We start from the raw sequence: 72,089 nt of genomic DNA on the forward strand, positions 1-72,089 counted from the left end.
CTTTGGAACTACTGGAGCTAAGTACAAGGTCAGCATGAAGGAATATTACATATTAAGTCACTACATAATTATTACCTTAGGTAAGCAAATCACAAGAAAAAGGATGAAAACTTATGAATTTGGGGGGTTGGCCAGCCCAAATAAAATAAAAAATAAATGAGCTTCCTTTCAGTCTGAGAATGCTTATGCTAGTATTTGTTCCCTGGGATTTGTAAAGAGATTTAATACGTGAACAATTTTTATCAGAATACTAATTACTGTGTTATATTAGTTTCCATCTCAGAAGAGAAAAACCTAAATTTATTAAAACAGGATGACTTTAATATTGATAAAGGTTAAAAAAAAACAACAAAGCCCAAAACCACACCCCCTCAAAAAAAAAACAAAAACAAAAACAAAAATGATACAAACCCAGAACCAAACCAAACATCAAAAAATCTTTGAGTAAAAAAAAAAAACAAAAAAATCTTTCAATACAAGTGTTTGTTTTAGAAGATTCTGTTTTGTAATGAACTGGGTTTGCTTGTAAAAGACCTTGGATCCCATGCCATGTGTGGATTGATTTATGTGAGGAGAGGTTGAGCAGGCTCAATCCGAAAACCACATCAGTTTCTGGACTCACGGCTGGACAGAGAGACTTGTGGGGTGCAGTCAACATGAGCACTAAGAAATCTGACAGACAAGACAATCTTGTAGGGAGCTGGCAGCACTTCTGGAAGCAGAATCAGCAGCTAAAAAGGAAGAATGCAAAGATGTAGTCAGAAGGAAACCTGGGCAGGGAAGCTGACAGGCTGCCAAGCAGGCAGGGTGGAGGCATTCCAGGTGGCTGATAGCCTTCTGCACATATGCACAAGCACAAAGGCATGGAAACTACGGCTAAGCACAGTGGAGATACCTAGGTCAAGGACCTTGCTTGACTGTACACTTGAACTTGGTACTTGACTTAGAAGACTGGCAGTATTTAAGATCCAGACCCGAGTTCTGTTCTGGAAGCAAGCCCAAGCGACAAAACAGAGTTACAGCCCTAGCTCATTTGTGAACCCCTGTGAAATCCTTGTATTTGCAGTTCAGTCCTTTTCTAGTGATGACCTACTGGTCAAAGAACACCTGTAAGATTTTCAGCCAGGCTTTCAAATACACTTGGTATGTCTGTATTTCAAAGTAGTTTGTGGTGTTTTGGAGGCAGCAACAAACTCTCATGCCTTCAAGTGCCTCCTTCCACATCTAAAGGTGGATAAAACATCAAGTGCCCAGGAATCCATTCAGACTCTTTCAAAGAGTTTTAGCAATAGGAATGGACAGTGAGTGACTCAGTGGCTGAGGAGAGGAAATGAGTCACGAAGCAGCATCTCTGTTAGTGAGCTGGATTGCCCTACACTGAGCCAGGGCCTCTGAACGCCAAAGTGATTGGATTATATTTCTGCTGTATTTTCTGAAAGGAGGCAATAAGTTAAAGCTGGAATGGGGAGCTCTGCCTGCCACCCTTGGAAAGGGAGGGCTCCCACATGCTGCCAGGACTACTCTTTAGCACAGGGGTAAATAGCTTGAATCAGCCACCCAATTTCTTGGAACTACAGAAAACAGAGCTGGAATGAGCCTCTATCCCCTGCACAGTTTTATTTTAAATGATTAATTAATATAATCTAAATTATTTCTTTGGGACCTGGAAAAGTATGCAAAGCTGACAACAGCATGAATTTACTCAGAACAGTAACTTAGTCTTTCTGTGTCCAGTTAACCTACCCGGATACTTTCTAGCCTCATTACCTATGCTTCACAGTTAATCCTGTGTTTTAGCATCCAGCTCAGATGTGGCTTAGCTCACGTTTCCACAGAACCCAACAAAACCTCGCTCCACTGGGGAAGATGGCTCAGAATACACCAAGGTCTTCCTGTGTGGTTGCTTCTGGTCAACTTTCATTGAAAACCTTCCCCAGGAGGGACTGCAGTAACCTGTTACCTGCCAGCTTAGCTTAGTTTAAAGGATGACTCTTATACATAAAGAAAACTGGTAACTTAAAGTGATTTTTTGTTTTTAAAAATTGCTCATTTTTCAGAGTTCTAAATTCTCCTAACCTTGTAATTTGCTACTATACTTATAAATCCACATATAGCTGCATTTGATATTTGAGTATAGTCAGGCTCCATTTAGCCAGGGAAATGCCACTACATGGAAGGAAGCCATCTGTTCTGAAACAATCAGGTTGACCTTGTTTTCCCGTAGGCTGGGATCTAAGAGAAAGGCACATCTTTGTCTCTCTGAGGAGACAAAGTGCCATGCTCTCGAAATGCGGAGCAGCTTCACAGGGACATTCAGAATCTCTGCTGCAATGCACAGAAGGATGATGCTCGTGACAGGAAGATCAGGCTGCCAGGGAAGCGGGTGCAACAGGTATTTTATCTTTATAAGCATCGTCTCAAGCCGTGAATCATTCTGAGGATGCCTGCTACTCAGGTCTGAGAAGCAGGCAGTAGTGAGTAACCGCACCAAAGTCAGAACTGCTTCTGCCTTTGGTACCATACATGTGAGAACAGCTTGTAGATGATGCATTGGAGTCATCTGATACGTTAGCTTACTCTGGACATAGAGCCCTTTGTAAATTGCATGGTGCCAGATTAAGGATGGAAGCTGGAAGAGAAACTTATTCCTGACCTTAGAAGAAAACAGGCATGGGAGAACAGGCATCTCTTTAAAACTTTAAGCTTTATAAGTTTAAATTTGGAAAATGTTATTTTTCTTATAGAAGAATCAAAGAGCAGAAATATCACAATTCAGTATGTGAGTGCTCTGTCAATAATTAATAATGACACATTTAAAGTAATAGGCTACAGCATTACACAAATGCCCTGATGCTTATGCCACATAAGATATGGACTGCAGCCCTCGAGACCCAGCAGGTTTGAGAAGTCTCCATGAGCTCTCCTGAGCACAAATCGAGAGGTCAGAAGTGAGGGAAGAGATCTGATTATTTGACCAGCAGCCAGTTGTGCTTTTCCTACTCCACAACTCTGTGATCGCTAATGAACACCAAGGCAGGCAAGCAGACAGGCTTGTGCTATGATGAGAGAGCCTGTGGGAGGGATACACACCCTTCAGTGTCACAGAGCTTATACTTCCCCTGCAACACTGACCTGAGATCACAATTTATATCTGCACCCACTGGACAGTTTCCTTTTACTGTTGACCTGGGCTGGTGAACGCTTCCAGAGCCCATCATTCAATTGCAGATGGGTTTGGTCCCTTGTGTTAATCTTTCTCTAATTATTATTTTTCCAGACAAACTCACATTTTTTTGCTGTGTACAGAGAGCAAGAGATTTAATGGCTGGCTGAATTAGTTATTTCAGAAAACAACAAAACCAACAAAACAAACCATGCTGGCTTTGCAATTAGGAGAAAAAATGTGGCTGGAGAATAGGGAAAACTTGTTTTGAAATCTGCCAGCCCTTCCCACTGAGAATGCCTCCAGCTGCAGGAACATCAGATCAAAGGCCATCAGTTGTCTTCATCCACATAGTGAGGACTCCAGGAGAGGGAGATCAGAGGTTCCCAGGTGATCAGGATAACATCCACTCTTAGGCTTTGGTGTCCCAGAAGATTTCTTGTTGCCGATTGCTTCTCAGTCTTTTTTAATACACCTCATGTGGCCAATTTCTCTGGGTGGCTTTTAATAACCTCTTCAGGTTTTATTGCTTTCTTGCATTCACATCTTTCTGGAAATCCTTTTCTTTTTAATATGTTTGCCCACACAACATGTCTGATTTCTCAGGGAACAATAACTCTTCAGTAGGATCCTTTTTAATGAGCAACTGAAAAAAAAACATCTTTTGTAGAGTCAACATTTGACATGAGGCCTCAGAAACAGTGTTTTTTTTTTTAAATGCTTTCCTCCTTTTGATTTGGCTCATACATTGTAAGCTCCTGCTTGATTTCCTCCACTTTTCATATTTCTCAACTTTTCAATAGCAACTTTGCTCTGAAAGGTGACTTTTACTATTGCATGCTATACAAAATATACTCCATCTGCAAACAACACAATTTGCTTTCCTGATACCTTTTCTACTGCTAGTATAAACAACCACCCTAAACTGGTATTCAAACTGGGCTCTATCCATGTCCCAGACGCAGTGGCTCATGACACTGAATCTTACAATATCTGGAGTAATTAGTAAAACTAGGTAAACCTATAATGTTGTCAATTTATGTGGATCACAGCTTTCAATATACAAGTTTCTCCAAGCCTTAAAATTAATAGGAATTGGTTTTGAACATAGGAATCTCCAAGGCTCAGAAGGCAGAAGTTAAAAAAGAAGAACTCCAGTAAGGATGTACCAAAGGACCAAAGTTACAAACCAGGCATCCTTGGGCATCCTTTTTCTCAGGCTGTGATTCGGCAGGGAAGACAGACACTTGGTTCATGATCTCCGATTGATTGGGAAAGGGTATATGCAGAACCTCCCATTGTCACCATCTGTAAATTGAGCTCTTCTGATCATACCTTTCATGGGTTTGCAAAGACAACACTATTCACTACAGCATGGCAATGATCTGAAAAACTGAATATAACCCATTCACTGACAATTTCTTCAGTGCTTCTGCTCTAAATTCAAATTCTAAGATCAATTTTTTCCCTCCCATGTCCCCTGATAGATACAAGGTCACCCTGGTGAAAAGGGCACAGCATTACTGGTTTTCACATACTGTTCTCGTGCTTCAGTCCTGATTTGTTTACATCTCCATGGCTGGTCTCCTGTGCTGTGCGATGACCCAGGTTCACCCATCATCTCTCATTTACTTACAGACAGCACAGAAACCTTAAAAACCCCAAACTCACCACACTGACACATCAGCTATCCCAGCCCCAGCACCCACAACTTACTTAGGTTCATCTCTGGTCCTCTTGAGAGCGAGCCAGTTCAGCCATCCCTGAACTCCTCAGCAGGGACCACCTGCTTTCTCCACCAAAGCCAGTTCTGCAGAGAAGCCTTTCTAGCATTCCTTTGGCCTACATTTAATTCTGCTGCTCATCAGAAGAGCTACAGCTCAGCTGCTTAGTTAGCCCACCTCTCTCCCCATCCTTCTGGTTCTTGTTTCCCAGCTCAGAACAGTCAGCCAACATGTTGCTGGCATCACAAATTTCAACCCATTCCAGTGAAACCGCTGCTCCCCCCATAAGATTTCACATATCTTCTCTGCTGGTCCTTTGCTGCCTCCCCTAAACATCTAAATAGCCAGCCCCCTCTCCTGCCCCACCAGGAAACATGTACCTGCTCAGGGAGGGAAGCCAACTCTTCTGAAAGGGTCCAGACTGGGTGCAGACTGAGAAATGGGCTCTGGAAGTTGTCTCATTACAGAAATGGCAAATCATCAGCTATTGCATTCCTAGGACAACTCTTCCTTCCACAGTGATACTATCTGGTTTCATCTACTAATATTTTTTTCCATCTATCAAGAATAGCACAGCCCGCTGAGTAAGTGAGTTTTACTGTGGTAAGAAGCTTTAGAATTTGGGGCTAATGTGTGTATGGAGAAGTTGACACAATCAGTTAAGCTTTTCTACTAATCAGTTAAAGAAGACAAATATGCAGTAAATTAGCCACTAGTGCTAAAGGAAGAAAAAAATATTCCATTCTCAACAAATTATTGAAAAGTTTACTCTTTCAGTGTCTGCAACTAATTGGGTTCTGCCCACACATCAGTGGGGTATCATAAATCCATTAAAACAATGCCCAAAGACAGAAAGATTCTTCAGATTCAAATGTTTTCATAATGTGTTTTTATTCCTCATTATTCCTCTGTCAGCCAGAATAACAACTTCCTACTCACATGGTATAGGTAATTAAATGTTTGCAGGCAATCCCACTCCTCTAATGGTCCCAGCATTACAGCTGTGTAGGTGGAGTTGAATCTGACATTTTGTCAAAGCCAAGTGGCATGCTTCTGTTCTAAGGCAGCTTCAACTCACCATTTAGGGGGTAGGATTGCTCTGGGAATAAAACTGCCTGTCTTATTCTACCGCTGGGTAAAAGGCAGCAGCTCTTGTCTAGGACACCTAAACAACCTACAAATGGAAGATTTGAGCAGTGAATAATTCACCATGTAAGAATTTATCCAGTTTGGACCTTGTCTGAAATAACAGTCCTACTCATCCAAAGAAGAATTTGATGAACTTTCTGGTCATCGTGTATTGGCAACTGAAGTTTGAAGCTCATCACAACAAGGATGAGTGCAATTTATCCTGCCAAGATACTGATTCAGCACTAGCTCAAAACGATGGAGTCAACCCCAGGAGCTGTTTATGAGCAGGAGAACCATCAGTGAACAAACCTGGGCAAATCTGCTTCCTTTAAGAATATATGACTGGAACAGGTTGCCCAAAGAAGTGACAAATGCTCCATCCCTGGCAGTGTGCGAGGCAAGGTTGGACACAGCTTTGGGCAACATGGCCTAGGGTGAGGTGTCCCTGCCTATGGCAGGGGGGATAGAACCAGGTGATCTTAAGGTCTTTTCCAACCCTAACTATTCTATGATTCTATGACTTCAGGCTACGAGATACTCCAGATCTCCAGCCTTCCAGTAAAATCCTTGTCTTGCCCTATCAAGGGTATTTGCTTCTCAAAGAACTCTCTTCTAGAAAACATACCCAATGGTTGAAGTAGTTGCAGCAAGTGAGATGTAGCTGACGGTCAGAGCTATATTACATAAGCTTTGCATGAAACTGTTAAATCATGTATATGCTTGGCTGACACTGATGACTATCCAAAAGCTATTTACAGTGGTATCAATAAATCAGTGAGATCATTGTCCTGCTCCCTCCCTTCCCAATACCTGGATCCTAGCAGATCCAGGTAAGTCAACTGTGTCTCCATAATGAAAACAGAAATTTAATTATTCACAAGCATTCCCCTTGAGCCTTCTCTGGGCTTTTTGTGAATGATTAACAAAGCAGCTGCTCCAGACAGCACTCTCAATCCTCACTTGCTGGCCTGTTAAAAGCAGTGACTCATCAGCACATGACGTCAAACCCTCCTCTCCTCTGAAATGGCAGGAAGGAGGTTTCATTAAAAAGATAAAAAAAGGTATCAGCATAACAGCCTGAACTTCCTCCCAAACACACGGGGTTTGGTCAGGGGTCATCTCTGCCTCAAGAGTTACACCATGCACATTGCACTGACAGCTCCTTCAAAGGGTAAACTTTTCTGGTGAATACTGGAAACATAAAACCAGGTACCTCCTCAGGCAAGCTGGTTTATTAGATACCGACTCAAAACAAACCCCCAGAATTAGGCCTTTTGGGAAGCCCTTCTCCTGCATCTCACAGGAGCGTTGCCCCGCTCAGTGGAGCTTGGCAAGCAGTGAGCACCCATCGTAGCTCTCAATATGCTCAGAACGGGGTGGGAGTACTTTCACAAGACGTTTACACACTACAAAGTAGCTGTTAAGCAGTCCTTGAAACTGCCCAAACAATACTTCCCAGTAACACCCGATAAGGGTGCCCAAACAGACATGTAGAGAAGCAGCATCAAGTCAGTGCTGCCAAATTCAAGACCTTTCCCGTGCCTCTGTGCCTGGCTAAAATTAAGCTGAAATGTGCAGACATGAAAAAGATACGTGAACGCAGCCATGATCCTCTGTCTTTGTCAGAAACGTGGGCCCACTGCCATGAAAGATAGAAGCAGAAGAAGTAATCTAGAAAGGGGCTGTTTCTGTGTAGTTAAAATTCAGATTTTTAATCCAGACGGCAAATCCTTCTGTCGCATGGATAACAGCATTTTACTCAGAAACTGTGCAAAGCAATGAAGAGGAGAACAAGCCGAGTAATTTGAGTTCTTCTCTTACATGGGATTAATTACTGGCATCTGTGATGTTTCACTTTCTCTGCTAGCTTTAGGCTGCAAAGCCAAGCCTCGGTCTCCTCGGAGCCCAGCTCCCGCAGCAGCGCATCCCAGGCTGCAACCACTTGTTCTTGAGCTGCAAAGGGCCACAGCAGGGGACAGGAGATATATTTAGCTCCATGTTCCCGGCTGCCTGGAGGGCAGCATCGCTTACAGCCTGCTACTGACTTCCCCCAGCACGGTGCTGGAAGCAGAAATACTGCTGTTAGCTCAATCTCTTCAGCAAAGGCAGTCAATTAAGGGGTAAAATGGAGGTTTGGAAAGACAGCACGGCAACGTGGGGCACATCCACACACTCGGGCTTTGTGCCAGAGCTGGAAAGTGCTGCTTGCGTATGGCTGCGCTCCCACCTGCACTGCTTCCCCTGCTACTTGTTCAGGCCACAGATACGCTATGAAAGCCCAAGGATGACTGAAATGACTGACCAAACATACATGACAGAAAAGGCGCAGAAAAAACAGTGTAACACACAAGCCTCTGCCTGACATACTTTTCAAATAAAAATAATTATATAAATCAACATAATCTTGATGTCATTTTGCTGAAATTAGTTCATTGTCCGACCTTTCGGCTTTCTGAGTATTCTCAGCCTTGACTCTCTCTGTTTGACTGCTTGATTTTCCGTGGGGTCCCTGTCTACCAGCAGGCCAAATCAGAAGTTGTTTTCTCAGATATGCAGCAAATGGAAAGTTCACAACAAAAATGGCCCCTGGGTATCTGAGTTAGCTCTGGACAACAGAGCACTCTAAAATGGGAGTGAAAATACTCTTACTGCTTATCTTTCTAGAATCACTTAGCAATGCAGTACCAATAGACCTGAATTTTGCACATACCTCATAATCTCAAGTTTAGACCCTAAATAACGTTTCAGTTTGAAAAAGTGCCTAGCTACCATCTTACTTAGTGATAGCAATGCACTATGTAAAACATCACTGTATTGCAGAATTCATCTGAGCTAAATTGAGCATTGCAATTACTTAGAAGGAGAAATGAGGAATACAATACCAGAAACGCAGTCATTCCTCAAACAAGGCTTTCTAAAAGACTTTGCACTCTTGGCAGAAACAGACAGAAAGTATAAGGAAGGGAAAGGTTGCAGAAGTGCTGGCAGAAGGAACTGAGGACTGAGCAGAACACAGCCCCTGGGCTCCACTGCTCTGTCTTCCCTGGTGATAAAAACCTTTTCATTCCTTCTGGGGAAAGTCAGTTAAAAGTGAGTAGATAAAGGAAGAGATGTGAAATGAAGGGGAGTTAATGGAAGCACTGGAGGCAGGAGAGGCTGCCCTCACTCCCGCCACCAGCTGGCACTGAGGACCTCTCTAATGCTCTTGGCAGCCATCCCTGACTAAGAGATGTCTTGCTGCCCCGACCTGTGCAAAGGGGAAGCATCATGCCACAACCCTGGAGGACCTCCCTCCTTCTCCTGGCCAGCATCACCTTGGAGCAGAAAGGGAGCACTTTCACTCCTGTTTACGTGTGTCGCACTATTACTGCTTGGCCTCCCATATACAGCCTTCTGCAGCTGCAGAAAGTTGTAAGTTTAAAACAATGATGTTATAAAAACCTAGCCAATCTGTTTTAATTGATTTTTATTATAATTAATATCGAGAGACAATAAGCAAGCAGCACTGGGTTCACCGGGGAGTCTCCGCTCCGCCCAAGACGCACACAGGGAACTTCTGGGGATAGTCTCTTATACTTTTTGGTTTCCCGGGCTTCCTCAGCCAATCCTGTTGTCTTCTTTTCCTGGGCTTCTCCACCTGTTGTTGGGGTCTTGTCTCTGGGTGAAGAAATATTATGTCTATCACAGGTCTGACCGCCATCTTAGCCCCCATAAATTCCACTCCTTATGTGTTTATTTGTTCAGCGCACAGATTTCACAATGTTCTGTAACAGGACATATCTCTAAGTTACCTACCCCCCCCCCCCTTTTCTAAGAACATTCATGCAATTTAAACAATGAACAAAACATTTCTTTGCACAATATTGCGGTTGACCCAGGGGAATTATTCCCTTGTTTCTTCTTCCTCCTCACTGTGGTATTGACAGGGACACTTATCATACCCTTTGCACATAGCACAATGATCACAAGGGATTCCATCTCCACGCAAAGTGCAATGATCACTAGGACCCCCGAATTGCTGACACGAATCACTCCCAATAACCATATATTTGCCATCAGTACGTTCTTACAAGCACATCTCATTAAGGAACAGAAGGAAATCAGAGGCTGTCCTCTCTCACTAAGCACCCCTTTGCTTTTCTGTTATTTTTTCCTTTTACTGGAGTAATCTCCAAATATTTAGGGTCTCAGATTTTTTCCATTATTTAGGAGAGAACTGGATGCTTCAACATGGCTGTAATATTTAGGAAACCTTATTAGCACAGGATGCACAGGCTGCTTTGTTTGTTAGTGTATGGTAGGACAAGTCAACCAACAGCAAACCCTGTACAAGTCCACTATTCCTGATGTCTCAAAGGATTTAATCTCCCATTTCTTCTGGAAGCCAGCGCAGAGGCTTGGGACACTGATCAGACGCTTACTTGCTGAATGGACTAACGCGACCACCACCAGCCTGAGAGATCCGCTGTCTCTGTGTGCTCTAGGCCCTCCCCATGCAGTGAAACACTAACCCTTTGGAGTAGAAACATTTTTAGTTGATACATTTTTTTGACACTTGAGTCCTAGGTGTAGCACAGCTATGTTGCATTGAACCAGGTCTGAGCTCCAGACCAGCCCTCACTGCAGCCGCAAAAGCAAGTTAGACCAAAGGCTTTTGTGCTTCCTAGATCTCCCCAGCAGGATGCTCTGTGGGACCCTGCAGCGTAGAAGGACAGCACAGGGACAAAGGACAAGCACAAAGCACAGGCGATTTCTGCCCCAGCCTGCCAGGCAGCAGCAGCCCAGCCTGCACTGTGTTGTGAGGTCAGAAAAGGCACAGTAATGTGAGTACAGAACCTCTCCTTCCCCTCCGCAGGCATCAGGCTGAGCCCTGGCCCCTGCCGCAGGTACAGCTGTGTCCAGCTGTGCCCACTTCAGCACAGCTGAAGCACATCACTGACTGCCGAAGCCCCGCTGACCCAGCAGTCCAGCAGAGAAGCCAGGCAAGGCTCAAGTTATCCCTTTTGTAATGCCTCCCCCTTCCCAGTTTGCGTTGGCTTCAAAATATACCCATCTTTTAAGTTTCCCCTCCTCTCAGAAGAGCCCTGCCTGACAGAGGCAAGAAAATGATGTGCAGGAACTTCCCACAACAGCCATTACCTGTTCAAATTAAAGCAAACTTTATTTCTCATTAATTTTATATTAAAGCATGCAACAGTGAAGAGAACTCCCCTTTTCTACACCTAAACAGAAACAGCTGTTTTCCCAGTGCTGAGCAAGCAAGGCAGGGGGAGCAATTTAAACCTGAAAAAACGCAGGTAGCCCTGTTAAAGCAGTCTGAGCTTCTTGCATGCTTGCAATAAAGGACACCCTAAAGTACTTTCTGAATTCAGGTCTCATGCACAGTTGTTACAAACAGTTACAGAGTGTAAGAAAATAGAAAAAGAAAATGATTGTGCTTCTGGTTTTCATCAATTTATCTGCTATTTCAATTTTCTGATCAACTACCAATGAGCCACAACACGGTTCATATAACAGAATAAAGAGTAAAACCAACCAGTACCATCCCCCCCCCCAGTGAAGGCACAGCTGTCCTTGTACTTCATTACTCCCTAAGCACTACCTGGGAGTTAGACAGCAAAACAGAGAATCCCTTATAAGGCTGCTGCAAAGAAAAATGTAACCAGGTATTTCTATATTGATCCTTGATATCACAAGCAGTACTAGGCTTGTGTCACACTAAAGAAGTTGGCATCAGGAAGAGAATTTCAACTGAGGGAATTGTCAGGGCAGACTGTCCAAGAACATTTTGGGGTCTCCACCACAGGCTGATTTAATGAAGTTAGAAAAACATCACTCAGATCCTGCCTGGGACCAAAGGATACACAGGATTTCTTGATGTTATAGTCCTTCCACTCTTATGCCAGGTTCAAACATAAATGCAAGAGTATAGATTATGACATAACATTTTTGACATACTAATTAATTTCATCATCACTCAGAACTGTCATCTTTAATGTTGCTGTTTCCTCATATTAACCCAGCCAAAATGAATCAATGTTTTATTACTGCATTTAAAAATAATTTATATTTCATTGCCCTCTGCAGTACCTTTTTTTTTGCCAGAACATTCCTATCATTGCCAACACAACGCTGTGTCAGTCCTTGCCAAACAAGAACTGATTACCCAAGCCAGTTTTTCCTCTGAGAACAAGGACCACCTTGTCACTGACAACAGACACCAGAAAAAACCCTCATTTGCCCCAGTTGCAGCTGTCAGCTTCCAAACCCAGTCAGTTTTTTTCCCTTTTTCCCCAGAGTACTCCTTTCCTCCCACATTGTCAAGATTTCTCTTTCAGAGGTGTAACCCAGGGTAATACTCACCTAGGACCATGCCCCAAGGCCTCTCGAGAAATAAAATAGAACATATTCTTTCACCTGAAACTTCTGTGAAGATGACACTCCTCTGTGATGTGTCATTGTTGGCTTGGCTCAGCTGAGGCTGACTCCTCACTGTTAGATTTCAGGAGGACCCTGAATTGTGATCACCACACAGCAGAGAGACTCACAGAGCTGCTGGCAATTTATTCATGCACAATCCTGATCCACAGAGCAACTGAGATCCACAGCAAGTGGATGTAATGAATTTGTCACCCTGTGCCACTAGGGATTCTACATTCAGCATTGTTTTTTACAACAGACACAGAAAGCTCACCTTTGCAGGAAAAATCCATCAGCACTCTATTCTCCATTGCAGATTGTGGTGTGTAATGGGAGATGTTGGGTTTGGAGCAGGAAGCTTTGAAAGAGAGGAGAATTCTCAGTGAGAATTTTAAAAGGAGATGGCAGAAGGGTAAAGTAAACTTTAAGGGTAAAGTAAACTTTAAGGTACCTTCTACATGTTCCCCCAACCAAGTTTCCTTTCAGCTTAGGAAAGTAGGAATCTTACTGCACTAAAACACAGGGGTAATTGGATTTTTCCATATGGATCTGTACACAGAAATGTTGCCTACCTCATGTATGTGGACTGTCTTTAAAATATACAACTACAACCAAAGGCAAAAATCCCAGCTAAACTGCTAACTATTTCTCAGCTTATTGGGGCTCTCCAGGCCAGCCACAAGTTTGGTTCTAGTGTGTCCTTTCCACAAAAGTCAGCCAAATTTTGTAGTGTCCTGGGAAAGTGGAATGCAAATAAGATGCTATTTATTTCTAGATGGGCAAAGGATTAGCTTTGAACTATCTTATAACATTCTTTGTAAGAAAACATGTGGTAACAAGAGCTGTAAAGTAAGTAAATAAAAAGACAAGGTTAAGTGGACTAGACAACAGAACTTGAAACAACTGTAATTTATGATAATGCATATTATTGGTCTTCCTTAGCGTTCGCTGAACAGTAATTTCAAGAACAGCTTCTCCCTTTCCCTTAGCCTGGGTCTCATTAGTCATGTTCCAAGGCTACAGGTTTCCATGACAGCAAACATTAAGTCTCTTGCAGCAGTTATTTCTGCCGTAAGCACTAAGCTTTCACTACTGTACTTCAACCTAGACCCGCTTGCTTCATGAAATCCCTGAAAAATACTAATAGACATTTAAATCAATAGCTATATCTTACCTGTACTATGAATCTCGCTAAGGAGCATGCACACTACTGCATTCAGTGGGAATGTCATCAAATTCCCCAGAAGGATGCTTTTACCTGGTCTGAGCTCACAAGTTCTTGGCAGCCATCTAAAGCAAAAATACAGTGATGTAAGATGATGATGCAGACTCCACACTCATGGAGGCATCAAAGAAAGTTAATGAAAATCCCACCATAGGGCTTAACTGCAGAACAAAGACCTTTGGGTTTAGTCATTTCATGCAGGCCGAGAGCAATGTCTCTCCTCACAGAGGAGCTGTGCTAACAGAAATGTTTTCCAACACATTTTCAGTGCAGCAGAATGTCATGGAGAGGCACAGAGAGGGTTTTTTTTATCTGTGAACTGTACTGAGCCTTGTTATTTTGTTGATTGAATGTCTCTGGGTATCTTCTAAATTTTCACTCACATTGTTAAACTCCTCTGAACCTTCCTTATAAAACCAAGCCCTCCTGACCACTAATGTACTGTTACTGAATGCTGTATCACTCTAACACACACAGTGCTAAGCAGTGTAAAAAAGGTGTTATCTATTGAAAGGACTGTAAATTAATGGGGGCGGGGAGTAATTCATCCTTTCATAAGTACAACATTATTTCAGCATTACATGCAGACACAGAACCATACCTATAGTTTACACTGTTTCCTATCTGGGTTTCTGAAAGCACAGAACTTTATAAAACACAGGTTTTACGTAGGAGCAGCTAGAAGGAGGTGTTGAAGATTCACTTCCAGTGGCTTTTTGTTAAATAAAGGTTTACAGGAGGTAATCTGAATGTCAATTTTCCTATAGTTATTCATAAGAGTTGACACCACAGTCAGAAATGCCTCATGAAAAAAGAAACAAATGTGAAGAATTCATGTATCCTCTGAGATCCCGTCACTCCTATCTCTCACTCATAATAATTTGTCATAGTTCTACTATTCCTCTTGACATTATTACACTTATTTTTATCCCAGTCAGTGTCTGTCTCTCGCTTTTTAATTGTCATGATGTCAAAACTCACGAATTGCAAATAGTTGCATGATAGAGAACCAGCCCTGTCACAACAGGTAAGCAGCAACATCACAGCAAGAATCCTTCAGGCAGAGATGCTAATAAGAAAAACCAAGCAGTTTTTTGCTAGATACAGCTGGCAGAAGCAAGGAAGAGAATCTAGGTTAGCAACATGACTATGATTAATGATTATTTTAGTAAATGCAATTTTGCAAACTAGGATGTATGTGCTTGAAGCTCATCAACAAGGTGAGAATTTAGGTAACTGCAGAAGAGGTTAGTGAGATTGGGAAAACCATTAAGGAACCTGCTTTCTAAAACTTTCTTGATAATAATTTCATAAAGTAGTCTCACAAAACTTTACATTGAACATTGCCTAGAAGAGTCAGGGAAGTTGGAAAGAGAAACATCAACAGCAAACACAACTGAAATGGGCAATGCTGCAGAGAGATTTGTAAATATATACAAAGATACATGCATCACCAGTTTTAAGAAAAATCAAAGAACTAAGGTATCAGGAGAGGCGTTAAGTCTTCTGATGACTTATACTCTTCAACGCACTACATTATGCAGAGTCCTGTTGACGGCAATGGAATTCCGCAAAGATGGAGGCAGGCACAGGCATTTTGACACGGTGACCTAAAGGCAATCTGACAATAACTGGGTTTCATCTGGGCTTTGTCCCTTTGGAGAAGAGTTGGGTTGAGCTGAATGCCATTGTAATGCCACTTAGGTGAGTGACCTCCTTCTCACTGAAGGTTGTAAGAAGTATAAATACAAGTTTGCTGCTTCAAACCAATCTGTCCTATATCATAGGTATACTATACATACACACCAACATTTGCAAAAGTCACATTAAGTAACACCCACCTACCTACTTTGTGTAGCCCATCTGCAGGCAAAAGCAACAGGAATCTGTAGATGTTTTTTAGACCACAAATATAATCAAGCAGTTCTTTAGAGTACCTAACACGTACTTCCATCCAACTTTGTCGTATAAAAGCAGTTGGCACAACAGGTGCAGCATATTCCAATGACCTTCTGCATAAGGGCAAGGAAGCTATACTAATTTCATCACACTTCTCAAGTTGACATTGGATACATCAGTTTGGTAATGCTACGTATTTTAGATGCTATACTGACATGGCTGGCATAAGTACCCCTAGCTAATGTATTTCATAAGGAATTCTTCATTTAAAACAAGAGACAAAGAAGTCCTACAGCTCTTCTTCAAATGACTGAAGAAAAAAGCTTAAGATATCTTTATTCATACCAAGAAATCTTCTTTTTGGAACTCCTATTTTCATATACTCCAGAATTCACACAAGAATTGTAAGAGTCAGAAAATCACAGTGTGGTTCCAAAAAGGAGGAGTAAAAGCAAATGAAACTACTGATGATTTCACCGAATAAAAGACACTTATAAAAGTAAAGGGCGGAAAGAGTCTCTGCATGTTCTAAAGTGGCTCCTTAATCAATTAAATGCTACTTAAAAAAAACAACTTCATTTCAAGCCATGAGAAAATAATATACAACTCATACAATTTCATTAATTTACTACTAAATTGAAGGTCTTCAGAGCTATTGAAAGCCCTTCAGCAGTTTCACCATTTTTTTGGTGCTGAAAGTATGCCTTTGACATCAATACAGAGAAAACAGGTGGATAAAGTAATTATAATAAGAGCATCATGATGCTATGAGCAAGCTTGTAACAGTTTTACTAACAGACTAGATAACAGGCAGAAAACCGGGTTGACAATTAACAAAGTTGTCATGTTATGTCAAAGTGCTCCCACCCTCCAAAAAAACCCCAAACCTCACTACAGGAAGATACAGACAGACTGGGAAGGAAGGAGCAATGAAAGAGCAGGAGTAAGAATGAAGGACATCCCTGAAGGAAAATACCAACTGTACATCCCAGAAATCAAAGAAAATCTATGCCGAAGGGAAATGCAAACCTGTGCAATCAATGAATCCCAAAGACTAATTTCTTCTCTTCTGGACATCTCCTTGCTCTCAAGCTGCACACTTCCAAAGGTTACAGCCTTTGTTCAGGTTCAGGGAACCTAGGAGGGGGACAGGAAAATGAGGAGAAAGACAGAAAGAGGCCATCTGTATGCAGCAGCAAAAAGGATTTATTAAACCTGGGATAAGCCCACCTTGAGTCAGAACAGCCTTCCAGATTAGAGGTGTGGTGTGCATGCTAGTAGCAGTTGGAGCAGTCTTATTAGCAGACTAGAGCAGAAAATAGAAGGAAGATAGGGAAAGAAAGGGGCTTGGTCCAAAGAGAAGCACATTTCTGCCTAAACTAGATGGTTTAATCTTTTCAAAATACGCTTGTGAAATCAAGGCCCACAACAATTTGGCTTTTGGAAAAATTATTATTAGAGCAGAATAATCATTACATTCAAAATAATGGACATTTGTACAAAAGTAGAGTCATATGGTCAGCAATGGACTAAAAGTAGTAAAAATACTTCTAAGTACCATCAAAGTAACATTTTATGATGACAAAACCAGTAGCTAAAAGGCATGGTACAAAACAAGTGTTTAGTCCAGCAAGGAGAAGAGAAACTACATGAAGGGTAATAACAATTCTGAGAAACTCATATGCAGAGTAAGGCAAGTACAGAATTGTTGAACCCTCTGCTACATTGGCTGACCTTCATCTTCACAATTATACAAACAAACCCCTTAGTTATTGCTTTTGGTATTTCTCTGAGGCTCTGGCACATTGGGAAGCAATTTTAGGAAGTACAGTTTACAGGTGCATACAGCAGTTCTCTCTCCAGGCAGTTGTAACATTAAAATGCAGGCTTGTTCATGTACTCTTCCACTGTCTGGGGAAAGAAAAAAAGAAGAGTCAACTGATGGAGCATTATGGAACAGTACAATAACCTCTCAAATCAAACCTTTTCTCCTCTTTACAGACAATATAGTTTTGCATGGAATTAGATCAGATTAATTAAAATGTGGAAATAATTCTGCTTTAAAAACATTTTACAGCATTTTAGAATCTGATCTTTAAATCATGACATATCACAGTTGTGGCTAAACTCATCATGTATAGGCCTTTCTACTTAGCTGGCTTAGTTTCATATGCAAATGCCAGACCACTGTGAAAAACTCTTTGACTCACACAGTGTGTCCCTAGCTAGTTCTACCAGCATGCTGTTCCCTTCAGTATTACAATGGATCCTTCACTACCTAGGAAGAAATTAAGAAAATCCATCACATTCAAGTGCTTTTGCCATTCCTGGCTCAGCAGTATATTACAAGACAATCCTGCAGGGGTCTGAATAAAGGTTTCATATAACTGTGTCCTGCAGAAAATCTACCCAGGTGTTTATGAATGACAGTGGAGTTTGCCAGCACTTACTCTTTCCAGTTTTAAATGTTAATAGTAGGTCATCTGTTTCCAATATATTAATGAAACATATTTTTCTGTATTTAGATATACATATGTATACATACAATATAATCGTAGACTATGTTCTTGTATTATAAAAATATCCAAGATATGTCTTAAACAGTTTCTTAATATAATATCCAAGAAACCTTAGCAGTTAAACTGCAAGACAGCAACACCAGTATACAAAGAGCCTCCTGGTGATTCCACAAGATGCAAGAAGGTAGAATTGAAAGCTTATGTAACTGCTATCTTAATTGCATTGTTGTAACTATTGAAACTGAACACAAGTCACATTTAGGTAGTCCTCAGATGTGCTTAACCATATTTTCAGCTCTGTGAAACACAGAAGATGTAAGAAGATGAGGTATTTGTCTTTTGTCTTCCTCTGCCTTACCTCCTGCAACATGTCAGAGTCTTCTATGGCTTTCACTGCAGACCTCTTTGAAGTTTCTTGTACTTCTCCACCAATTATAAACTCATCAAGAATAAAATAAGCCTTCTCAAAATTAAAGATAATATCCAGCTCACACACCTGCCAGAATAAAGGAACACCCCACATTGAAATCACTTTTGTAGCATCAGAATCACTATTGGGCCAAAAGTTGTTAAGATGATCAAACTTGTTCAACATATACACTCTTGTGGCAGTTAGGAGGATGAAGAATACTGCTTATTATGTAATATCACAGCTTCTACCCACAATTCTCTTCATACAAATAGTCTAGACTTACAGCAAAGATATTCTGCTTATATTTTATATAATACACTACATTCATACCAGTTTTCAGAGAACAAAGCTGACTTCCTAGCCTACTAACCTTACAGTAGGTCTCATATAGCACTTGTAATATGGGTTACATATGTTCATGCACAGTTTCACAGAGCAAGACAAATTCCCTGTCCTAGTGACCTTGCACCACCAACTGCTTTCTTGTTTTGAGGTGGTACAAACAGGAGTCATGGCACAGTGATTTAAATAAGAGATGAATTAAGGTAGTGGGAACTATTTCAAGAATATTCATAGAAAAGATGGGTCTGTTGCAGTCTTTAAAGACTTATTTAACCTTCTTCAGATTTTTCTTTAAGAAAAACACCCACTTTTTCTTCTTAATAGTGTGTAACAGTGAAGGATATAAAGAAACAAACAAAACCAGTGTACCTGAAGATGTCAGGAAAGAGAACTAAAGCACTGTCACGCAGGACTGAAATAACTTTCCTCAAGTTTCCCCTCAAATACTATTCCAAGACAAACTTACAAAGTATGAAGATTAACTAGGGGAAGGTTGTGGTGGAAAAACTATCTTCTGATAGTTTTAAACTTAAAACTATCTTCTGATAGTTTTAAGCACTATTTTATGAAATACTCTACTAATGAGATCACTCTGGATTGAAAGAGACTACAGGGCAAATAGTGCAGATAGAAACACAAAGTAAAAAAGCTTCAGACAACTGTTTATCAGACTGCCAGGAATGCAGTTCATAAGGGAAAGTGAAACCTACATTTCCAAAGTATCTGTCCAGAAGCTCTACATATCGGTGAACGACCTCTAGTGTCAGGAGTTCATTGTCCTGGTCTTCTATTGCACAACAGAAGTACAAACTAGCATACCTAAGGAAACAAAGGCAAAAATGTGAGAGTGGATCCTCAGTGCTCTGTTCTGTCTCTTATAAGTTACATAAATGACAGTTAATGTCTATCTGGTCTCTAAAATAACACACTTTTATTCTAGCGTCCCAGGAACACTTAAAAAGATAATTTAAAGGAATTATTAATTTAGTTAGAAGAACAAACTCCACTCTTGGCAAAGTGGGATGCCTCCAACACTGGTCTTAACAAACCTCACAGGAAATCAGTACTACTCACCTGCTGCAATAGCACCACAGTAAGCAGGGTTAATTAAACTGCAGAATGTGTTACTGGTCTTTATTAACAAAAATGAAAGCAAAAATAAAGGTGGAAGGCTACCAGCCATCAAATGACTGACAGTATTTTACATAAGGTATGAAACTGCTTAAACCAAACAATCTTCATGACAAACTGGCAGCAAAACTTTCTGTTTAAATCAACCCAAGATGAGAGTAGTGATCTACACCAGTTCTCTGGTGCTGTGGCTAGAGGCTCAATCTGTCACATCATCTAGTCAGATGCTTACATCCGTCACAGCAGGGAACTCTAATTTTTGCTAAATGGGAGATACTGCTTAATTTGTAGTGTGTTATACCTTAAGGCTACTGTTGTTTGCTACAACTTTACAAGAATTAACAGTCAGTGAACACTTAGCATTCTGTAGCTGGGGACCAGTGATTTGTTTGGAAAAGGAAATGGGAATTAACACCTTCTGGAGCAACAAATATTTCAAAGACAAAATATGACACAATGCTGAAATTGCCTCAGAACAGTTCCTGCAACCACCCAAAGAGTCTGAAAAAGCCCAGCATGTCTCAGCAGGCTGCCTTGGGGAATAGGGAGCAGTGAAGCCTAAAGCCTCCTAACAAAATTTCAATCACCAATATTAAGTTATTCCCTTTTTTCTCTTTTGACAGACTGTGTAAGTAGTCTGCACCCGCAATTTGCACTGCCGATTTATCCAGGGACACTGTGCTGTTACACACAGTTACCTTGCTGGTGGCAGGCTCCTATTAGCTTAGCACTTAGTGTTTTGTATGCTGTTTTTCTTAAAGTGAGCCTTTATTTTCCCTGTTCTAGCATGTGTTATTTATATGAATAGTAATTATATGTTCTCATAAAATTACTCACACCTTTTGTAAACAAGCTTGAGGTCTTTCCAGTCAACAAAACTACTTGTTTTTTGATTGCGAGACAAAATAATCTGAACAATTTCTCGAATGATCTTTTTCTTCTCTTTATCAGGTAGCGTCGTGTACCATTTCTGAAGCCTTAACTTCCCCTGCCGACTGAACAGCAGTATAAAGTGTATCTAGAGTAAACAAAGCAACACGGTTAACGCTGGGGCCATGGCCAGAGAACATTCCACTGCCTGACACTGAAATCTGTGAGATCCCAGTGAAAGCATCTCCAGCCCTGGCGTGACGTTTGGACATGCCATCAGTGAGGTCTGCGGGAGGCTGGGCAGAGGAGCAGAGATCCCTCTCCTGTTTCTTACCCTGGCAGCTCTACCCTCCCTGTGGGACCTCTCCCCTCAGCATCCCCTTTGGATTCTCTCCCACCTGTCCTCCCTTACCTTGTGAAAACATCTGCTTTGCTTCCTATTCTGACACTTCCTTGGGGAACAGGAGGAACATCACCACTTTGCAGTAGTGAGAAAGAGGGTCCCCACCCCTCCACCAGCAAGATTAGATACCTTAGCGAAGGGAATAAAGACTTATATTCCACAGGGCTATGGAGATCAAGGATGCCGTGTAGCACAAGACTAGAAATACGAATACTTAGATAGTAATCATAATCACTTACAATTCTGGTATTGTACTGTTTCAGGTCACAAACAAAGCAGCACATTCATAGAAGAGGATTATAAGAAGCAGAAGCAACCAACTACTTTGGAAAGATAGCTTGACTAGTTTTACTGAAGAAATTACCACAATACAAATACTTTTATTAGCAGATTAAAATAACTGACCATACTAAGTCTCTAAGCAGTATGGTAAATCATCTACACACAGCGTGAAAATGGCTTTAAGAATGCAGGAAAACTTTGAGGATGACATTGTGATATCCATCTCAACGGGACACCTTCCGTTAAACAGAAAAAAACCCACAACCTAGCAGGGATAGAGATGCTTCCAATGGCTGCAGACACTGTGAACTGCCTTGCTCTGGACAGGCATCCTCATCATTTTTTCACCAGTAGCAATGTTTGGAGATGCCATGGACTTGGAGGATGTCCAACTGCAGTCACAGCCATGTGCATGACAACAGGCACACTGCCAGTTGCCCATGCAGAGACAAGGCTACCCCTGATGCTGGAAGGACCAAAAAGAAGCATAAGAGACTGCTTTCCTCACTCTCAATCCTTGCAAATGCCCGACAGAAGAGCTGGCAGGTCCCTTGCCGCATCCCCATTAACCTAGCCTTCCCCTTCCCTATAGCTTTTCAATATACAACCTACTCTCTTCTCCCTCTTGTTTCCTATTCCATCTTATTCCTGTACCTGTATTTCCCTATCACTCCATCTCCCCATCTTATTCCTGTACCTGTATTTCCCTATCACTCCGTCTCCCCAGTGAGGATCAAAGTTAATGTTCACAATTACTATTAAGATCATAATGAAGATTTCTGTAAAGACAGAATCATTCTAGGCTCTGGTGAAGTCCAAGCAGAGAAATACATCAGAGAAGCTTCTTTGTAAAAGAAAGGAGGAAAAAAAAAAAAGCTACTGGATCTTAAATAAAGCTTTAATTCATAATTCAGAACAATTCTCTAGCTATTAAGTCACAGAGTTATTGAGTAATCCAGAGATAAGAATTCTGACTATATTGAGAAAGACTTCAAAGGTGGATAATTCTGGGGAAAAGTGGACTGTTTTATTCATGTGCCTGTGGCAGGATCTGCTGCTGGAAATATGGCGCTTGCCATCATTAGTCTAATGTGCCTGATAAAATTACAAGGATTTTGTTTTGAGCCCTGTAATACTCTCAGATGAGCTTGCTAAATTGAAACAATTATGATGCTGGCAGTACACGTAGCCTGATTACAGTGAAGATCAAAGCACCATGTTCTTGCCTTTCTCTGTTCACATAACCAGCTGGGTTTTGACATGGTCATGTTCCAGCTGTCAGATACCCTATCCCAGCAGATGACGGGACAGTACTTACAGTACATACACTTGTCCACTAAGACAAGCTGGATGAATGGAAGAGTTATTTTCTTGCTGCACAGCACATTAGCTCCAAAGCCTTTGTAAAGACAAGTGCATTTCGAAAAGCAGCATAGGTTCTGCAGATAAGAGCAGCAACTCAGCAGGTGTCCATTTAAAAGCAATCAGGCAGGCACAGGTAACAGCTATTTGATAAACAAATTCCTAAAACCATGGTGAATCAGATAGGAGAGGATGATCAGATTTGACTGAAAATGCAAGGAATTAGTCAATGAGTCCCTATCAAAAGCTGACAGCATGTTCAGCACCAAGAAGATCGTGCTGTTTGAGACAGGCTCAGAAAGACAGCCTGCAGTGGTACAGGAAAGATTAAAGGGTGTTCTAGCTTAGGTTCAGCCGCTGGACCCAAAAGACCTTAAATCTGAGGGCCTGCAAGTAGTATACTTATCTCCAGGAAAACAACCTTATGCCTCTAAAAGGTCAAATACCCACAAGCCAGGGAATCACTGTGAATATGACCACCATTTTCTGCTGATTAGCTTATTTCAGGATGTTATACTTCACCCATAGGAAACTGAAATGCTTTCCTTTTGAAACTGCTTTGAAAACTCCACTGTTTCTTATGAAGATGCAGTTGATGTTTCACCATCACTTTCATGAGCAGAGGCAACATTCCTTGCAATCAAAAAATATCTACTAATGCTCTTAAAAACATCAAGATTCATATACAAGCTTAAAAAAATCCCATCTTTTGGATCCCCCATCCCACACTGTTTCAGATGCAGAATGTAACTGCATAACTCATAAGGCAATTTTACTATTATTGAAATATATACAGCTAGAAAACAGATAAAAGCCTCTACTACAGTTCATTTCTAATTTTACAGTCTGCAGCAAAATAGCGTACCCTCAAGCCTAGGTACGTATTACTGCCCAGTTGAGAGTTTCTGTAACAAAACAACATATTAGAAAATTACAGATACTTAAAAAAATATTGTAGGTTCCTTTTCCCTCTTTTGACTTTTCTTCCTTTTTCTGATTTCTAAAGTCCATTCAATCTGGGGAACTCTCTAGAAAGTAAAGAATATTACCCTCTCAAGCGGTTAAATGGCTTAATTTCTGTGAGTGGTAAGCATCCGATTGCTACATATGTTGTTTCATTCAGTTCAGCCACACTGATATGATACAACACAATCCTCACTCTCATAGCTCTGTTCATTACAGCTCACTGGAAAAATTCTGATGCATCAATAAACCTGGAAACACTGAAGTGCTGCACAAACAGAAATCTAACAGCTCATCTGTTCCTTGCTCCTTGACTGTGAAAACATATTTGCTTTCCTATATTGCTAATGACAAGATGGATGTTGGAATTTTGGGTTGGTTTTCAGCAGCCAAAATACAAATAGAGGTGATTATCCCAAAACATTTTACTTACCTTTAAAAATTCTAATTCCAGAGGCAAACAAAGGCAAATTACTTGTCTTAAGCAAAATACTTTTGAAGCAGGGTGCTTGGTTTCCTTTCCTACCATTCTAGGGTGCTGGCTGTGACTAACAATCACCAGACCCATGGCCGATGCCAGAGGGAATTTTTAGGTCCAAGCCTGAGTGGGTCGGGATGAGAAGTGCAGTTCCGATGAAAAGCATCAGCTGCCTTCACATACAGAGTCTGTGGAGACAAGCTTTGGTCTAGGAGCTGAGTGTGATTTTATTAGCTTGCTTTACTAAATCAGACCTAACTACCCACAGCACTGTGCAAACTGATCTCCGTAAGCATCTGCAAGTAGCCTAAATGACTGCATTTTATATTTGTAGGCCACTATTTTCTAGTTGGAGAAACAGGGATTTTTAAAAAACAAGCATTTAAACCAGATTTCTAAACCTGAACTCTATCCCCTTATCATGCATCTCTGAAACAATTACAGCTGTAAAGTATACAGCAGGTTGGAAAGTTAGGGGGCCTTCTGCTTTATACAGATAAACAAAACTGTACCAGGATAACAAACAATACCTTCAGTTTCAGGGCTACAAAATATCCAAAGGTAGACCTGGACATGAAATAATTTTAACAGTAAATTGAACAGACATTAAAAACGCAAAATAGAGAAGGTTTACATATTCACAAACAGCAAATGTAAGAGAAATATGCAAAATTAACACACTGTGGGTTTTTTTCCCACCTTCCTTGGGAGACCTCTCCTTCCTTTTGCTAATGGGCTGTCATGATCCAATAAGCAGCTTACCCAAGCTTGTCTCTTGGACTGTAACCTGCCAAGACTGGAGGTCCCCTTCAGTGCAGCCTTACCCAGTATTCAGTCATTTCACACTCAAAGTGATAAAACACAGTTGGTTCACTGTTTTCAAACTCAGACCATTTGTTGCTTTTACAGATGTTTTAAAACTTAATGTAATCTGTACTGCAATGTTTAGCACAACTGTCTACAGGGCTCTGGACTATATTCTATTACATACAGAACAAACCACCTGTACGAATTATCAAATAAAGACAACTACACAGTAAAACAAAGCAGCTTTCCTTACTCCCAGTTTCTCCAGTTTACTGTCCAGTGACAGAAACCTGTAAAAGTTGGCATGTTTATTCCCGCAAGGTGAACTCCAGGGGTGAATGCAGAGAAGCTCTGAGTCACTCTACTTTGAGAACTTGTGCTAGAAATGCTTTTCCTCCTCCCATACTTCAACCTGCATTAACATTTACTGACTAGTTTCAAATCTATTCTGTGGCATCTGGCTGCTCCAGGTGCTTTTGTGGGAGAGGACAAGGAAATAGGAAGTCTCCAAGGAGCCTAAGGGGAGGGAAGGCAGAAGAGGAGATGGCAGCTGGAAGACCTAAAAGCAAACATCCTTCTTTTCCTTGGGTGCTTGGTTTGGGTAAGGATTTGTTCAGCTAGGTAGCTCTCTCAGTTCAGCAACACAGCTTAGACTCTGAATCAGCTGTAACCTTTCCAGATTCAGTTAAAAGCCCTCCTAAAACAAAGCCACCTTTATAAAACGGAAAGATTACTGAAACTCACAAGTTAACTAAAATCTTCAAATTAGGAATAACTATTCCAAAACAGACAGCTTGGCAGAACTTGGAAACTCTTCGATTTTCCTTAGAAACTTCCAGTTTAAGCCTGCTGCTGCCAGTAGGGCAAAAGGCAACATATGACATGCTAATAAAGGAAAACGCATAGACCACATAAAAAGGAAAGTGGGATGAATAAAGCCACACCTTTGGCTGCTGACATGGCAACGGCTGCTGACAGGGGCTTGGGGAAAACCAGACTGACTGGCTGTACCTGGTGGAGAGGAAGCAACTTTTTAATCAAGTTCTCTTTTACCTTATTCTGACTCTGTTGAAGTCTGCTTGACTGTCTGGCACTGTTTCTGCCTGAGTTCATATTCTGTTTATTATTTTTCTTTCTTTCCTCCAATATGAACAAATATTTCCCAACATATTTCTGTCCAGAATTTTTTTATTAGTTTTTATTTTCACATCACATCTGAAAATGAACAAATACTACTTTCATTAAACTGTTTCTTTGAAAAAGTATGAACATCCAAAGTATTCCAGCCATTTACTGATTTGCTGTTTTTTTTTCTCTGAAACATTCAGAGAATAAAAAATTCCTTTTAGTTTTTGATTTGTTTAGCTTTTTTTAAATTTTTTTTTGGGGGGAGGGGGGGAAATAGCTACTATAATTTTTCCCTGAAAAAATAAATAGCTACACTGTGAACACACAGATGGTTTGGAATGCCAGGCGCTTAGGATTAGAAAAACACAGCGCACAGCTACTGTATTAACAATCTAGCCACATCAGGAAGAGAAAGAGTAAGAGCACACTGAAGTATAGGTATTTCGGTATTTTGCTGCTGCACCAAGTCCCCATCGGGCTAGTGATCTTTCATACACACACTTGAGGGTTTAAAAGTAATTATGTAAAATCCAACCCAGGCTACTTCCTTACTAGTTTACTCTGCTGCTAAAAACTTTTATTCACAGCAGTGCAGAAGCTGACAGATGTTTGCTAAATACTGCAGAATCTCTGCTTTAAAACACTTATTTAGTCAGCATAACATAAGCAAATCAGAAAAAAAGAAAGTGAAAAAAAATGAGCAACACAAAAATACCATAGTAGCATACTGCTGCCTAACTGGCACAGAATTCTTTCTCGCTTAATCTCCGTTAGGAAAATTTCTGAACCATTTCCCCTAAACAATACATCCAAAGTCCGTGCAATAAAAGTTGTGCCAGATCATTACAGGCACACATGACTACAGTTACACATTGATTTAATGCTTTTCATGATGCAGAAATCACCCTTTTCTTATTGCTTAAGATTTTAAATTGACCAGCATACTATTTAGAGGATATTTACAGTATTGATCCAAACAACAACCTCATTTATAGCCTCACTTGAGTTAAATAAAACTATAATCAAAACAGTATAGCTGAGCCAAAACCATCTTGAAGGTCCTCACTTCTGATTCCTACCTAAGGATCAGAAAACAAAGCTCAAGGAAGCTGTAAGCCACCACAAGCTCCTTCCAGCTCTGCTCCTGTTTATCGCTGCCTCCAGCAGGTCTACTCCTCCCACCCTTGGCTCGTTTCTCATAAACAGGCAGCATTCCTTCAACAACATCCTCCTTACAGTACAGGAATGCTTGTGCCTTCTCCTCTCACGCTGCTGGATGTCCCACCAACAGCAAAGCCTAGTTTCCAGCACCTCTCCAGAGAGGAGAGACAGCACAGCTTTGCAAGATACCTCCTAAGATGTAGATGGAGGCAATGACATCCTGGTTTTACAGAGGGTAATTATCTCAGTTTTCCTAAATCACTGCTTTTTTATTCCTGCATGTGGAATTTCTCTTGTTTCTAGCCAATAAGCAAGAACAGATCCAGGCAGAGGGTTTGCATAAAACCTGCCTCAAACTCTGCAATTTAAGAGCAGGCCAGTGACAACACCATAGCTGCGTGAACCAGAGAGACGGCACTCCCACCTTCAGTCTCAGCTCCAGGGACAGGCAGTTGCAGGGACCCTAGCTGGCTGACCTTACAGAATGCAGCACAATTTGAAGACACTCTGTACAATTACTAACTGGGTGATCACATTCCTTCTGTCTCCTGGGCTGGGCTCTCAGAGTTGTTTTTATTTGTTTACACATTTTTGGGAGGCAGTGGAAATCTTCACTAGGTTACTATAAGAAGGAGGAGACCAGGGCAGAAGCTGAACAACCTGCAGAGAGCTACCCCTCATTCACTATAGCCCCAGTGTACTTTATAGTCACAAGAAGCCATTTTCCAAGTCTGTTCCTTGAACATCTGATGAAGAAACAGAGCTAAAATCTAGCCCAATGGACTCTGACTCAAGGTGCGGCCTCTTTCAGTTTCAATTCCAGTTTGTCTCATCAGCAAAGCCCTGCTCTGTGAAGGTCCTGCAGTGCCCTTCCCTTGCCTCTGAGATTCCAAGGAGCAAAGTTAAAAAGCCTTGCTGTGGGACAGGGTGGATACATCAGAAGGTGAGGAGTTTCCAGGTGCCTCAGCCAGCTGATGGATAGTGCTTCAGCCTGGGGACACCTGTGCCTGGTGCAGCAAGAATGCTGCAGGTCTGCAGCAGCCTCACACTCATCCCTCCAGTTGCCAGCAAAGATGCTCACAGAAAACCTGAGCTCCAAAAAGATCGGAGATCCATATGAGCTAGGATCACATTTGTGAATGACTCTGAAGAGCACAGAGTAGTTTTTTAGAAATGCTGAAGCATTTCATTTAGTCATTTTCAATAGAGAAATCCTCCATTTTCCCTTTTAAAATGTCATTTTTTCATTACGGTAAAAAACTATCATGGATTTAATAATCTAAGCATAAAAGAAGCAACCATTGTTTACAGAAGGAAAGGCCAAAGCACATTATCTCACAAAATGCTTTATGCTGGCCCAAAATTCAGCCTCTTGGATGAAAAAGTGGAGCAAAAAATAATTCTGCCATTCACTCATCCAGCTCTTTTCATGAGACTTGGAAAGGAAATGCCTGAGATACTGCACCTTCCCCATCCCCATCTCCTGAGCCTGGTGGCTGTTGAGCTGCAAATGTTTCATAGAATGGGTTGGAAGGGACCTTGAAGCTCATCTGGTTCCAATCTTCCTGCCACAGGCAGGGGCACCTTCCACTAGAGCAGGCTGCTCCAAGCCCTGTCCAGCCTGGCCTTGAACACTGCCAGGGATGAGGCAGCCACAGCTTCTCTGGAAAACCTGTTCCTGTGTCTCACCACCCCATGGCTTTTCTAGAGCTCAGAGCAAACAGACACTCACCCAACACTTCCCATGTTCTCCTTCCAGCATACAGCATTCCAAGACATAGCATATTTATACGGTTCACAACATGGTAATTTTTTCCATTTTCTTCAAACAAAATATCATTGAATTTCTCATTCCTTAGTGGTTTGTGTCTATCACACACCTCAGGAGACTAAGCAGAGGGTGATGACCACACAGGAATTCCTGCACTGGTTAATGAGCCATGGAGAACTCAAGTGTCTGAGCAAAAACACCTTCAAGCTCCAATGTCACGCAGCAAGGCAAGGACAGGCATTTACTGGCTGGTGAAGAGGGATGTTAATGCCCTGTGTTCTCTTCTCATCTGAATAGAGGATAGTAGATGGACATCCTAAACAAATTCAGCCAGTCAGAGAAGAAAAAGAGACTGGTGCATAGAATAGCCGGGGTTACACCTGTGGTATCAGGAAACAAACCCAGGACATACTAGTCCAGAAAGACATGCCTGGTCAGAAAGGCACGTCAAGCTTGCCTTCAAACACACAAATGTAAAGTTTACTTTCCCATCCTACACCAGTGACTCTGACTATATTCCTACTCACAAATGAAATACCATTTGTACATGACTGGATCTTGCAACTCTAAACTACAACACCTGCAAAAATGCAAAGGGCTGCTCAAGAAAGCATACACCCAAAGCAGCCAAGTAAACGCAGATGACAGCCCATAGGAATAGGACAGTAGGAAAATGAATGGGCAGGGATGGTAATTAGTAGCTGTGTATGCAATACAGAAAGAATTCTTTTTACAGGAGCAGCATGGTTTTCATTTAGGCATCACTGGAAACACTACAACTGGCTCACATAAATGCTTGATGTACTGCCAAAGCATAAACCTTGTACTTCAGGGAGGAGCAGCTCTACCTGTCCTCCCTGAACCATCAGTTTCCTCCCCACTTTCATCATTTTGTCCCTTTGCTGCTCTTGCACATAACTGATGCTTCCAGAAGGCAGAAGGTCTATGGGATGGTTTATACAGCATGCGACTCTGAAATGATGAAAGGTAGAGAAAAGCAGCAAGCATTTTACATGGTACACAGACTCGGCAGCATTATTTTTGTTTCCTCATAGCCACAGCTGCCCATTAACACTCCAGCCCTTTTTCTGCGTTTGCTTACCCCACACACCATGGTTTTCTCCAAAGCCCTCCAGGCACTCCATGTCCTAGTAGTAACTCCTGGCTCTGAGACATACCTGCAATTTCCTTATTTGCAAGTGAAAATAAATTAAAAGATCACCTAAGCAAAGAATCAGCAGATGATCCATCATAACATTTCTTTTGCTCTCCGGAAATGAGCTTATTACCCAGGGACAGTGAAGTGTGCATCACAATTACTGCATAGCCAGCCAGTCCAGAGTGCTCTCTAGTGTAACAGTGACAGTCTGTTATGAGTGAATACTTGAGAGAGAACATATAAAACTGGAAGAGGACCACATCAACAGTCAGAGATAAAGAACCCTAGAAAACATTTTTCCTGACAAATCCCATAAAATGCTATTCAAAAGCCCAAGTGAATGACAGAGTAACTGAATATTGGATTATGGATCACCCTCTGAGCAGTACTGTGAACTGAGGAGCTTCCAGAAGGGGACAGCATGTGTAACATGGCAAGTGTAAAATCATTCTGGTAGTCCCATCTCCAGGAATCACAGGTTTAAGGATTCATAGCCAGAAACTGGATCCAGATGATGCACTTGTGGACCCATCCTCTATGAACTTCCTTAACTATTAGGACACCTACAGCATCCTTTTGTTTTCTTTACATTTAGTGCCTAAAAATTTAACAGGATGTACCCTAATACTTCCTGTAGCAATCATTCTTTCTGGCGTTCATGACTTCATGCATTTCTATCTCTTCCCCTGTAGTCATCTCTTCTCAAGCTTAAAAGTCTATCTACTCAGGATCCATTCCATTACCGTTATCTACTCACACACTAACAATTCACTGCAAGACAAATTAACAAAGAAATACCACTTGGACTGTTTTTCCCCCCAATGTAGAACACTGCCTCAAACAACAAGAATCATTTATTTGCAATTTTTTCTCCTTCCCTCATCTATTCTAATCTGCTGCCCTTCTTGTCTTTCAGAGGTAAATGCCTAGAAGCAAAGTTCGTCTTCGCTAGGTCAATACACAGCTACATCACAGAGTGGAAAAAAACAGTCATTCTTCAAACTGTGGACAGTAAATTCTGTGCAGCACTGAAAACACCTTTTGCAGACCTGTGTCTGTTTTAACAATTAAGGTCGTTGAGACTGTTGGTGAGGTCAGCATTCAGAATAGCTGAAAGTCCATTGCCAAACACCAGCCAGGTGTCAGCAACTTCAATAATATTTCCCCTTCTAGATCAGTGACTGGTATCAAATGCCTTGCTAAATGGAAACAGTGCTTGCCAACTCCTTTTCTAGTCAGTCCAAGTCCATTTTTAGGGACCCTCTGCTCCATGGGATTCTTTTGATCTTTGGCCAGGATTTCAGATCATGCCCACAAGTACTAATTCTTCTCATTGTGCTGATGAGCAGCACAGAATGGAGGGAAGGAGGGCCTTTACTACGCAGGCAGCAGTCCTGTACTCAAAGCTATGCAAGCAGAGCCATGAACTGTCATGAATGTAATACTAATAACACTGAGGTGGCAGTGAGATCAAGGTGTCGCGACACTTACAGGTATGAGAGACTACAGTAACACATATCCTTGGAGAAACTGATAATTTTCTCCTCTCTGCTCTCTCCCTGCTCTTCGACTCTGTTGAGACAGCAGTTCTTCAGGACACGTTTCTCTACTGCACCCATATATGTCAGGGAGCAGAATTTAGTCTCTTTATAGTAAAGTCTTTGTTTAAGCATGTTACAAAAGTAGCAGCCAGGCAGAAAAGCTGACTTTCTCAGCAGGATGTGAAGTTAGCTTTGCTAAACAGACTCTTTCCTGAAACTTCCCTGGAAATCTGCAACAGAGAAAACAATTGAACAACCTTCCTGCTAAGACACCATACCATTTGCACAAGTACCTTCCACTCAGACTTCAAAACATAGAAAAAAGGAGGCAAGCACAACTACGTCATTCCAAACTGGAGGAACTGATCTATGGCGAGTTTAAATGACCTGTTGAAAGTTCTTCACTTGTGAGCCTGAATAAGGCTTATTCTTGGTTTGTAACCCAGTAACCCCTATTTCTTGACACACAGCCCAGTGTAACAAGCCCTTCATGGAGACTGGATGACAGACAGAAGAATTTTAAGCAAAAGAGTGGCCTGACAAAAGCACCCTTTCACCAACACTGGTTCTACAACAGAAGGGGGTAAGGCTGGCAGCACTAGTTAATGGAATAACACCAGCAAGGGTTTGTACTACGACCTCAGAAAAGGACAAAAAAAATTAATTGTAAGAATGCACACTCACCTTATAAAATTATAACAATCAATACAGCAGACAGTCTCCAAATTGTCCATAAGCAGCAATATTGTAAGCAGCGCTCCCCTGGGACTGCCGTGAGTGCTTTGAAAACTGGCATTTGCGAAGTGCATGCATCAGGGAGTTCTGAGATCAGCTTCCCTGAAATCAGCTCCCATATTTACTGACCTTCAAGAGCAAAATAGGAGTTCCAGTTGTTTACATAAGCTTTACCTGAGGGAAGTGGATATGTAGGCCTGTCTCGGGGTGTAACCAGAAAGCTTATATCTACATAGGGACTTAGGGTGTGTGGAGACTGTGTTGCCATCTGTAAATTCATTACTTTGTATACATATTTGCAAACGTAATGACAGGTACACCTTCCTAAATACACTAAACTAACACATATTTAGCATTCTGGCTAAACCACTGAAAAGAAACAACGTAGTTCTGCCTTTGAGGATAGAGAGAAACAACGAAACTTGGCCGCTGATGAAGGAGGTGAGAGACTTACATTCTGCCAGTTAACTGGTGTTTCAGATGCACACAACAGACAAACTGTACAAGACAGCAACTCCGGGCACACTTGCAGAACCTGCCCCAAGTCCGAATTATCAAGCAGCAAGATGCTTTCTCAATGGTCAGCATCGCTGACCATCTTACTGCTTGAGAGCCCGCAGTCCTCCTTGGGGAAAATCTAGCCATTATTCTGAGGATACTGGTCAACACGCTTAACAAAAGAGAATAACCACGGCAACCTTTACTGATCCCAGCAAACCACCACCAATTACAGCACTGGAGAGCCAAAGGGCTTTCTTCCCAAGATCCTGCTTGCCAGCCCTTCCACCAGAAGGGCTGCTGCCCCCTTCCAAACTGAAACAAGCTGCTGCTGCCACCTCTGGCCCACCACGGAGCTGGGTTGCACACGTACACTGGCTGCCAACAGACAACCTACAAGGAAGAGAACCAGACCCATACGCTCTCTCACGGATGCATTAATTGATGGAAAAGCGGAACTAAATTCCTAGGACCCCCATGAGACTAGGCAGTTGAGCTGGAGGCAAGGCTGCCGTCCAAGCTTTCCAGTTACCCGGCACCAGGGAGTACACGTGGGGAAAAGCTCTTCCCAATGCTCCCATTACAAGAAACCTCACTGCCCAGCATTGCTCCGCTTTGACCCCAGAGCCAGCCAGCAGACACAGATCCCTATGAAACCACATTCGATACTTCTCCAGGCACTGGAGCCGACTTGAACCTCAGCTCCTCAAGTTACAGGAAGCCTTTATAAAGCCTCCCTCTGTAACAGCCTTGTTTTCCTGGTTGGCTATGAAAGGCTGTCAGCATGACCCCAGCTCACCCCAACGGTCACAAGGCAAAAAGAAAAAAGAATATAACTTCCATTTCCTCAAAACAGGTGCTAACCTCGTTCAAGCCTACTTGAAAATGGCATTTCTGCTGCTCGGAGCAGCCGGCACAGCCATCGCAAGCAGGCTGGCATGCACCTTCCAAAGAACACCTTTTACGTCTACTTAAGCCAACTCGGATTATTCCAGCGGAATGATTATTGAACAAAACCCATGTTTCTTTCTCCCAAACACAAGGGAGCCGCTGCCGCACCATTCCGGGACCAGCCCCCTCCGCAGGTACACCACGACGGGGCACCCGGGCGGCAGAGAGGCTCCACGTTCGAACCCACCTCCACGGGGACTTTGCTTTCTCGGGCAGCGCGCAAACATTTCTGTTTGCTTTCGGCTCTCGGGAAAGCAACGTCCAAGGCGGCCCCGCCGAGGGTCTCCAGTCGGCCAAGCGCCGGGTCTCGGCTCCGGGCGGACCAACCCTGTCCCCGCGGGTCCGAGGGGCTCGGGGGGCATCTCCCCTCCGCACTGCCTCCAGCCCGCCCAGCCGAGGAAGCACAGAGAACGCGCCCGTCGAGGGGGGCTGCTCCGCCGGCCCGGCCGCGGCACCGGCGGGGCAGGGGCAGCCCCGGCCCACTTACCATGTCGTGGCGGCGGCGGGCTCGGAGCCGGCCCGGCCGGGCTGGCTGCCGGCCGCCTCCCTCCTGCCCTCCTCCCTCCCCGCCCCGCGCCAGGTGAGGCCCCGGCCGCATCGCGCCTTCCCACAATGCCGCGAAAGGGCACTCCGCGGGCGCCTCCCCCCGCCGCCGGGCAGGGACTCGCCGCGGGCACCGCCGTCGGGTAGGAGAGAGGGGCCCCGGCGGCGTCGGGCTGCCTCCGGGACAGCTCCTCACAGGCCGGTCGCTGTGGGAAGCGAGGGTGCCGATGACAGGCAGGGGCGGCAGAGACCCCGTCCCCGCACATGGGGTGACCCAGACCCTGCACAGGTGTTAACCACTCAAAAGGGGCCTTTCTCGCCACAGTGAAACAAAAACGCAGTTCATGTCCTCCATCGGCTCTAGTTGCTCCCCTTCCAAGCATCCATACGCTAAAGACACTGTGGTAGCGTAACCAGCATGATTGCTCTGCAGCCCATCTCTATCAAAATGAAACTCAGATAGTTGAAATATCTTAAATGGCTGGGCTTTGCTAACGTGTCTTTTGACAGAGCTGGAGGAGAGAGCAAAACAGGAGCAGCTCTGCGGGTAGATCAGCAAACCCCTGTAAACTCTGGCAGGGATTTGCTGATAAGCAGCTCTTGCCAAAAAATGCACAACATCCACAGACTCAGCACGTGAATCAAAAGCTCTAAATCCACGTCTAAGTCTTCTCAAGCTCTTACTGGGAGTCTGATCCAGCAAACCACCACATAAGCATAACATGAGAAGACTTAGGATGTTTAAGTCCCATGTTTGTAGTCTAAGGAAGATACATTCCGCAGTGCGTAGCATGCGTCTAGCCCCAAGCGCGGTGTGTCTGGATATAGAATATGGTTCCCATTTGCTCTGGGCAGATTGACGCCCTGCTCTTGCATGATGCACCTGAGTCATCAGCGAGAAGGGGAAATCCAAAGGAGCTCAGGGACTCCAGGGGACACTGTGGTGCCAATGGTTGGCACCAGCAGAACCCCTCTTCAGCCTCTGGCTTCAGCAAAGTGGAAAAGGTCCCTTGGTCAAAAGCAATTGTTTGTGCACAACTGAGAGGGCAGCTGGGCTGAAATCCACTCCCAGATAGAAATGCTTGTTTACAGGAGCAGAGAACATGTGCAGGGTGTGCTCCTTTAACAGTGTGAAGGCAACTTACATGTTTCCCTAAGCATGCATGACCCTATTCCTCTCTGCCCTCCATAAGCTTTGATTTATAGTCACAGAATGGTTTGGGTTGGAAGGGACCTCAAAGATCATCTAGTTCCAACTTTCCTTCTAGGCTGCAAAGCCCCATCCAACCTGGCCTTGGACACTGCCAGTGATGGGGTATCCACAGCTTCTCTGGGCAACCTATGCCGCCAGTGCCTCACCACCCTCACGGTGAAGAATTTGGTCTAGATAGACATGCTAGCAGTTCACAGTGCTTGCTCAGTTCTGTTTTCTGTAAGTTCCACCCTATCCTGCCAAGCAGCACAACACAAGAAGTCCCAGCTGCCTATAGATCTCAGCCATACTTCATCTGCTCATTTCTCTCTGGCCTGTCACTTCCTGAGTACATATCCTGGGCCCATAAAGCAGCACTATCTACAGACCACATCAAGATGGTGCAGCATACACCCCACCATGCTGCCAGACAGCACCAGCTTCGCTGTTTTTTCCTGGGCGCTATCTTGCCTTCAGTATACCTGTCAAATACATGCTTACTGCTATTAGCCTCTGTTAAAGTAGACCAAAACCTTCCCCTAGATTCTCTGAAAGATAGCTGAACCAGTAAACAGGCCACACCAAGTGCCACAGTACCCATGGTGCCTTTGCAGGAGGTAAACATCTAGTAAACATTTAGCTTCCACACGACCACGGCCATGCTCCTGTCTCTTGCAGCCCCCTGCTCTGCCCACTGTGGCCTATGCAGAACAGAGAGCTGGCTTTGCACTTAAGCCCCAGGTGCTCCTCACTGTTGGTAAATGGGGAGAGTCTACAGATACCACTGCATGACTGGGGAAGCCACGTCTCTGTGAATGCTTGGAACTGGATTTGCCTAACATGCAAGAATGTGGGCATCATAGTGCAATTGTACTACAGATGTGGGGCATCAACACTTTCATCTCCAAAATTAATACAAAATTAAGGAATGAACATTCTCCTCACCCCTTCCAAACCCCTAAGTTCCATGAAAACACTTTTGTTCAGCCTACATTTTACTTATGTAATTTACCTTGGTGATGGCCAGTAACTTCTTTTTGCTTAACAACCGCTTTCCTGTAACCTTACTTTTCTATGAGAAGTAATTAGGCCCATGAACCCAAGAAAAATAGCCTGCTGCTTTTTTTTTTTGGTAAGTACATCAGAAAAAAAGCAGCAGCAAACACATCATGCATACAGTGCACATTAGCAGCAGTGGCCAATGTCAACTCACTATGGCTAGTCTTGCAGGTTAGCAGACAGAATTTTGCTGCCCTACAGAAACAAGGCTGCAGATACAGGAGCATGCCTAAATTAGATGTTTTCCAGCATGGAAAGCCAGGCTATACTTAATCACTGGTGAACTAGAAGCAGTAAGGAGCTGGAATTCTTCCCTCCCTGTCTCTCCATCACTAGCACTGAGTGCCTGCATAATGTTATGATAAAGAAGATAGCTCAAACTCCCCAGGTAGGAACTACTGATGGTTATCAGTGTCACACAACAATGGGAGCAGGGGGAGGCAGCTGTGGCACACAGCTGGTGTACCAGGTGAACTGGTGGGGTGATCGTATGCCATAAAAACGTCAGGTCCTTCCCTTAGGCCCAGTTAATCTGAACACAAAAGCTTGCAAAGAGAGGCAAACATATATATCTAACTCAAATGGGCTGCAAAAAGACTTTAAGACCCTTCTCGTATTGCTTCTGTCCCTGCCTGGAGGAAAATGCTCATACTTCTTTCATGAGGGCCCTTTGAAAAGGTTTTCAAGTGAGGCAAGCAGCTTTTTCATGCTACTATGTATTGCATCCTCTTTGCTTATATTCCATTCTTCTAGCAGGCTGTTGCATTCAGAAGTATAAAATGTTCACAAGAGTTACAGTGAGCCTTGTGTGCCTAAAGCTGCTGTAAGAGCTTCTCTATCTCCTAAGTGTAGGTTTCAGTGAGTTTGGACATGAATGACTTGAAAGGAAGTTAAAATGCCAGATGCCTAAAACCGCAACAGCCTTTGTCTTAGGCCCTCCTTATCTCTGAAAGCTTTATGGACTGCAGAAGCTAATAGTGGATCATATAAGTAAAACTATACATTCAGTAATGATTTGTAATTGACTGGGAAGTTAAATTCATGTATGTTTCCAGGAAAACAAACAAATCCTGACAGCTCCAATTAAGAAACACAAACCACTGTCTAAAGAACAGCAGGGAGAGAACAGAATATAACATTCTCACCTCCTTTTAAAAAACTGCCAAAAAATCCTTTCTGAAAAAGACCTTTTTACTGCAGAAAGAAGCCTTTTTACTGACTCTACCCCAGTAAATGAAGCAGTTCACTGGCCATTTACACTGATTCTAGCAACGTCTCAGTGTCTTTTCTCAGCACCTAAACTGAACTGTTGCCAGGCACCCAGAGCTATAGACTACTGCAGTAAGCAGCCCTGCGCAGAACCAGGAGTTCAGGCTGATGCACACTCCACTTGGTGACTCTACAGGAGACCTGCTGTGCAGGTTTTTTTCCACTTGATATTAGATCTGTAGGAGAAAGAGAAAACTTTAAAAGCCCAATCTAAATTCAGCTGCAGGAGGTAGCTTTTAATTGCACTTCGGATCAATAGAGAAGCAATCTAACACTTGTTCTTGGTTACCAGGCAGGAGTTTGTACTTTTCCAGACAATTTTCCCTTGCTTTACAAATGTTCCCTTTTCCTTATTTGCTCACACAATCTGTATTCTCCATAATTTAAGTGCAGAAAAAAACACTCATATCACTAGAGAACACAGCTGATTATCTATCTGTGCCACAGATTTTGGTACCTTATCAGCAGCAACAGCATGTTCAGGAAGTAATCCCAGCAGTTTAAAGTACTAGAAAAATGTTAAAAATAGCAGTCGCAAGCCCTTATAGCCTGTACTGAACTGATAAGTGTACAAAAGTAAAGGATAGCATTTTATTTCATTTCCCAGCTGCATAAAACTAAGAGCAGGCCAAGAGGTAGACAGACATTAATAAAACTCAATCCAGAATTCTCTGTCAAGAGAAAATGTGTTACTGTAGCCCTCTTGTGTTCAGTTGGATTATCAACTATTCAATCCAGTGTCCTTCCTTAGAACCCTTTAAATAAAGGCTCTGTGTACTTTAACCACACTGCCATTCACTTCGTTGCCCTCTACACCTTCCCTTAGTTTCTTTCATGCTTTTCCTCTTTCCATCCTGGCTGTAAAATCTAAGCATATTCAAAGACTACACTTCTGAAACAGCAGAGTGCTCTGTTGGTAGAGTCACACCATAAAACAAGAGAACTGCTGTTTTGGAGTATGAGGACTGAAATATCCCTCATTGCCTGTAAGCATGCTTATACTCCTAGCATTTCTTCTCCATAAATGGACTGTCATGAACACAATTTACAGTCTTGTTTCCCTCCTTTAGACGCCTATGAGATGAAGTTTTAGAGTGAGTGCCCCACAGACACCATTTAGACATGTGCAATGTTTCTTTACCCCTACAGAGATGATCCTGACATTCTCCAAAACCAGTAAGTACTATCGACAGTCCTTTTGATCCCCAGTCCTTCCCTACCAATCACCAACATTAAGAACTCCGGTGTCCACCACTTAGTTGGGACACCGCACAGTCAGGGTGGTAAGAGGTCGTGGCTTTCCCAGTATTAGTTTCCAACCTGAAAAGGCTACACTAAACATAAAAGCAAGTTACGGCTGCATTGCTATGGGTGTTTAATGGATGGACTCTTGTAAGTGAAATGAGGTAATGGCCTAAAAGGCACTCACCTTCCACACCTGCTGTCTCAGTCATTCTTAATTCAGCTCACTCTTACAGACCATGAAGGAGGCTCAGGCAAGCATTTCTGTTGTGCTTCTGTTGTGCTTCTGTTGTGCATCACGGGTTTCAAGGAGCTGAAATCCAACATGGACATAGTGCTGCAGAGGAAACCTGAAGAACGAGCCATAAACTAAGAGAGAAAGAAGGAAAAATGAATGAGAACAGACACAGCACAGTACTAGAACAGAAAACCAGCTATGGCTTAGCAACAGCAACATCAAGAAGTATTAGCAAGCAGTGCTCATTCCTGATCAACAACACAGGGGTACACTTCAGTTCATTAGAACTTAAAAGAGTGTTGACAGATACATGCATATAGATTTTGAGAGCAGCTGAAACCACAGGAAAAACAGGCTTCAGAAAGAATAAAACAATATAGAAAATGAAAGTAATGGCATCTTTATTTGACAGCTATAAAGGTAAAGCCAGGAGCAAGTTAAACCTTATTCTGTGTCTTTCCCTCTGAACAAGGTATAGGAGAGAAAAGCAGGCACCTCTAACATTTGCTATTGCAAGTCAGTTTCCTGAAGAACAGTGTAATATAAAGTATTTCAAAGGAAAAATGGAAAAATATAAAAATATGTAAAACACACAGAAATACAGATGGGAATTCCTACAGTCAACCTGTATTTCCACATAAATTTATCTTAGATTGAACTGGGTAAATGCTAGGAGATACCTAAACCTCTGGGTTCCTCGCAGAAAGCATGATTCATAGTGCACCAGGGTCTTTGTATACAAAACTGACAGGACTTACGAATTTAGTTATAAGTTAGATATAACACAATTCATATCTTTGTGACAGAAGACAATTTGCAAATGAAGATATCAAATATTCTGAAGACAATCCCACCTAAATTAGTGTAACACATTGAGAATTGAGTCAAAGAATATGGTTTAACTTCCCTGTGTGAGAACAGGTTATATACTGAGACACCTTGGGTATGCAAGTGAGTTGGAGGCCAATTATTAACAGCAAGTCTGAGCTACTTGTATGTTGGGGTGAAAAAGGCTTATGCTATAGAAGCAGAAAGCAAAGTTTCTAGTTACTCCATATATTTCAGTTTACTATTTGGTGAAATATTTAATTTAATGGAAAATAAATTGTATAGATTTTATTACTGATATTTTGATACTTTCTTCCACTGCAAAGTGATAAAACCAGTAACACCATCTTTGAATCTGTTCAACTGTTAGCTTGTACATATTAAAAGAATTTAGTAGACAACACATAGCTGCCTAGAGACCATGCCCTTACTTCCTCCAAAGGGGCAAAAAGCTGTGTGGGATCATTTGGTAGCAGTCCCTGAAGAGATCGTTGAGAATACTTGCCTTATACCCACTAGAGAAGCACAGAAAGACTTCAAAGGCCATGTCACAACTCCCTGAAAGATGGTTGGTCATGACAAAAAGTCAACACCACACCAAAAACCCTTCATCGCTAAGACCTGCCACACAGCTATCTAAGTTTGCAACATAAGGAATGCGAGAAGTGATCAACTATCCATTATGTGTATCTCATTTAGAAACCCAACACACATATTTCAGTGCTTTCACTACAAGGACACCATTTGCAGTTCTCAAACATTTTCAAATTTAACTAAATCTAGAGTTCATATGCCTTATTTGAAACATTCTGTAAGATGGTCTACACAGACATCTAAATAGGCTTTTCTGACTACACATCAGTAACAGCTTCATTGACTTCAGTCAGTTTTTATGGAAAGTAGAAACCAAGGTATTTTGCCTTAGAAAAGATGAGGAGTGTAAGCTGATCAAAATGAAATGTGTCTTGTTAAAAATGGTAAAATTACAGTATTATATAGCACACAGGCTACTCAGCCAGCCTTCAGACATGGAAGGAGTTTGTGAAACCCTTTCAAATTCCTTCTATTGCTCCTGAATTCCCAAGGGAGCAGTGAGCTACACTACATTAACTGGCCAACAAGCAAACATTCCAAGCATTACAAAGCCAGCCAGTGCTGTATTTGAGCCTGTGAAGGCTGTTTGTAACTGAGGGATAAGGATGCTTCCCAGCTGGTTCCCATCCTTGCTCTGTGAGAAAGGATCATGAGACAAGTGTAACTACCTCCTGTGCCTGCAGTTTATATCCTCTGTATATATCATAGAGCCTGATTATCCCATCCAGTATAAATTAGTATTTCTGTAATACCTCAGGTCCAAAGGATCTCAAGGAACGGGTTGATCCTCTGATACTCTATGTTGTAAGAGCCTTTGCTAGACCTCTGAAGAGGAACCAGATGAACCAGAGAAGGGGTCTATATGGGTTGGCAAGTAGGATACAGGATAGGGTTACACATCCCTAGCTGGGACCACACAGCAGTTGTTTGTGTCTCAGCTCACTGGTTCATCCTGGGCCTTTAACCCCACTGCTGCAGCTCATTCAGCTCCAAATACAACACATACAACAAGCTTTCCCTCCAACCTAGAATTTGGACACGGGCTATGTAAAGGAGGAGCCAGAGGATACAATGGGGGTTGTGCATTCACAGAATGGAAGAAAAGATGGATCATCCAAACAGACTAAGTGAATATCAAGAAATATTTTATTATACGTGTAATCAAAGTTTAAAAAACAGACAAGAAGGAGCAAGGGACAGGTTTATCTAGCATCTCTTAACTGCAAGGTACAGAAATACAACTAGTAAAGAATTAGCACATATTAGTACCCTTTGCTCCCCTTCCCTGCCCCGGTGAAGGAGGTTATACAAGCAAGATTAGAAATGCTTCAGATCAAGCCTTCTCAGTAATTGCACACTACAGCTGATGTTCAGATTCATGAGAGCATATGTGTCCCTTCAAAATAGTTGTTTATAAACAAAACACTATCTCTTTAGTGGTTTGTAAGCATTACTCATTCAACACCAAGAGTATACTTAAATGACTAATGATTTAGCAGCCATAATTGTCTTGTTATATCTAAACTGATGCTATCTTTAAGTATATCAATTATAGAAAATAGATTCCTTAGGTTTAACAGTATGTAGTAGAGAATATATTATCTAGAGGCAAAACTGTAATGCAAAGAAGTAGAGGAAGTATTCACAGGGAAGAGGGGAGCTGCAGGCTAAGCAGGGGGCATGTAACTAAAAATGCTGAAGCTCAGGAGTGCTAGCTGCAAAGGAGTTACACCTCAGTATCATTGGTGTAAGTTTCAGAACATCTAGTTTGAAAAATATGCTATTCCTCCGACATCTACATCAATCTCCCAACTTAACTCTTGATCCTAGATCCTCCTTACCTACCACAGTAGAATCTTAAACAGTTCTAGCAATGTAATTCATGTTCTGTCTTACACACTGTGAGGAAGGCTTCTATTTTCTTCCAGAGCCAGACATGAAGAAGTCTGAAAGTGAATGCAGAGCATTATCAAGGCTTATTCACCCAACCTCCTTTCTAATTTACAAGGGTGAAGGCCTTCAGTGCAGAAAGCTGCAACTTTTTTTTCCAGTATAAGCTGATTTTCTTTCAATAGCTTAGAAATAAGCCTTCACAAAAACCACTAAGCTATACAGCATGTAGCATGTAGCAAGGCATGAGTCAAATCAGCATGACAAGTTTCCAATCCCAAACTGAGGGCAAGTTTTGGGATGCCCACAAAAGAGGGATTTATTTATTCTTCGGTGGCCCAATAAGCATAGCAAATTAAAAAGACTCTGACAAACTTCCAGAGAAGGCCCATCAAAAAGCAGACAAAGCCAGATTCAAAATAACAGTAACATATTCTAGATTCTAATGCCCTTTGGAGACTATCAGCTTTTTGGCTTAAAATGCAAGTGAATCATGACATATTAACAATACCACGATCTTCATGTATTTCAGCCTACAGCATGGTCCAGTGCAGGTTATTAGTGTCAAGTTACACACCTAGGACTTGAATTCACCAACACTCATAGCACCACTTGATTGTTGCTGTAAATAAAGACAATCTAACCTTTAAGTCCTCTGCCAGAAAGAGCCTATTACCTTTTGACAGTTGTGCAACACCATGTATTCCAAGCCAGCTGACCTACCCACAATTTTTGTCCTCACACATATGCTTCTGTCTTCAGAAAAATCTAAACAGCTCCAAGCTTAAAACTGTGACATATTACCTCAGCTTCAGAGGCTTCAAAGTAAATTCTTGCAGTGTTCAAATGTAGGAAATTCACACAGCTGACATACCAATTTATTGACAATATCTCAATAATTATTTCCTGTATGTGCCAACTGCAGTCACAAAACCCTCCTACTAGTTCTTCTTTACACTTCTCTGCTTTCAAACAGGAAACAATCAACAATAAGTATTTTGGGATCAACACACTTAAGTGCAGGGGAAAAAAAGCAGTTGTTCTGTACCTCAGTAATTATTGCTCTGTGTTTATCCATTTTAAGCATCATCAAGGTAGCATCTGAGTTTATGCCACACTTTAGCAGAGTCAGGTTCTCTACTGTTAAAGAAACATCAGCCTTTCCATGGGAAAAAAGTCTCTAAAATTTAGCTGGCCATATTTTCTTAGCCGTTATATCCGATAAGGCAGATTTGCTTAACTTCCCATTCTAACACCATTATAGAGTTGTCAAATTATATGGCTCAGACCTACAGCCTGTCTTTAGAGTAGAGTAGCTGGGCTGCATGTTTTCGTAAGAATGAGAGAAGTTTATTAGCTATGCTAAAACACTACCTAAAGAGCCTAGAATTGTTCAAAGCCTCACCAGCTACTTAAATAAAACAGCTGACCCACAAAAGTGATTTCACTAGTAAATGAACGTGAAGAAAAACACTACAAGAAAGCCAATAAAGGAAATCTTGTGTGATCAAAGGTTCTCCAACTATCTTATCTGAAAGAAGTTATGTGCCACGTTGAAGTTTTCCTCCTTCCATAGGAATAACCATCATACCTTTTCAAGGCAGTTTAGACAGTGACTGCTCAAACGTATTCTACAGAACTGCTTTTTGGAAGAGAGAATAAGTTATTTTACTATTTGCACAAATTGCATTTACTGCAGTTGTTTTACTCAGACAATGGTTTAGCTACAAGGTATCTGTACAAGATTTATCAGCAGAGATAGCACACTGTTAACACTATATATGTAAACTGAGAAACAACAGGTCCTTTCATCAAGGGGTCATATTGCCAGTAGCCATTTTAAGTTAGTCCAAGAGGCTGCAAAACTGCACTTCTGCACCAAGGAGATTCCTGGTGAGCCCAACAGAAAAGCCGTGCTCTACAAAGGTGACTGTCCATCCAGGAACAGCAGCAGGAGAAGAATCAAGCAGCCAGTGTTTGCGGTAATAATCGTAAGAAGAATTCCATCTGTTCGGTGCATATTGCTGTACATAAGGTGCATAAACCTGTCATGTATGAGATCAGCGTGAAGAGAAGCCAGTTGCAAGGCTGCAACCAACTACTGGCGTCATGTCCCAGATCTGGAAGAAAATATTGTAGAGAATTACGCAGCATTATTGTAAGACCCAAGAGGTATTTCTGTAAGAGGCACAAAAGCAAACATGGATACCTTCCTGGAGACAAAGCAGCAACTACTTGAGAAAAAACGCCAAAGAGTTATACCAGCCTTACAAACCTAAAGTCAAACTCTGGGCTCAAGAGAGCCTTGTAGCAGTTCTCTGTGGGTGTGTTTTAAAAAGTGCTATGCAGTTTGTTACAAACAGGCTTACACAAAACCAGCATAGACTGGAACAGTCTCAAGTTCTGACATGCATGGTGGATGTAGAACTGAAGCACATCAAGATTCTATATTCAGCCTGATTTCCATGTCCCTGTCTCATAACCAAGGCTTTTAAGTTGCAATGGTCCAAGAAGCCAGGGAGTTCAGAGTTAAGGAAGTCTGCTTCATCCCATCTGTGCCTTTAAGGCTGCTGGCCCATTCTCCTACTGCTTTGTTTGTCCAGAGGAGAGTCCAGCTCTGACAGCTAAACTCCATAAAGTGGAGTCACTTTAGGTGACTGTCACTCAGCTGCAGGAAGAACAGCCTGCAACAAACAGGATTCTTGCTGACCTTGTTTTAACTTTGTAGCAACAGTTGTCAGAAAGAAAAAAGTATATACAAACATTAGTCCTCTATTAAGTATCTCTAATAAATGCAGGAAAGAGGTACATGAATACCTTCACAATCCGGTCGCTCCCACAAGTGACCATTAGCCCTCTGGAGATGTCCATGGACATGTATGAAATGTTGTGTTTTCCTTCATGAAAGGTTGCCAAGGAAGTACGGCTGCATGAAAACAATTCAAATGAAAGCCAGCTGTCAGATGAAGCTTGACAGCATCGTTATAGCAGTGCAAAATAAACTTACAAGAAAATAAAGTTGCTCAAGGACTAACAAATCAGTCCTGAAAACTGCAGCGCCATGTTAAAAGGGCCAGAATTAAATTAGCAAGTCATACTATGGCATTGCTTGTGTAGTTATACAGGTGTGACATTTCTTAGTCTTCTGCAACCTGTTAATAATACCAGGGCAGAAGTGGGAAAGCACATTAGTAAATAATTCTACTCTTAGTTATTAAGTCAAGCTCAGCTACATTTATCCTCTGGCTATAGCTAGTCAACCACAAAAACAACCCCCAACCCAACAACTACCACCATGACAAAAAAAAAACCCCAAACACTCCCAAAATTGGCATCTGGTTACTTTGGTCCTTTAGCACACCACGTGTCCAAGGAGATGAAAGTCAGTGAAGTACTCTTATCAAGATAATAACAGAGTTCCTCCATTGCTAAAAATGGTTTAATGAGACAGCAAACAATGTTTAACCCAATTTGCTTGCACGCTGGGCTGTGAAGAATATTCCCAAAGAAGCAGTTTTCAGTAAGTATGCATGAACTAATCCACGTGCCATCAATAGCGTTTAGCTAAACAGAAATCTTGAAACAAATGTTTCAGCTCTAGATCTGGGCTCATGGAAAATAAGAAATAGAGTAGATAAAAAAGTTGTAATACCACATCTAATCCAAATTAGTTTGCAGTGCCAGCTGAGGGATCTTGGCTATTTTAGTGCTTTGAGTGACCAAGAAAAAGGTGGCCTAGCAGCAGAGGGTCAGCAGTCACACAGTGTAGCATTGTGTGTGGATATGGAGGAAGCACAACCATTTCTATACCTCAGCACTATTACTTTTGTTTATTATTCTTTAATACTCACTCTTCATCCTTGATTGACTCAAAACAGGAATCACAGACACGGACCTGGAACTCAAATCCCATGATTGGGTAACTTGACCGTTTGCTACTGCACTTCCCACACACTGCTTGCCCACATTTTCTGCAATGATGCTTCATGGAGGAAGAAGAAAACAAACAAATCACTATTACTGTGTCGCTTACCAAGCACTCACTGAATAAAACCAAGACAGCTTCTGGTTTGCATCCTGTTAGGAAGCAACCTGTCAGGAAGTCTTTCGTTAGGTCAAAGACCAAGGAGTCTGGCCATCTTCTTGGCCATTAATGAGTTTACCTCCATATTGCCCCGACCATCCTCCACTCTTTTTGCAAGCTCCTTCTGGGAGCAGGGGAAAAAAAAGGGTTGAATAATCAACCAAGAAAATAATAGTCTAAGGAAGTCAGAAACAGGTAAGTGCCTTGGTGCCTGTCCAGTACCTCCAAAAACAAATCTATCTGCAAGACTTTTACATTCTAGACTGTAAGAACAGGGCCATCACTGCCTCACTGAACTTAGAACCCTACAATGTTAGGCTGCAACTTGCTCAGTTATGGGGCATTGTGTGCTGCTTTACACAATGCTTGAGGATTAGCTGTCCACAGTTCCAGTGCATAGAGATATTCAGAGAAATCCAACAGAGTGCTGACAACACAACTTGCTTTGCCCCATGATAGAAGTTTGATGTAATACTTTCCATAGAATCTGGAAATTTCTTAGCACTGCCTAGAAGCTGTGACCTCTCAATAAACCCTCACTTCAAAGCAGCAAAAATACCAACAGTTTAAAAGATCTAACAGCTTTTAATAGTTTTCTGTTTGCATTTTGCTTAAGTGCTGAAATACAGCTGAGCACTCAAAACAGCAATCTCACCTGCCTCAACCCTAATGTCTTTGTGTCCCACATTTGCTTTATATTCCAGAAGAAAGGTTGTTCACATTTCTGGCAGGAATCACTTTCTAGCCATTGAGGAGCCTATAAAAGAGCAAGAGATATAAGCAATCAGAATTATTTTTCCTCATACGACAGCCAAAGAAGTCTGTTTTAAGAACACAAAGTAAAGTTTTATTTGGAAAGATGCCCTGTCTCAGCTCTGGACATTACAACAGATTGCCTAAGGTATAGTACATAGGAAGCTTAGTATAAAAGACAAGACTTCAAATCCAAGACTACAGTTATTTGTTACCTATATAACTCCTATACTTTTTAAGCCTACAGCAGTGTGTTATGGTACTGCCTTAGTAAGTAATCTAATTGAAACATCTAAGTTATTAAATTTGCTGCAGGCATTCAAAGACTGCTGCTCTGGTTGACTAGATGATCTTTAAGGGCTAGTGTAGTCCAAACTGTCGAGGATATGAGGCAATCATCCTCTCGAAGAGGCAGGGTCCAGAAGTAAATTCTGGAAGTAATCATATTTTGTACCCCTAGGATGGCAGTTTGAAATAATTAAGAACTCATGCATTTTCCATCTTGCTCACACCTTCATTAAGCACCCCTTCTCCCACCAACATACTATTCCTGCCATAAATGGATTAGGCCAAATAAAGAGCTTAAGAGCTTTCACACATTTTAACACTCTCAGATACTTTAACTGAGCACCCTTGTAATGAATAGGAAGAGAGGCACAATACTTTTAGTACAGACTTGAATTATGTATATTCTATACATCCTTATACATCTGATGGGTTTCAGGGAGACTCCCTTGACAGGAAGAAAGCTGGAACAACAAAGCTTTTCTCCTGAATTCACTTAAATCCATTGTTGATAGTAATAAAACAATAGTATCGTCAGACACACCACCATCTCACCATGAATATTTATTAATACCAGATGTCCATTTCCTACATCTTCAACCTTGATTGCATCCCCTTCCTTCCTCCACACTAGTGGAAAATATTGTAAAGGGTAGTAACAAGTCTAGCATGGGGGGTGGGGAGCAGAGTAGAGGAAATGAGTCACCTTTCCCCCAAGTGAGATGTTCCATATTGCTTCTTTCAGTTACTTACAATAAGAGTTTTCACTTAATAGCATTTTTGAGAAGACAATCCACTTTTTGGCTCCCTCTAACAGAAAAACAGGGCATCTTCCTGATCTTTTCATCTTCATTTCAGCATAAAATAGGAGGTAAAAACCTGCCAACATTATTGCCAACATATAGTTGGAACTGATTGAGATCATAGCAACACTGTCAGCACAGTTACCATTCCTTCTAATCAAAACAAGTCTGTCGTCTGGTCTCATTTGCATATTTGAAGATGCCCTATAACACAACTCACTAGCTAGTGCTTCAGAGGAAGTATGTTCATCATTCTTCAAACATTTAGTTTCTTTGCTTTTGGATTGGGCTCGATTATGTTTTTCCAATGAGTTCTGAGATATCATGGCTGTTTTAAAGCTAACTGTATTATTTTACTTGTATTAAAACAGTCTATTATTTACAAGATCCTTTAATTATTGTGTGCAGATCCAAAAGAGACATAGGCACATCTTGTTTTCCCAGTTGTATTGCAAGTCAGTTCTTTACAATTACAAAGTTTCATAATATCACAGAAGTTTTGAAGAGAGGTCATGATGAAAATGTTAGGAGCTTCACATACAGCATCCAGTGTGTTTCAGGTGAAGAAGAAAATAGTTCTTAACCATGACACTTGCATTTAAGGAATAGCAATAGAGCTGAGCCTTAAATACTGTTTTATGGGAGCAACCAAAATTAACTCCTATAATTACAGTTTAACCAAAAATAGCAGTAATATATATATTTTCAGCTTCTATGATGGATATGAACTGACACAAAAAGAATCTGCATGCCAGGCTCAGCTGCTGTGTACTAAGATCTTCAAAAAAATGCCATGTGGGGACTGAATCTCTACATTCTGAAGTGCATGGACAGACACTAGAACAGCAGTTTTCAGCTATGTGATTCAGCATTAAAGTTTCAGGCAATGTAAGAAAAGCAGCCTGCAGAACTGACTATGGAAAGCCACATCAGCCTCTGAAAAAGAGGGGAGGCTAAAGAGAAAATTAAGTAAAAAGAAAGTAGAAAGAAATCTTTGACCTTGGTTATGATCTTACCTCTTCTCGGCTGATATCCATGTTCCAAACAGCAATTCCCCCATCAGCTGAACAAGATACCAGCTGTCGCGTCAGCTGTATGTAACAGATAGCCTGCACCTTGTCACTGCAAACGAAGTAGACACTATTTACCCATAGGTATTTAAACAAAGCTTAGTTTCCCAGCAAACCCTGATTTATCCTTTTAAAGCTACCTAGGAAGCCAAAAATTATTTCCAAACACTTCGGTAAGTCTACTAAGTAGAGCCATGAAGATGAGTGCACAGATGCCGTCACCTGAGCATTGCCCTAGCATCAGGACATTGCCTAGAACAGCATTTTTACAGGCTTGACCAGAATACCAGAGGTACAGTTCCACGTTAACATTTGCTGGCAGTAAGCATTGACAAGTGAATTGAGTGTCAACTGCCTCAGAGCGTGCGTGCGAATACTCTTCTGTGTTGGCAAGGAAAGTCAGTTATCAAAACAGAGACAAGTGGAAAAATAATAAGAAATATTTGTTTCAAGATACAGCTAGGAAGCAGATGGAGCTTCCACTTTTGCTAACAAATCACAGTAAGTCTGTAGCTGCAAAGCAAAGCATGCATTCACCAGTAAGACAATTTAATCCTAAATAAAGGCACGGCAAAATAACAGTCTACCCTAAGATGCTAAACAAAGGATCTCAACAGTATTAGACTGCTTTGCAACATCCAAGCTGAATTAAAAAAAACATTCTGCTACTCAGAAGAACTTACTTTCCCATTCAGTATGAAGTCTGATGCTAAGTGGGATGTTTGAAGAGAAACTAACAGTGTTACAAGTCTTCACCAGGACACATGATGCAGCAGTAACAGCAGTATAAAGTCCTCCAGTCACTGACTTCGGTTACTTTTTTTGTAACCAGTACTCTATTAATTAGTTCTTTAGCCATAAAACTAAATCCTCAAGATTTAACAAGAGTTCTAGGGCTAAGGCTATCAGTCTTGATCAAAGGTGGATGGAGACATCTATGGAATTAGACAAGAGGAGAATGCACTATACAAATACATCTTTAAACATAAACAAGATCTCTACTACCACTTCATTTCTAAAGTAAAATATATCTTCGGTGGTGACCCGCCAGTCAGATGGAATTGAGGCCCTAGATTTAAAAAAATGGCAGCTAGTGTTGTGTCTCTGTAAAAATAAAGACTTGATTAATGCAGACAACTAACTACTTTATCCATAGAAAAGTGCAGATGTAACATACTTTTCTGAAGTCAAGAGACCACCCCTACGATTTAGCCAATCACTGTATCACCTCACTGAGAGAAGGTGGCTGAGAACAGGAAAATACTGATGTTTATTCTACATGGGTGCATCAACACACATATACATAGTTTCTAGCCCCAACTTCACAGGCAGCTCAGTGAAGTACTTACAAAACATAAGCCTGCAACTTTTACATAAGGTCCAAACAAGATGATTTAGGAGTTTTATCCACCTTTTTCCTATAACCTACTTTTATGTTACTTTTAAACCATGGTTAAGAAGAACGTATCTAACATGAGCAAAAATAAGGATTTATCAGTAACACTATCCTAGTACTATCTTTCTTCCTCCTCAGAGTTCTGCAAGAAGTTATTTTCTCTCTTATTCACAATCATATATTTTGCTGTGCTATTTACTCTTCCTGGGACTCTGTGTTCATTATGGAGCATGTAGGAAAAATAAGACCCCATTACATACTGATGGCCCTGAAGCAGCAGTGTTCGTCCCTTCCTTCCACCAATATCCCACATGATAATGCTGTGATCAGAGGCACCTGAGAAGAGCAGTCGTTGAGCTGGATCCCACCACAGGGAAGTAATACTTCCTAGGAAAGAACATTCTGCAGTTAGATCTAAGGGAGTGTCCTGGGTCACTGTTGTCACTCCCCAAAACAGTGATGCTCTTCTGTGTCATTAAAGTGAAACCTGAAATAGTCCCTTACTACAGCAACAGAGACTGAAAGCCCTAAGGCAAACAACATCATGCAACAGCAAGATACAATCTTCCTAGAGAGACAAAGAGCATTTAACAACAAAACAAAACATTCCTAAGAAGAAAGTTTGATTCAAATCATAAATCAGAAAGTTTCAGTTACTGTCTTTCTGCCCATTGTATTTAGGTAGTTGGTTTTAGGAGCTGGCAGGCTAATGTGATCTTTGGAAGGTGAAAAGTATTAAAACTTGCCAAGTAGAAACTACTACATACTACACAATAAGGTGCTTGGTCAGCAGTTTCGGAACAGCATGCAGTGTTCACAGCTAAACCAACTCCATTACATAACTATTTACAACCTTAAAAGTTGTAATAGTTGTAATAAGAAACTAAGTGACAGTTTCACTGCTGTTAGCAAATCTGGCCACGATGTACTGTATTACAAAACTAGATTTCAGAAGGCCCAACCTGGCTGTGCAGCTCACTATTCAGACAGTCATCTTACAGTAGCAGTCTTATACTAAACCCATGGATATTGTAATGTAGGCAGGAGACTAAAGAATAAATTTTGTTACTCAAACCAGCTATAGTTTTGAAGTTGCAAGAACATTTTATTGCCTTCCAGACATCCTTCCCTTTAGAGCATCCTTCCATTGCTCAGGTTTGGGTTTTTGGTTTGCTTGGTTGTTGTTTTTTTTTTCCATAAAAAAACCTTGTTAGTCTGAAAGCGTGATGAATGGTAGTTTACAGCCCAAATCAGTCCCTTCCAGGTCTCTGGAGCAAAAGATTATTCTTGCCCCCTTTAGGACTAGACTATTTCAGACTGATCCATCTCAGAATAACTGTATTAGAGCACAGTGGGCATCTGCAACATAAAAAGCAGCTGCCCACTGAAGGACAAGCTCTAAAAACATTTAAACTGCAAAGCAGACACTGCTTGATTATGAAGTCAGTAACGCAAGAGCTAGAAAGGAAATAAAATGAAGTCAGACTTGAAGTCTGGCAAACAAAGCTGCACTCAGAGAAGAAATAGATGCCATTCAAGTTTAGAGTTACCAGGCCTTGAGAGTATTACCCAAATACTGTGGAGGAAAAAAAGTAGCTACTATTACACCCATTGAAGAAAAACCTGGTTTTGCCCCTCGGATTTAACCATCTTTTATACTAAATCAATTCTTGTTTTGAGGATCACGATCTCCATACAGATGGGAACTTACATATAAGCCAAAGTTGCTGCCATGTGGACAGCACTGCTGGAGCTGGTGCTTAGAAGCAGTAGACAGAATATACACTTTATGCAGTGCTGTGTCAAGACATACTGCTTTCAGACTTAAGGAGTTGCACTTGAGCAGCCTAGCGCAAAAGCATACAGAGGTAAAGGACCAAGAGAATTATTTTGCTCTTAATGAAGTAATCTGAAATTCTGGCTGAAAGCAGAAGAGGCATTTATCATTTGAAAATCTCGACTTGCCTCCTGTATTCAAAGCCAGCATGATAATTTTAGAGTCATCTGTAAGTCAGGAGCCTACTTGACTTTAACAAAGTCTACTCTATACTTACAGCTATTAAACAAGGCAGCCTTTTCCAGTGGATCAGACTCATGATTCTGAGTAATTCACCCCTACCCAAATGCAAACTAGTCAGCTGATTTGAAAGTTGCCAGTACCACATGGGAAGAGGCATTAAGTCTTGTTTATTTCTCTCAGTATATTATTAAATTGCACATTTGTCTGTGATTTGCATTCTTGCCTTACTCATTACGTCAGAGAGTGACTCCGTATCATGTTAAAGACCATTTAGTTCTTCAGTTGATATAAGAATTTCAGCTATACTACATGGGATGAGACATCTGTCTTTCACTAGACAGTTCTGATTCTAAAAGGCTCTCTAAATTTCTTGCATATAGCTTAGTTTCAGCTAAACATAGGAAACTAAACTAGAGCCTCATAAAGAGTGATCAGAACAGCAAAGTCTGTATTGAGCAGAATTAAGTGGCTTTTTAGAAGCTAGACTGGGAGCTGCTAGATATTATTATAGTACTAGAAGGTCTCCAGGAAAAAACAGCCCAACAACCAAGAAGACCCTACATTCTCATCCCTTCTTTTCAATAGTAGGGAGAATAAAGTTTTTAAAGGTGGCCATCTAGTGGATAACTTGTGTTTAATTGAATGCATACGTTTATTTTTTATCTATAATAAAAATACCCATCGGTATTTACATATTTGCAAATATGCAAATACATCAGTATTTACATTATTTACAAGGCTAAGATTTGCCCTCACAAGAACATGTCTGTTCTTAAAGAAGTCATATGTACAGCTCTAAACAGCTTCTGATAACTACTACCCTGCACCAGTTGTTCACCCAAAGTCTATCCTTTCAAGGCAGACATCAAACTTCATAATCCCAGTTTACAAATGGGTACTATAATCTGGGTCAAGTGGAATTAAGAGGAGGAGTTACTCTACCTTCATGCCCTTTGAGCGTTGTGATAACTGAGCACGTATTCTGCTCAAGCTTCAGGAGAGTGATCTGTCCAGAATAATCACCAACGAATGCATGTCGAGTTTCATGATCATATCTGAATATCAGTCAAGGAGAAGCCCCATTTGACCTTATGAGTATTTTACAGAACTGAAACAGATAGCACAGTTGTCCGTTACAGAGTTTAAACAAACTGGAGAAAAAAAAACAACATTTTAATATGCCACATAAATATTTACATTACCACCTGTCCTGGGTTCAGCTGTAACAGTTATTTTTCTTCTTCTTAGTAGCTGGTGCAGTGCTGTGTTTTCAACACACCACTGTTTTAGTTTTCAACACACCACTGAGAACACACCAATGTTTTAGTTGTTGCTAAGTAATGCTTACCCTGATCAAGGACTTTTCAGTCTCTCATGCTCTGCCAGTGAGGAGGGGCACTACTTCTAAACAGGACGGAGACCATAATAGTTGAAACTTTTTCATTCCTCTCTTCTCCTCACACTTCCCTACATGTGCATGTAAAACAGCATGTAAAATAAGTGAGTAAAAGTTTTAGAAACCCACTGGAGAAGCCATGATGTAATTCATCCCCTTGTTTAAGGCAGGACAAGAAGATTTAGACCATTTCTAGCAGCTATTTACAGAACGCACTCATGGTCTACGAGCAATGCCAGAATTCCCCAAGCTACTTCTTGCAGTGCAGAGCTACTCACTGAACACATCACTGGACACTGGGTGGTATTCAGTCTTACCCAGTGCTACTATCTGCTCTTACAGACTTAAGTTTTCTGGCATGTTATACTAGTTGATGCCCTCAGGATAAGAAAACTAAGATACAGTGACACTGACCTTCTACAGCTAGTTTACCTTACAGTAGAAGTATACTCCAAATGTTCTAGCTACTGAGAAGGTGAGACCATGTAATTTCTTGTTCCATTTTCTGCACTTTCGAGTTTACTAATGCAGGTCCTTGAGCACAGCATCAAAGACTGAAATGATTTTCAGAAAGAGTTCTGTTACTTAACAGTGACATAAAAGCAACACCACACCCTAACATGTAATCTGTTAAAAAGGTGGCATACTGGGCTATCTTATACATCATAACAGTTTTCTGATATTCAGGCTTTGCAACTATATAACTACCATTTCCAGAAACTAAAGCACAGCAAGCTGTATGGAACTATATAATTTGCCACCTTTACAAGACTTTTGATATTCAGGATATATGCAAGAGCTATGAAAAATCCAAACAGCTGATACCACATAACCCAAGAGTTGTGTATAATCTCACCTGTCCTTCTGGAGCCACACAGAAACACAAGCAGTGGCTAGCAAAGTAGCCTACTTTACACAACAGAAATGACTAAACTTTAAAAAGTCAATGTACCAAAAAGCCCAACACCGTAAGTGAAAAAACAAAAGTTTTGACATCTGATGAGATTCTGAAATCTCTTAAGCCTTCAGAATCTTGAGATAACAATTCACTTTCAACAAATCCACTAAGTCTGTGACCATGTGATACTTTCTTCATCTTGGAAGTTCAGGCAAGCATTATCCCCACTAATCCAGCAAAGAATAAGCACTCTGCTATGGTTTTCAGAAGTTTACACATGGGATCATTAATAACTCCTAAGGAAACTCCTGATCGGGAGGCCAGCAGCTAGTACACACACCAGAAACCTAGTTCTTTCAAACATAAATCCAAAGGCAGGATAAATTACAATGCATTTGCAAATGTCACAGTCTTCAGTGGAAATTTATTTTTATCTTAATAGAAAAGGTCATATTCTTTCCTCCATTTTCATAATACACTGTTCCATTATTTGCAATAGTATTAGCTATAGAACCCACTGAATTCAAATAGTGAGACTCAGAGGCACCAGACAGTTCATAGACTTATAGAATAGTTAGGGTTGGAAAGGACCTTAAGATCATCTAGTTCCAACGCCCCCTGCTATGGACAGGGACACCTCACACTAAACCATGTCACCCAAGGCTTCGTCCAACCTGGTCTTGAACACTGCCAGGGATGGAGCATTCACAACGTCCCTGGGCAACCTATTCCAGTGCCTCATCACCCTAACAGGAAAGAATTTCAGTTCTGTGAGCTATTCTCCTAACACACACACCAGTATTAACGCTGCTCTATGCTGCATGGAGCTGAGGTGAGGTGTACATGAAATATTTTGTGGGACACAACTCCAAAGGACAGCAAAAAAGAGGAACAATGCAACAACACAAACCTGTCAGTCAGCTCTTCAGTCAGTATGGCAGGGTCTGCACAGATGTGACACCTCAGAAGGCTGGACCTGCTGCTGGCAACCAAGCAGTTAGCTTTTCTTTTAGTTTCTTCACACTACACAGGTATATTACAATTTTAGAGAGGTCTTTATTTTTATAAGAGATGTAGTTCAGCTTTTCAGTCATGCCACTTCTGCATTGCTGCCATTAATCTTCATACACCAACCAGTTCCTCCAGTTACTATCCAGCCACATCTAAACTGCCACCATTAACAAGTGATAAAACAGTTTTAGAATTTATTTAACTCATGCTTATGAGTTTTGCTTATGAGTTTTTAACTCATGCTCATGACATATGAACTACATTTTAAGCTACGGGGTTTGTAAGTCTTTTCTGCAGGATAAAGAATGGCTTGAAGTACTTGCAACTGAATAGACAACTGGTCTTTAAACTACAAATGTTGCAGTGAAAAGCAATCTGCAGGAAAGGAAACTGCACACAGACAAATCGCTACTAGTAATGAATAAAGTTTCAAAGTACCCCATAGCTTAAAAATGGAAAAGATTAATATGAGCAAACACAGAACAATTAAAGCAAAGGATTTTCATGATGTTTTATGCTCTTGAAGGACGCAAATGCAAACTAGCATCTGTTGAACAAAGTGACTTGCCTAGGAAGTATACAGGCCAGACTACAGATAGTTAAAAGTCACTGTCACAAGATACTACAAACATTTCAAAATTAGGAACTAGTACATACTGTGATTTCTGTAACTCAAGGTCACAACATCCCCTTCCTACTAACTAACAACAGCTAACAGAAATAAAGGTATTAAACATCTAATCAGGTTTGCAGACATGTAAGATACTTCACTCTAGCTTTTTATATGAAAAGGAGGGAACAAATTGAGCTAAAGGAACAAAACATTCTCTAGTTTCAGGGTCACAATCATTTTTCAAAGGATATTGTAAACATGAAGCCCAAGAGGTGAAATAATGCCTTCCCAACATACTCCCACTCCTGGTGCACATCCAGCTGATACACTTGTCGTGACCAGTGCTGATAACCCACTCTGATGCCAGGCAAAAAGTAATAGCAGACACTCGATTCTGATGAGCTGTGGAAAAAAAAGGATTCTGGCTAGTTTTTCCTAAAACTCAAAGTGATGTATTCTTACGTTCTAATTCAGAGATACATAGGTTGAAGATGATATCTAAGCAATGCCCCAGGGAGATGCTTTTACAGTTATGTTATATTTGCCTCTAAGCCAAATGAAAAGGTTAGCATTGTTCTGTTTGGTAGTTGCCTTCTGACCCAGCTGAAGTGAACCAAACATGTCAGTCAGCTAATTAAAGTCTTTCTTCCACAAAGACAGAAACTGAGTTCAGCCCAGATACCCAAGATGCTCTGGTTAAGGAGCAGGCAAATCTTCAGCTTCCTCTAGTTAGGCCAGGACTTCTGGGAGTAATGTAACACATCTGAAAACCCTAATTGCTTTAAGTGCCTCCTTCTCCTGACCCCAGGGGAGCTACGCTCACATTCATGCTTTTAAGCACCTGAGAGTATATCTAGTCCATGTAATTCAAACTGCTACTTGTGATAGCAACCAAATCCCACCCAACTCTGTTTAGAAAGCTGCCACTAAGCAAGAAGCTATAAACATTAGAAAGAAGCCCCCCAGCCCCCAGTATGCAAGCAATTTCCTTGACCGAGCTGTCAAGTCATCTTCCTTAGGATAAAGGGGTTTTTTGTTGCTTTAAGAACAAGGTCTTTTTTCTCCTAACCAAGAACATTGCTTCTATCAGTGTCAGGGAGTCACAAGACAAACTGCGCTTTGTTTTGCTACATAATCCGCAGTCTTTAAGAGTCTCCATCAAGCCTTTCACATGAATATTCCAATTTAAACCAGCCATTGAGTTTTGTATTTCTTTAAAGGATGTGCAAATGCTGAAATTAGCATCTCCATAAATACTAGAAGAACAATCCCTATTCCCTATGTACCAGAAAAATTAGATCTTTTTTTATCCCTATTGCTCTCCTAAGATGACAGAGAAGGCAAGGACTCTTACCTTCACCTACAAGTAACCAAGCTCAGTGAATATGGAAAGTGAGGATGAAAACTGCAAATACCAATATGCACCTTTAGAAAGCTCTTACCCTAACATTCATGTAACAGAGCTACAGTTGAAGAACCAAAGATGAACTCACTAGTTCTGGCTCATTACACTCACAGACTAATGATGTACTGAACTTAATGATTGCAACTCAGACTCAGCTGACAGAGGATTACTCAATAACACAACATTTTTCTTACGGCAGTTATTCCAACTAAGTGACATCTAGAAGGTCAGTCAGACTTAAAGCATATTTGGACTTGATTAATCTATGATGGTGTCCTATTTCCCAAGCATTACATGCAAATCTGAGTGTAAACAGTGGTTAAGAGTTTACCTGGATAAGTCTTCACAAAGTTCATCTTATTAAAGTCTTCTGAAATATGAAATTCCTAAAAGCAAAGTGGAACTATCAGAAAAGATACCATAGTAACATAAGCAATATTGATACCCCAAAAAAGAACAGTAACCTCAAAGGCCAGAATTTGCATAGCAAATATCTAGCAGTTTCTGAGGCTGGAGCATAGCGCACTGACACACCAACTGTAAACTGAAGTAACTAGTGAACTTGATTTTCAATAGGGAGCATCCTTTCAGCATTAAGCGTATTTCAGTATCAAGTTTGCTGAAGGAAGAATACAGGAAGAAAGAGCTCTCATTTGGTCCCAGCAGGAACAAACAAAACTGTACATAGTAGTATTTCTGATTTAAGTATCTGAGACTTCATAACGGACATATTTAGGTGAGAGTATTTTCTATTTGATCCATTACTGAAATTTTAAAAGTCTCAGCTTACAATTTCAAGTAGTTGTCACTAGAATCACTATTCTCTGTAGTTCTGTGTAGGCAATTCACACCTACTTATCAGCAGAATCACTATTTATGACAGTCATGCAGTACCCTGTATCCTTCCTTATATGACAATTATGATTTTGATCTTATTTTCACAGAGAAAGGAAACCATTAAAGCATCTGAGAGTCACAAGATTCCCCTCCTTTGCCAAGGAAAGAGGGGAAGAATACAGACCCACGTTCTATTCTGCCATATGCATCTGCTCTCCGGGAAAGTGAAAGCAATTACAATGATGGTATAAAAAGACAGAAGAATTCCCAGAAAGAAACCAGCCCTGCCTCTTGTCATTTTAGGAGTAGTGTTGAAATTTCCATATCACAAAAAGATCTGCAGCAAGAGAATCCAGAGAAATGTGCATGGTGAGGTACAAGCAGATCCATACTTCTGGCCAGATGCAAGGTAGCTACAGTTCACAACCGCTGTTAGTACACCACCATAGCACTCTGCCCAGCTTAATATACCCCTCAAAATAATTCCTTGATGAAGTACAATTGTTTGGGTCCACTGCTACACCAATGGCTCAATGACTTCTTGAGGGTAGCTGGCTCATATCTAGCCAGAAGAACCCCTGCTAATCTGCAGTCCTCCCGTGTACATCTCAGGTGAACTGTCAAGAAGTTCAGCCATTTAGTAGCAGTTGCATTCCAAAAACAAAGGAAAGAAAATGAATTAACAGCTGCCAGCAACACTTGATGCTCACAGACAACCTAAGCAATTCTAACTCACAAACTGAAGAAAAGTCACAGCAACTTACCATGATAGCCCCATTATCCTGGCCTACAAATATTCTTCTGCTGTCATGATGATAAGCCATGGCTGAACATGGTGCTGTCAAAAAAGTCAGACATAACAGTCATTGAAACAGAGGCATTAGGATACACAACTTATGGCTTTTTTTTCCACCCAAGACAAACACTGATTGAAATTAGTCTACATAGATAGCATCCCTTGGTAAGATAGTGAAGCTGAGGGAAGGAACACTATTACAGTAGCTCAGACAAAGCACTAGGAAGCATATGCAAAAATGATTTCCTGCCCCAGGATGCAACCGAGTAAGAGAAATTTTACACAGGCTGAAAGCTTACTTAGCAACCACAGCATGTGCAGCTGGTTACACTTAAGAACTTGAGCTCACTAAAATTATCTCAAGAGGATCCCTAAGTTGTATACAACAATAATCTGTTCTTTATATTTGAGGACTTTATCACTAGAGAGAGATAAAGTGCTAGAGACAAATAGGTAATTGCATGTCAACTCCATATGGAATCCTGTCTCAACATCTGCAACTTTAAGGAGACTAATTTTTTTGAGATTACACACAATCTTTTTCAGCAGAAAGCCTCTAGACCTACTTCCCTTTTTGAAATTAAGGGCTAAAATAGATGTGAAAAGCAATGACAACGAAAATACAATAAAAGGTCCTAAAGAAATTTTGCACAGAAATTTCACTGAAGAATGTCTTCATTTAACTTGCAAATTACAAGGATGAGAAAGATACAGTGTTCTAAACCAATACCTTCTTCCCCCAGGACCCTCAGAAAATGTGGCCCTGAAGGTGTTTGTAGAAATTTAAAGACAGACAGCACAGTCTGGAATATCACAGGGGTCATACTGCATAAGGACAAGTCCACCCCTTGGAACTACCTACAGGCAGACATTGTTTTGCATAAACTTCTGTAGGTTTATACATACAATCTGAATAGTTTTAGAAAACTAATAAAGGGAGCAACTGCTGTAATTGAGATCAACTATTAGGAAAAAAAAATAAAAAGATTACATTTCATATTTTCAACCTAGATGGTAGGCTACTGAGCCTGCAGCTAAGGCAGCACAGAACACCATGAAGTCCAATTCTTTGGTTTTCATTGAACATTTCTATGGAAATTACTCCAGGAATTGTCATTCCAAAGACTATCTTTTGTGTTATGATATTTTGTTTTGCCATTGTATTCCTTCTTTTTACATGTGGTATGTGTCCACGTAGCAACTAGACATTAAAGAAGCTACAGCAAAGCACCCAGGCTGACTGATGTTCCAAAACCAAAAAAGCACAGTGACATTCAAGATTTACTCAACACTGAAGCTGTTGCTCAGTGCTGTTTTCTTAATAATCTAAATGTTGAGGGGGAGAGGGGGGCAAAGAAGGAAGATTGGTTCTTTCAACCTTGGAAAGCACAGAATATTCTTATGCCTGAACTTTAAAGCTAATCATTTGAAAAGGTCACTTATTCAGCAAAAGAATTATTTGCCAGCATTTGAGACATCTACAGCTGCAGATCCACACAGAGATTAATGTGGCGAAGGATCCGGTTCTGACAGAATGCTGTGTTAGATCTCACCCACTATACAGCTAGTTTCAAACTAAAGTCTGAGCCAGAGCGTCTGCAAAGTTCCCAATTTCAAGACCATCGAGCAAATCCAACACTTGGAGAAATGGGAAGGAGGTATTCCCACACACAGCACAGGTACAAAACCCATGTCATGCTTGGCCACCACTTACCATCTCCAGCATTGTACTTACATGACATGGTGTGATAGATACTGGGCCAGTATTGTCCACTGTCTCTCTTCAGCCATACTCGTATTGTTCTGTTGGGAAAGAGTGGGAAAAGACAGTTTTAACTAAGTGCATCATCCCTTGCATCTGAAACAGTTAACCAGTTTACTTACATACCAGCTCAAATCCTCCCAGCTTTTGTGCAGCTCAAACATAATAGTTAGAGGAACAATATAACAGAATCACAGTACTCCAATAGTACTTTAACATAACAAGAATAATAGTACTAAGAATAGCCATCTTTGGATTCTGAAGAGTCTTCTCCAAAACTATTTATATATGGACTTTTAGCAAGTATGTAATGGAAATACTATTTCATCTCACCACAGAAACTGCTACATATTGTATCCCTTTAATTCCTTCTCCTTGGCTCTGGCTGATTTAAGTCACATTCAAGTTGAAGGAACTTTTCAGCTTTGGCTGAACTTGTTTTAGAGCAGATTAAGTGTTTGATTTGTTTAAATAAAAATTAAAAAAAAAAGGAAATAATTCTACTATGGAAGCCTGAACTTTTGAATTTTTACAGCTTCTCTGTGCAACTCATCCTTCAGCAAGCCAGATACTGAATATTGTTTGAGAAGCACCTCATCCTCCAGACCAGCACATTACTGACACCTCCAGCCCCAAATATTGACTTATGGATCCATAGGGGACATCATATCTAGTTCAGTGTTACTTCCTCTTAGCCACGCCTCTACTCTCTCATGTACGAATGCAAAGGACAAGCAACATTAGCAGCACTGTTATACTGCACTGCTCCTCTGGCCTAAATATGAAAAGGATTGATTAGCCAGTCACATGGGAATTGAATGAAATCAGCAAGATGATGTGAGAGCATGCCAGTGTTCTTTATAACATTATTTTAGGTTTGTAGTTTTCTAGAATCAGACTTGGAAGGAAAGGAAAAATGGCCTTGAGAACATTCAGCATTATACCACTCTCACGACTGTCTAATCCTGGGAGGAGGGATATAAGAGAGTCAGCAAGGAAGTGGAAGGTTATTGTCAGTTAAAAACATTCCTACAATAGGCACATCTGAAGGGTATCTACATCAAGAAGTTAAGAGCACACATGTACACAGTATTAAGGTTATTTTAAGTCTACTTGAAATTTCCTCTCCAGATTATTGTTTGCCTTCTTGATACTGTTTAAATCCAACTTCCTCATGGAAACCTAAATGATCTGTAAATATGTGTACCTGGAAACACTGCCAAGAGAGTTCATTAAGATGACTTGTTCTATTTACTTTTGGCTAAAAAAAGGAACTAACCCAACCAGGGGATAGATTTGCCAAACATCATATGGGACTGCCAGTAAGTTTAACAAGAAGAGTACAGGAAGGAACTGGTACCCTGCACCAGGACTAGCACTTTTGAGGTTGAATATATAAAGGTAGCATTCTAATTTTGTAATCCATTTAAGGGCTTTTCTTTAAAGGACCACTCAAAAATAAAGCAAATGACCACCCTTAATGTACTACTTTCCTTTTCTAAAAGTTGAAATCAATACAGCTGAGTACACACTGCCTCAAAACAATGATTTTCAGCTTTTGAATCAAGCCACTGTTCCACCAGTTCAGTGGCAGATGCATATCACTCCAGTCCGTAAGATATTATGCATTAAGACAGTCTCTTAAAAGCTATCACTTTCTTTTTACAGCAATCTGAACTCTGCCCCACCCTCAGAAAGTTAACACTTCAGGAGAGCAGTTGCTATTATCTTGGTAACATGAGAAAAAACAATGCTTCCAAGACATTTTTATGATGCAAATGACAGTAATATGGTTTAGCACCTCTGCACTTTAATGGCTTTTTAATCTGCTTTTTAAATCGGCTCCATCATATTCAAACTCTTCAGAACATCTCAGATAGTAGTTTCCAAACTTACTAACTCAACTCTTTCACTTCTAGCTAAAACCATGCAATTATTTTTTTATATAAAGAGACTAGGTTTATCATAGTGATTGAGGTCATGCATTTCTAATTTTCATGAGGTAGACTTTATCTCCTCTCAGTATTCTGGTCGACTATACTAAACTAGGAATTAACATAAAGGAAGCAAGGATTTGGTTTTCCTAAGCAAATTATTTCCTGGGAGTATAATTTGTGCACCAATCATCAGTAACACAGCCCCTCACTGAAGTTGAGAGCCTAAGCAAATAGCTGCAAGAGTTAGCAAAATTGACTTCTGAAAGCTTCTTATTTTGGTTTAAGCAAGATTTAGACTTCACTAGCCTCGTGTTTGCAAAGATAAGCTGTCAAGACAGCTTTATATCTAATTATACAAAACTCTGACTGAGCAAAATTGTAAGACATTGTTTTTACAGTACTCAGCAAATAACCTGTGCCAAAATACCACTTCTCAGTTCTCTCCCAGAGACCAGTTGTGGTGCATCTCCTTTTGTTAGGACAAATTAATTTGTACCAGTTCTAGGTCCAAGGACTAGAAAAGTCCTCCAGTAATACTGCTTCCACAGTCTCCTTCTACCATTATTTTTGGTTTTTTATTATGAGAACTACTACATCAATCCTAGAAACTCCAGCACTCCTCTCAAAACTTTATTTAACAAAGAGGCCTGTGCTCAGTACCTGAGAAGAGCTGGCTACCACACTTACTTTTCCTTAGGCTTTCCCTATTAAGGGCCTGGAAAAACACAGGTTGATTTGACAGCAGTCTCAGTAAGGATGTGAAAATGCTGAAACTCTTTAAGGAGCACCCAGAGATAGATAGATACATGCTTTTAAAATTACAGTAGGCTCAGATATCCGAGAGTGGCAGGAGGAAGTAAAACAAGATTAAAAAAGACCTCCAAATTTCCCCAGCATCTGAGTATTGAAACAGCTGGAAAGCATGTGTGTTTATAAAAGAGTAATTCAAAGGTTTTTTTTTTAGTTGTTTGGTTTTTTTTTCAGTAATATAAAGAAAGGCACAAAAAGACATCTTTAAGCAACAATAAGTGTGGCCTTAGCAATTCCTAAACATTTCCATTGTTCTCAGTAGCTGCTTCTTGTACAGAGGAAGTACCCAACAGCGCTGGTGATAAAATTTGAGGTTTGAGAACTGAGAAAATCCTTTAGTGTTCCAACAGTATTTGTGCTTGTGCCACACAGGCTGTCCTCTAAAATCCAAATGCATTATGTCAGGGAGAAACAAGTGATGAAAGATTAGCAGGCAAATCCAGACTTGTTACAACCCAGCACTGTTGCAAGTACTACACAGACACACTAGCCCTGCTCCAAGAACTGCATCTTCCCAACACCTTCAAACCACTAACCATTGCTTTCCTACCTGAAAGCAATCACAATTGTTTTCCTAGCAAGAAAACAGAAGACTGCATTTTTCTGGTAGTCAAAATAAACCAGAAGTATTTACATTGCTATTGACCATGTTCCCAAAACAGCACTAGGAATCTGGTTTAATCACAACACAATGCAATCTCAAGGACTCACAGTTGATGGTTTTATTTAATTTCTGCTCACAAAAACATTACTTTTGACCAATATTTAAGTTCCATAACAGAAAAAAGCCCAACCAAACTTAATACCACAACTACAAGCAGTAGTTCCAATGCAATAGCAGCTGCTAATGATCACACAACACCAGCATGCAGATGTACTAGTGACTCTAGAGATCCCATTAACCTGCAGCATATACAATACCTTCACCTTGCATTTAGGGTCTTATACACTAGTTCATAATCCCTCAGTATCCCCAACTACAGCTGGGAAACACCAATCTTGCCTTAGGTATTTGTTTGCTGAGAACAAGGATGATAAGGCCAAGTCTAGAGATTTGGTGGTATCACAGATCTGTGCAGCCCACACGGGCCTATATCAGCTCTGAGAAAACACAAGCCAGCCTTGAACGGACAGATCCAACTCACAGCTGGTACCCGGGCCTCTGCCCAGGCTGAGGTACACACTGCAACAATTCCGAACATTGTCTGGGAGCCAGAGTCAAGATACTCAGAGGGACACAGTGAATTACCCTTTCTGGGTAAGTTCTGAGAAAGCTTCACTGATAGCAAGTATCCTGCCAAAAGTCAGATTTGGAAAACTAGTAATTTAACTCCTGCAAGTATATTCTTGCTACCGTTTTCGGCTTCAAAACTTACAAAAGAAGAGCTAGGTTTTTATTTGTATTCGCAAATCTACAATGGCACCTTTTGTACCCTCAAAAAAAAAAAACAAAAAACAACCAACCAAACAGAAAACAAACAAGCAAAACCACCACCACCACCAAAAACCTGTTACTTCTCATTCTAGAAAATACAACTTAAACTAGAAAGAACTACGACTCCTTTAATGAGAGGATAATCTACAACACTGCTGGGAAATGTTTGCGCACCAGTATTTTCCTCACTACTTAACTTGTAAACACATTCCTCTGACTGGCTATTATGAAATACTTGACAGCCTTAGCTGTATTGAGATTTAATCAAGCATGCTTTTGCACTACTTTCTCGGTGTACACAGCAGTACTTTCACATCTTCAACTCTGTACTATGCTTGATGCTAACAGCATCATCACTTATGCAGTATTAACACCTACATCCTGTTTATAGTAAACAAATAGAAGAGCAGTAAGTTTGATAACATGCTAAACTGTAGGTGAAGTACATGTGAGTAAGCTTTGATGTACTGTAGGAGGTATCCCATATTAGAGGTACTACAGTGCAATGGTTTCTGAAAGCTTAAAGGTCTAAGTAAACTCCCATAGTAAGGCAGCCTACACAAATTTAACCCCGAGTCCAAATCTTCTCTTAGAAATTTATACACACCAAACGTGGGTAACGGCCTCTGCCCTCCTTGCACAAGTCTGTATCTGACTTGCCCAGATAACGATGCAGCTGCATCCCTGGCTCTTACCAACACAGTCTAAGCATGCAGGTTGCTAACCTTCAGCTTTAGACCTTTAAGTCTGAAGGTTGACATTGTCTGCTACAGGCAAGCCTCTGCAAACCTGCACCATGAAATTCAGTTTAACTCATACCCACACCTAAAAATTGCTATTTCCTCTTCTCCCAGCCAGGAAGCATATCAAAACAAGGTTAAGATTCAACCCACAGTTGCACTCAAAAGGTGCAACTTCATCCTGCACATGACTAAGACACCAGAACAATCTCATGCAAGAGCAGAATGAAAAGGAAGCTGCTCAGTCCCATCCAAAACCTGTTATCCAACATGTACTACAGAAAGTCACTTCCACAGGAAGGGAAGAGACTAACCCAAGTCCACCTTTCAATCAAAGCCAGAAAACACAGCTAACACATCCAAGCGTAAATGCTTGCTGTAAGCAAGGTACAATTACTGCCATGGTTCAACAAGGAGCAGTATGTATTACTGCTCAAAGGGTCAGGATGCTGAACGCTTCCAGAACCCAGAGCTCCATCATTCTAGAAGCCTGGGAAAGAAGACCATGATATCTGTCACATGGTAGAATTTGATGGTACGACCATAACACTAAAACGCTTAAGAGCACTTCTTGAATGGCCTATTAAGATAAGCACCCAATGTGATAGCTGAAAAAAGTATTTTTTAGGAATAAGAGCCTGACTCCAAGTGGCTCAGAAAAAATATTTTCAAATAACTTTTAAACAGAAGGAAATCTTTGCCTTCAGTTACTCCAAACTTACAGCATTTGTACTTCAGACTTTTTGACTTCAGTAATGAGCTTTTACTCCTGTCCTGATAACTGATAGCTTGTCTAAGCATTAAGTGTGTTAATCTTCAGGGGAAATAAAAAAGGGAGTGGGATACAGTTAGCCACTTTGAAGAACTAATTATCAAGTCTTCCTCTTCTGAAATCAACTACTTTTACTGTCTGCTTTCTAAAATGCTCAACTGGCACTTGAAAACAATTCTTAGCATACTAGTGAAAAACACATTCTTACCTCCTCTCCACAGAGAGCGAAGCTAGACTAGAGCGTTCTGATTTCTCTGAAGTGCTGATAATCAGCACCAGTCATTGTATACTCCTGCTAGTTACAGGAGAGGAGCTCTAAAGAAGAATCTCTTATGCCTCTTCATATTTAAAAGTCACTTTCCACATAGCGCGCCAGAAATTCCAGCTCTCACCACTACACTGCAGACCCCTCATCTCTCTCCTAACCAACAATCTTGTGCTACTTGCTTCCTCATTTCCACTTTCATCTGAATAACTGCTTAATGACATTACCAGCTTTAGTGACAGATGTTTCACATACAGTATGAGTCAGTATCAAGGATGGGGATTACAACCTGAACACCTTTTCCCTTCCTTTCCAGGAACCACTGTCCTCAGCAGCTCATCACCACCTCTCCCCTCAGATCTGCCAACTCACTCTCTCAACGGTTTCAGCCAGGCTTGAGACGTTCAGGCTGAGGCACCAGAATGGGCTTGTTTTGAAGCAGCTTGGAGAGCTCCAAACTCGCATGCAAGTGATTGAGCCAACACAGCTGACGGCAGAGGAAAGCATACCCCCACACTTTCGGTTCTACTCATTACCACTGCAGACCCCTTTCACACACACAAACGAGTTGTACTTTTCCATCTACTTCGCAGGACTGGAAGAGAAGTACGACGGCTTTTTCCCATCCGCAGGGGAACGCTCCCAGCCCTGCTCCCGCCCGCAGACTCCCTCCGAGAGCGGGAAGCCGGGTGACGATATTTTCCTCCCTCGAAGTGCCGCCTCGGTTATTTCCTTACGGCTCCAGGCAAAGAGTCATGGCTGAATGCCTCCTAGCAAAGTTGGAGCCTACAAAGTGAATTTCACCCCATTCCCAGTGCTGCGCTTCCCCAGCTCAGCCGGCTCCCATCGGCTGCCACCTCCCGCTGGGACCGCACCGCCGCTGCGCCCCGGCTCCGAAGCTGCGGGATCGGGGTCCCAGCCCCGCACCGAGTGGGTACCGCCGAGTGAGAGGAGAGGACCGGACGGGACCCGAGCCTCCGCCGAGGGGCCGCGCCAGCCCTGCCGGCCCGTCCCGCCACCAGCGCCCCGGCCTAGCCCCCTCGGACCCCCGTGGGGGATCGGGCCGTCACCGCCCCGTGAGGCGCCCCGGCGGGCCGGACCACGGCCCCCACTCACCTGTCCTCGCTGGCCGTGATAACCCCGTCCTCCTTGGGGATGAGGAGCGCGGCGCTCACCACATCCTGATGCCCCTCGACCTTGCTGAGGAGGACAGGCCGGCTGCTCTGAGGCCGCGAGTGGATCTCCGCCGCCATGTTGCTGCGGGACCGGCCCGCCGCCCATCAGCTGACGGCGCGGGGAAAGCCCGCCGGCCGCCGTAACGTCGCGTGTAGCGGCGCCGCGCCGAGGTGCCCCGTGTAGCGGCGCAGCACGGCCGCGCGCTGACGCCATCTCCGGCGCGGGGCGGGGCAGGCCGGCGGCAGCCGTATTCTCTGTAGTAGAAGAGCCACAGGGCCGTATGTCGCAGAAGAGAGGGAGAAATGGATCTCTGTGGGGCTGTGGCTTCCTAAGCGGGAGAAGGTGGCCGTGGGCTCTAACATGTTCCTACGGCTTGATCCATGGGGCTGGCTGTGCTGTCCCGTACACAAACCACACTGCTGTTAAATGCAGTTACTGCCACCACTCTAGAGCCCAAGGAGCCACCTCACTGCCCAGCCTGGCCTAGGGTCTCACTAAGGACACAAAGAAAAGAGTATTCCCCCTGGATTAATTAACAGAGGGATACGGACTGAGGAAGGGTGTGTAGTCACAGGAAGTATATTAGCTAGTTTCTTTATGCCTTTTAAACTAGAAGCAACTGTAAGCCTTCACCGTTTGTTAGGCAGCTGGCTGTTGTCTTAGTGTCCAGTGCATGGGACTATTGTCGACATAGTTGGTTAATCAACAGCAAAATCCCTTCCCTCGGTGCTAGTGCTGTGACAATGGCAGTGGTGGTGCTCACACCTTCGAGTCCAGTCCTGATCCAAAGCTCCTGCTTGTCACGACGGGCCTGGGGCTGGTGGAAAGGATACTTGAATTGGTCAGGACCCTCCTCCGGGAGCAGGGATGTAGTTTCTGATCCCAGGTCTAGCAAATACGTAAATATTTGAACAGCGGTGTGTCTAGATATAACCAACACACACAAACTTGTGTGAAAATCCAAAGCTATTTATGCTCAGGGCATCCCAGACAGTACTGTACCCAAAGAGATGAGGTACAAGAAGAGGTGAGGACAAACCTCCTTGACCCTGTGGTGGGAATCGTATCATCTGATGAGCCATCACAGACAGTGCCACATGCCTGCAGCAAGGGAAGCTGAATGAGGCTTCCCCAGACTCCTGGATGCGGACAGCGGACAGCAGACAGCAATTATCTCCCCCTTACCGGCCCAAAAAGAGGAATTTAATCTGTTTTACCGGGTTTCCCAGCTTCCTTATAGACACTAAAAGAAACAGACTCAGGACGAATGGGACCAACTTGAAGTTTTTAAAATACTTGTGGTTAAGTGCACTTTGCTTTCAGCTTTTCCCTGTTTCCCAATCTCTCCTCATGCCAGTGTTATAGTGCTTTTCTTTCTCTGGTGGTCGCTCTTTTAATCCAGTTCCTAAATTTATAACCTGCTTTTTCTCTATATTTCTTTTCCTTCCTCAACCCGTTCTTTTTTTTTTTTCTTCCCCCCATCACCCTGTTTGCACCACCACCACGACCAAACCAAGCAGCAAGTCAGTCCAACCCTGCACTACCTCACATCTCTCATGGTTCTGAAGAGGCGCAGCTATAAGATGAAGTGGCAAGATAACAGTCCCTGTAACAAGGGACTATGTTCACTTTTTCCAGGGTTGTCCAAGCGTTCACCCAGGGTTTCAGAGGGAAAGGTCAGAGAAGGAGGTGCAGAGGAAACAGCTCTTCCCAAAACCAGTATCTCTACGCAGAGCTACCCCCAGAGCCCATCCCCGAGCCTCCGAGGGATGCAGGTGACTGAACCCCCTTGGGTTAAACATCAACCTCCCTTCGAGGCTCCCGTCTGCAGATCTACAGCCCTGACACTTGCTGCACGCTAGAGGGAGCTTTAGGGTTTCTCTCAGTGCTTTACTGCTCTACGTGCTCCAGAGCTGAGGTCCAGCAGGCAGCAGAGCTGCTCGCTCAGCCGTGCACGCGGGAATGCTGCCTGCACACGCCCACCCGGAACGTCTGCAGTCATTTACCAGTTCCTCCTGCCACCTTTACCAGAAGCTCCACGGGTAAGCCTAACAGTTTATTAGGTAACGGGCTGGTCTACAACGCTGTGAGAATCTGGCCTGAACCCCATTGGCAAGGGGGGACCGGCTGTATGGCACTCAGACTCAGTCACCAGGGACATGACTGTTTTACTCCAGGTCTGGTCCAACAAATCGGTCCAGTACAGACAACAGGCAGTAACTACATAGGTGAGATAGATAGCACAGCTGGATCTAAAAATCCTTCGAGCACAGTGTTTCAGGCCTGGACCATGTTTGCTGTGCAAGGTTTCCCCAGGCTTCCAAACAGCAACACGGTGCTCAGCCCAGTCAACATACTTATGATCAGAACTAATAATTCTCTCCTAATCCAAGCAGCCACCAAAAGGCACTTTGTTGCCTAATGCTTCTTTGGATTTTTCTCCCCCTCAGATTTATACACGCCTACTGCTCTGATTTATAAACCTGAGTGGCTTAACTCACGTAAATTGTCAGAAGTGAGATTCTGGCTCTCTGCCTGAAGAAAAGAGGGGAAGGCAGCACCCTCCCCATACAGAGACTTCACAGCAGGGACTCTGTATGAACATGGAGCTATAGAATAGCACATCCACACAAGTCTTCTCAACAACAGCTATCTGAAGACTTTATTTGATGAGGAGTAGTAGTTAAGAGCTTTTTTTTAGTAGTCTTCTTTTACTAAACCTTCCTTTCTTCTCATGTAAGATATTCTCTTTGGCCTCATCATCTGGTATTCTTCATCCTGCTCGCCTTGACTTGGGCTTATGGCGGAAATGGATTTTGGCTCAGAGGTATATCATATTCTTCTACCAGCTCTTCCATCTCTTTCTGAGCTCCTCTGCAGGAACAGGGGATGTGA

The 72,089-nt window shown here is 41.8% G+C and overlaps 2 protein-coding genes and 1 long non-coding RNA gene across 4 annotated transcripts; all 3 read right to left on the bottom strand.

Annotated features, from left to right (window-relative positions):
* Positions 1 to 3,301: 3,301 nt before the first annotated feature.
* On the bottom strand, positions 3,302 to 6,437 carry LOC134174176 (uncharacterized). Of its 2 annotated transcripts, XR_009968536.1 has the most exons (3): positions 4,880 to 6,437; positions 4,354 to 4,471; positions 3,302 to 4,023 (listed from the first exon to the last, which is right to left on the bottom strand). It is a non-coding gene; the product is annotated as an uncharacterized LOC134174176 (long non-coding RNA). The 2 variants fall into 2 exon arrangements; XR_009968535.1 differs by having other exon boundaries at positions 3,302 to 4,471.
* A 6,895-nt stretch (positions 6,438 to 13,332) lies between these two features.
* On the bottom strand, positions 13,333 to 34,696 carry AP1S3 (adaptor related protein complex 1 subunit sigma 3). Its single transcript, XM_062638869.1, has 5 exons — positions 34,563 to 34,696; positions 20,806 to 20,984; positions 19,546 to 19,654; positions 18,440 to 18,577; positions 13,333 to 17,473 (listed from the first exon to the last, which is right to left on the bottom strand). Exons 1-5 carry the CDS (start codon positions 34,671 to 34,673, stop codon positions 17,438 to 17,440), a joined length of 573 nt encoding a protein of 190 aa, XP_062494853.1. The 5' UTR covers positions 34,674 to 34,696; the 3' UTR covers positions 13,333 to 17,437.
* Positions 34,697 to 42,168: 7,472 nt separating this feature from the next.
* On the bottom strand, positions 42,169 to 69,395 carry WDFY1 (WD repeat and FYVE domain containing 1). The gene is made up of 12 exons (XM_062638870.1): positions 69,135 to 69,395; positions 62,033 to 62,100; positions 60,266 to 60,339; positions 58,996 to 59,050; positions 57,511 to 57,661; positions 54,284 to 54,396; positions 51,582 to 51,708; positions 49,872 to 49,977; positions 47,670 to 47,771; positions 46,782 to 46,912; positions 45,748 to 45,856; positions 42,169 to 45,050 (listed from the first exon to the last, which is right to left on the bottom strand). The coding sequence occupies exons 1-12, from the start codon at positions 69,269 to 69,271 to the stop codon at positions 44,991 to 44,993; spliced, it is 1,233 nt and encodes a 410-aa protein (XP_062494854.1). The 5' UTR covers positions 69,272 to 69,395; the 3' UTR covers positions 42,169 to 44,990.
* Between the last annotated feature and the right edge of the window lie 2,694 nt (positions 69,396 to 72,089).

The sequence above is a fragment of the Pezoporus occidentalis genome, unplaced genomic scaffold, assembly GCF_034315485.1.
Source record: "Pezoporus occidentalis ecotype Australia unplaced genomic scaffold, CSIRO_AGI_Poc_V1 ctg59, whole genome shotgun sequence".
Lineage (NCBI taxonomy): Eukaryota > Metazoa > Chordata > Aves > Psittaciformes > Psittacidae > Pezoporus > Pezoporus occidentalis.

What these genes read in the sequence shown, in the direction of transcription:
- WDFY1 (XM_062638870.1), bottom strand. Translation starts at nt 69,271, where the DNA reads ATGGCGGCGGAGATCCACTCGCGGCCTCAGAGCAGCCGGCCTGTCCTC. An exon ending in TATCTATCACACCATGTCAT is followed by an intron (nt 60,340 to 62,032) that starts GTAAGTACAATG and finishes CTTTTTTGACAG; the next exon opens with CACCATGTTCAGCCATGGCT. An exon ending in TCTTGGGCTTCATGTTTACA is followed by an intron (nt 54,397 to 57,510) that starts ATATCCTTTGAA and finishes ACTGATATTCAG; the next exon opens with ATATGATCATGAAACTCGAC.
- AP1S3 (XM_062638869.1), bottom strand. Translation starts at nt 34,673, where the DNA reads ATGCGGCCGGGGCCTCACCTGGCGCGGGGCGGGGAGGGAGGAGGGCAG. An exon ending in CCCGCCGCCGCCACGACATG is followed by an intron (nt 20,985 to 34,562) that starts GTAAGTGGGCCG and finishes TGTTTACTCTAG; the next exon opens with ATACACTTTATACTGCTGTT. An exon ending in CTCAAGCTTGTTTACAAAAG is followed by an intron (nt 19,655 to 20,805) that starts GTGTGAGTAATT and finishes TTGTTTCCTTAG; the next exon opens with GTATGCTAGTTTGTACTTCT.